At 42.0% G+C, this 72,089-nt stretch overlaps 1 pseudogene; it reads right to left on the minus strand.

Moving 5' to 3' along the window:
* Positions 1 to 364: 364 nt before the first annotated feature.
* LOC129117895 (calpain-8-like) lies at positions 365 to 26,527 on the minus strand (annotated as a pseudogene).
* Between the last annotated feature and the right edge of the window lie 45,562 nt (positions 26,528 to 72,089).

Below are 72,089 nucleotides of genomic sequence, written 5' to 3' on the forward strand. Positions count from 1 at the left end.
GCTGTGTCTGTGCCCAAATCCTCTGTGCTCCCAGCAGCTCAGCATCTGCCTCCAAGCTCCTTACCCCCAACTTCTGCAGACACTTGTCCCAGCCAAAGCCGACAATTTTCTGCGAAAGGAGGTTGCCAAGACAACATACCATAAATTTTGCCCACACTCTTGAGCATGGAGCAAAACATATGCTGGATGTTGCAGCAATGGAGATCCCTTCCAGGATTTTGAACACTGCTGAACTTTGCTGCACAGTCAGAAGTCAAACCACAGCTACCTGGGTCCATCCGTGCTAAGTCAGAACTGATGAGATTTCAGCATGACACAGAGCAATACTCTTTGGGCAGGAAAAGTAAAGGAAGACAGTCCTGGGTTTGTTTCTTTGTTTGTTTAAGATTGCATTTATTTTATAACTGACAGGTGATCATTTTTATTGGCTTAAAGTAACTTGCCAGGAATAAAAAGAAGTTTCTCTTTCTGTTTTTCACAACAAGGAGATGCCAAACAAGTGGTTTCATGCTCAGAAGAGCCTCAGAGGTCTCTGCTGAATTGATTGACCATGGTTCAAACCAGTGTGCAGCACAGCCACTGAGGGAGAAACAGCACAAGGAGTCAGGGCATCAGGAAGGTCTACAGGATGCCACTGGGGCACTCTTCCGTGCCTCTTGGAGAACAAGCTGGAAAAGGCTGGAGTTGCATTTTAATCTTTTATATGTGTAGGATCCATCTGCTCTTGAACTTCAGGGAAATCTACTGCCAGATCAGCCTCAAACATTGCAAGTGAGGTCTCTTCAAAAGGAAGATGAGTTCTGCGGGGCAAGCTGGAGAAAGCTTCAGCTTTCAACCTTGAAAAACTCTAGGGTGGGAGTACGCAATGTACAATTTCAGCTGGATTTAACTAACTGTGACTGAGGGTCGCAGGGCTTCCTAGCCATCCTCCTCCCTTCAAGCCATTCTTCAGCTGAGAGGACTAATTGGATGGACCTCTTGGGGCTCCTTACAGCTGTTTCCTGAGATATACTTGTATTCTGCAAAGGGAAGGCTCAAGCTGATTGCTTTTACAACATCTTCAACAGGAAAAATTTGCATTAAAAACGATGTGGGAAGTAAAAAGACCTGGCATCTTAAAAGGTTTCTTCTAATTCTGGCAGGTTGATCAGCACATTCTCTGCCAGAAAGAAGAGTTCCCTGCTGTGTGTTTTCTAATGAATTGACCACTGCCCTCTAAAAAGAGATAGTGAAATGCACTGTGTAAGCACCTTCTCCATCAGCCTTGGGAGTTTTGAAAGTATCTTTATATTTTTGCTCATATAAAGGTAAAAGTTCATTCTACTAATTCAGACAGGCCTTGTGGACTGAAGAACATTTTCACATAAGCAAACTTGCCCTTTATATCACTACCATGTTCTCTTATAACAACGATTAAATCTCTTACAATAGTGATTTAAAATAAGTGTATTTTAGTGTGGTCTACTGCTGCAGTTGGATCAGGTGGTATTTCAATCTGACCAGACTTACTTCAGGCAGAGAGATCTGGATGACTCCATTCTTGTCTTTGTCCAGGAGACAGAACACTTCTGAAAGGTAGAAGAGTGGGGGGGAAAAAGCTGGATATAAAATACAGAGTTTGACATGTAGAGAATCACTGCTCGACAAAATGTAAAAGTCTGGCTTTTTGCCATGATCTACTGGAAATTTAGACTGGTTCTGTAAGATAATATTACAGTGGTTCTTCTTTCTTCTTACAAATAATTTCTAAGCTGCTTCATGAGGTGGAATAGATCTATAGCAGCAAAATGGGAGTTGGCAGCAGGACAACTATAAAATCTGATGTGGTGGCATCTGGCATGATCCAAGGACAAACCTGTACATCAGGTCTGAGTAAGGACTGCAAGTGATAAATGGTCCCATTTGTCAGAGCTGGGACAATCTGGGGGCCAGAGCACTAACCATAAGTTGCTGATAACTGTAAAGCACAAGAGAATGGTGTGTTGTGGAAATGTGTCCTCTACTCCCCATGGGCATTCAGACATAAAGGCTTTTGCCATTTCTCCACTGCTTCCTCTGACTCAATTCTGCTGGCACCTGAACCTTTCCATGCAATTTGCTACATTCACAGCTGTGGTGGTTTGACAGGAAATGTGTTTTTTGGGATGCTGTGTTTTTGGCCAATGGATATTCAGACTTTAATATTGGCATTTAACCTGGCCATTGGGACATGGACACGCCTCTGAGAACACGGGGTTAAAAGCAGAGCTCTCCCCTGGGAGGGTCTCTTGGGTTTCCGGTGGGAAAGAGTTCGGGTCTCTCCCCCGGCCCAGCCACTGGCTGGGCAGGGGGAGAGGAAAGCCATGTGGCCGAGAGAAGTAGGCCTGAGCCCCGGGGTGGAACGGTGGAAGAGAGAGAGAGAGAGAGAGAGAGAGAGACACCGGGAGCCATCGGGCAGCCCCCCCTGAGAGACACAGAGAGAGAGAGAAAGAGAGCCGCTGCCTGAGACTGTAACCTTGAAGCTTGATAAACATGGGCCTGTGCCGGCAGCACGGCTGGGACGGAGAAGAAGGGGGGGGTTCAGCCGGCCACTTGTAGGAGCTTTTAACCCCTTTTTGGAAAATGAGAACTTTACAGAACATTGACCTTTCCTAGAAGATAGAGTGGAAGATGAGGAAGGAAATGGGCCAGTGTGAGAGAGGTCTGGGCGAGTGAGAGATAGTAGAAGAATAGAGAAGAATCCTAGTGGGAAGAGATGATGGAGTAGCTTTTGCTGGACTCTTTTTGTATAGCCATGGACAGAACCAAGAGGGTTCAGTGTTGATGCCCCTCGGCCCCAGGGGGTGAAAAAATATGGGGGGGACAGGTGTCCCAAAGGAGAGATTGTGGGGACAGGTGTCCCAAAAGAGAGATGGACAGACCCAAGTTCCTTGTGATACAGAGACTGCATTCTAGGGGGAGGCAATGGCCTCAGAGCCAAGAGGGTTCAGTGTTGATGCCCCTCGGCCCCAGGGGGTGAAAAAATATGGGGGGGACAGGTGTCCCAAAGGAGAGATTGTGGGGACAGGTGTCCCAAAGAAGAGACTGTGCCTTTTTTGGATCGGGACAGAGCATCCTTAAAAGACAACCCTAGAAGCAGTTCTGGTCCGTGTTCAGTGGTGAGAGCACTGGACATGAAAAGGAAGAAGTCACGACGGCAGATGTACTCCGGGCGGTGCCACGAGTGACACGGAAACACATGAGGCTTCAGCTGTGTTTCCAGGGGAAGCCCATGGCACAAGAAGGACTCCTCTCCTCTTGATGAACTGAGGATTGATTGTCTAAAAGGTGCTGCTGGACCGAGAGTTGGTGATTTGAGGAACAAATGTATTGTGTTGGAAATTTGGTGGGGGGAGGAGGAAATGCATTTGTGAGGTTTTCATTTTCCCTGTGTGTGTGTTCCTTTTTGTCTGTAGTTGTAGAGTAGTTAATAAAGTTCTGGTTCTTTTTTCCCTAAGTAGGAGCCTGCTTTGCTTATTCCTGGTCACATCTCATAGCAGAAACCAGGGAGAAGGTATCTTCATGGGGGCACTGGCATTGTGCCAGTGTTAAACCATGACACCAGCTAAAAGACACCAAATACCTAAGGCAATCCCAAAGCTTTCAGGAATTTCCCTTGGGTACTCACTGAACAGGGTCTCCAGGCAGATCATGCAGGCCACAAAGCTATTGAAGTCAATGGTCAGCTTGGTGCTACAGGCATAGCAGGTGATGATGCTGTGCTGCACCTCATCTTTGAGCCTGAAACCTGAGGGCCAGGAGAGCACAGGAGTCACTGACACAGCAGGTTAATTTGCTGTCTTGGATGTGACTTATCCATATCCTGCTGCAGCTGCAGGTTGAAGGGCAGGACTATTCCTCCGAGGTCTGTTGAACTCCCTCACCCATCTCTGTGGGTCCTTTTCAAAACCAATTGTGCCAGCTGAAGAGAGACATAGAGTTCTCCCACAGCATTTGGTCAGACTGCATTGTTTCACAGCATAACCAGTCCTATGTTCCCCAGATAAACCCCTAATTAGTGAGTGGGCACTGCAGCTGAATAGCAGTGATTGCAGCAGAGCCAGTTGCTCACATAACACATTGGGCTCTATTCAGGCCCATATTCATGCTATTTCTGTTACTGGATCATTCACATAAAATCCACTGAGCACAAGACAAATCAAAAGAAAAAACAGTGCTCCTCTAGATGTCCCTTAGCTGGCAAGCTCGGCTCCAAAAGTGAACACATCAGAGAGGACGTCATTGGACTGTGCCTTCATCAGGCTTGCACCTTCTCCAGAGGAGAGAAAGGTGGTAGGAGGAAATGAAGGAAAAAGAGGGTTTGGGCATAGCTCTGAAAGAGGACTATTAGATTAGGAAATAATGAGGCAAAAAATAGATCAAGTAATAATCAGATGAATAAGCAATGGTCACAGCATGGACAAAAGTACCAGTGGTCCATAACGCAGAACAGAGAATGGGGTTTGATGTATGAAACAGCAAAATGATTGCAGTGTGTGACTGTCAGGAAGGGAGAATGTCACTGGCAATGCTGTGATCTAGGTGACAGGAGAGAATAAAAGCCATTAGACAGCTCTGCTGTTCTCCCAATGTCTGGTGATCCAATCTCCAAGCAACACACTCACCTGCCTTTCTGAGGGCATTTTGTATCTCGTGGGAGTTGATGGTACCAGAGTAGTCACTGTCCACTTTCTTATAGATTGTCTGTGGCAAAGGGTGTGATGTTGTTCACAGAGGTCCCAGGAAGAGGAAAGAGACGAGGATCTGACTCCATGTTTCAGAAGGCTTGATTTGTTATTTTATGATATATACGTTATATTAAAACTATACTAAAAGAATAGAAGAAAGGATTTCATCAGAAGGCCATACACACACACATATTCAGTGGCATGATGCATGCATAAAACTTGGCCTTCACTGACTCAGGCTTTAAACTAAAAAAATTATTTTGCTAGCCCACCATGCCACCCATGCCCTGCCATCCTCCCTGCTCATGTAGCTAACCAGTGCCAGGACAATGATTCCTACCTCTGCCTGTTCACATTGTCACTGTGTGCCCACTGGTGGCTGGGACAGAGATTGTCCTTACCACCACAAGTTCTACTCTTTGAAACATTAATGAGCGAGAGAAACATTTCAAGCAGTAAGTGGCAAGCTAGGCAGAGTGGGAAACATATTCCCATGGGCTGGCAGCATGCCTGCCTTCACATTACATGGTGGCAGACAGACCATTGAGGAGAATATCCTATCATTTGGCTAACACTGCAACAGACCAAGTCCATCTTGCTTAATGTTTCAGACAAGATGACAGATGCCTCCTACTGCCAGCAGATTTATTATCCAGAATTAGAAGCCACCCAGACCTAGAGTTAATAGTGGATTTGGGTCTCAAGGTTTGCTTTTCTGACAAGCCTTAGGACAGAGCTGTGTCCTCATGAACTCAACATTTCTTCATGGTACTCAGGGCAGATGCTCTGTGATGAACAATATCAAGTATGGTGGCAGCAGGCTTGCCTGAAAGGGAGGTGGTCACACCAGGAAAGTCCAACTCTGACCTTCCTTTAGACCACTTCGTTCTGGGTCAACTTCTTGGGATATTAAATCCTGTATCAGAAAAAAAAAATAAATCAACAGTTCTACAAGATTTCAAAAATACAAAGGCAGTTTTTTGTAGGTCCTAAAATTATATTTCTTGTATTTCCTTATGGTCATCCAGCCATGCAATATATAGCAAGAGCTGAAATGTTCATATGAGCTTTAAGAGACCAGGCAGCAGAAAGAGCTGTCTTTGCCAATAATCAGAGTTAATCTGTCTTTCTATGGGGTATTGCAAATTATGGAGAATGATGGGGCCAAGGTGAAAGAGGATTTGCTTGTGCCCTGTCAAGTGAGAGGTGTTTCAGAGCCCTGGAACAAATTCGAGCCCTGAGAAGGAAGGCTTCCAATTATATCTGCCTGTGAGGGTTTAACTCTATCTCAGTTCTGGATCTGTACTTCAGAGCTAATAGGGCAGGCAAGGGGATAGAGTCAGAAATGTTGTTACCAGATACTTTTGAATCTTCATCCAAAGTGTCTTGAATTCTACAAGTCTCAAGGTGCTGGGTCCATCGGTCTGGGTCATGTTAAGGCATGGTTCAAAAATCAGGATTCCTTTATTCTTAACAAAACTGGAGTGTAAAAACAAGAGTTGGATGGTGCAACACTGGAGAGCAATCTGGAGAGCAGTTCTGTTAAAAATAAATCACCCATCACAGTGTCATCCTAATGCCAGTTTAGTTCTCATTTGTAATGCATGTCCATCTCCCACAGACATGCCCACAGCTCCATATTTGCTTGGCTAAAAGCATGCCAAGAATTTCTAGGCTATCTTCACTCTCAAGGAATGATATATGGGATTACTAAATATATAAGCAAGATTAAAAGCACTCACATTTTGGACACTTAATAGTAGGTTAGATTTCACCTTAGGGGAAAAAGGGCCTGGTGTTGCAGCAGAAAAATGTTAGAAACCAGAGGCAGGAGCTGCAAGTGAAGAGAGTCAGTAGCTGTCTACAGTGTCCTCTCCCATGTCCTTCAGGTCTTTGAACATCCCTTCCAATGTAAAATTATGCAGAAACAGGGATTTGGACACTATGACATTGTACTTACTGAGTTACCCCATTAAGCTTGGGAGCCTATGGAGTGTAGGGCAATGGCACCACTTCTCCTAACAGCCAATTATCCACAAGATCCACAGTGAATTTTTGCTGGCCTCAATATGGCCATGCTATGGCACCAACACTAGCAAGCTCCTAGAAGCATGGGTCATCACCCTCCCAATGCAAAGGAGCACTGAGTAGAGGTGTTGACCTCCCTTTTTCCTTTGGCTACACAAACCTCGGCAGAGGTGTTGACCTCTCCTTTTCCTTTATCTACATAAAACTTAAAAGCTCCCAAGTGTCCCCCCAGTTATGCAGAAGGGAGGCAGGCACTGCCTGTACTTGCAGCCTTCCCCCTGGGAACAGGCTCAGCCTGTCCCTGCTGCTGTGAGCTCAGGCCTCTGTAAGCAGGACCTGACTCAGAAACAGCAGCTGTGGATGTACTCAAAACCTGCATCTTGCCAAGCATGCTGTGTATGCACCTGGAACTGCACAGGTGCAGCCGGGCAGAAAAGCCCTACTTCCCCCCACTATATTTAGGAAAATGTTTAAGTAATGAGAAATGGTGGTGAGAGAAGCAGCTGATGATTAAATGTGCTGGTCCAGTGGTCCAGGTTTCTGCCACCATAAACTGATAGAGATGCTTTGTTGAATTTTTTGCCCCCAGCCATGTGCTGGGACAAGTGAAGTGTAAACTTAGCCCAGCTTGTCAGGAAGTTTTACAAAAGAGATCCAGAAACTTTAAAGGTGATGACATTACATTCAAAGGATACATCTAAAAGGCTGATCATCTCCCTGCAAGTGTTAATGTTGAATCTATCACTTTTCACATCCTTTCCTGTACAAAAAGGAAATATAAAAGACTAAGTGAGAAATAGTTTAGGACAAATATTTTTCTGCAGACAATGCTGAAAATACCAACCACCTTAAAATCTCGGTAGCAAAGCAAATGCTCTGCCATTTTTTCCACTATGTCCTTTCAGTTGATTAATATGACTTTTTTTTTTTCCCACAGTGGGAGGGGATGTTATTGGTTTTGGTGGTGATAAGTCTCTATTTGTCCACAGAAGTCATGCAGCAGCAGCATAACACTGCCCATGGTGGTCCTTCCAGAAAAGTACAGGGAATGTTGTGTCTCTGCAGAATATCTGCTGGCCATGTTTGGAAGGGAAGCACCAGCCACTATTTCCACCCCACCGCATATTTAGAGGTTCAACAAGTCAGGAGGAATTCAGCTGAGATCAGACAAAAACTCCAGTTTTCATCACCCCTAGCTGACAGAGCTGGGTTTTGTTAGCACAGACCCTGTTCTCAGCTCCATCCAATGGGAAGTACATAACGTCACTCACTCTTCACCAAAACCCAGTTTAGAGTCCTTTAAATTTCAGTTGCAGTCACTTCACAGTCCTGGACAGAAAATAAAACATACTGTAGGTGTTAACAAAAAAATTATTTGAAGAAAGCTCTATTGATTTGCTATCAGACATCCAGAGACTATTTTCTTTCCAAATCTAAGACATGTAAACCCTTAATTTTTTTCAAACCCTTCACATTTACCCGCAGATATCAGAGGGAGAAGATCTTCAAAACCAGTCATACTTCCTAGACATTTAACCATGAAATAAGTGGTTTGTTAGGTGCTATGGTGACGTGACCAAGTAAATGGCAACTTTTTACAATGTTTGACTGAATAAAAAGTTTCAGGAAAACATTTGAGATTTTCAGTGCTTATGGAAACCACAACCAAACAATTCTAAAATTGCCATCTCAAAACTCAGAATGGTCTTCCTAACTAAAAAGATGTTTTCCCTCTCCAGTAACAGTGGCCACCTGTTCATTGAGAGGAAACCTGACATGACAGCCACAGGCTAACGCAGCAGGACTTTATAGATACTGTTTTTCAAATATATTAAGTAGAGAAAAAGCCCAGCCGATAGTTTTTTGATTCCTGGGGCTAAACAAAAAGGAAGGAATTGCCCAGCCAAGCAATTGTCAGAATTATACGATAACTCCACAGGTAATTTATTTCACCCTGGGATAATATTTTCACAGTCCTCACTCCTATTGCCCCTATTTTCAAAGTTATTCCCTGCCTTGCATTACCAAGGGAAAAAAAAATCACATTTTGCACCAATAAGACGAACAATTAGAAAATCTTCTCTATTGTAAAATAAACTGAGCTGAAGCTATGAGTTAATAAAAGGGGAGAAATATTTGGTTTTTTGAACAGACAGTAAAAGGAATTGGCAAGTCAAATATTTGTATAATCATAACAGAGAGGTCTCAGGTTTTTTTGTTCACTTTAATCCACTTACCTCTCCAGAGAGCTTTTGGAATGGAGTCTTGAACTCATCATCTATATCTTTGTTATCAACATGAGGCTAGAGGAAGGGGATGGCTAAGAGAGTGGTTAACAAGGTTCTAGAAAGTGAGCTGTGGATATTGTAAAGATGCTGTACAGGGGCTTATTTACAGCAACAGAAAATGAGCATGTGCTCTGCAGCAATGGCAAAACAGAGGCACTACTTTAGTCATTACCAGCCAGGGGTTGGCTTAGAGCAAATACTTCCTAAGGCTGATGAGAAAGTTTTCCTCTGTTACCAAGACAGCATTAGAAAAGAGCCACAGTGAAAAAATGTTGCTGCACTTGGCCAGAGCAATTCAGCACCTCCTTGGAAGCCTTTTGCAGTTTCTCACAGACTTCAGGAAGACTATTTGTTTCTATGGAAACGTGTCCTTTCCACCTTCTCCTACCCATGCAAGAGGTAAGGACAACAAAATATGTTGCAGTTCAGTCTACAAGGGTGAAGTCTCCTGAGGAATCCGGAAGGAAGAGAAAGAGACAGTGGTAAAGTGCTGCTTTATACCTGCACCAGTAGGAAAAAAAATCAGATAAAGCCTCCTTTAGACACTTTTTGAAAAAAAATTTCACTTACAACCACATATAATAGTATTAGATACAGATGAAATTCTGTCTTGTCCTAGAGTTGTTCCAAAGGAAAAACTGTATCTTCATCCAGAGAAATCTATGGCGTATCAAATTACTTTTCCCCTGATGTGGTGCTGTGAATGATACTGTTGGTTGGAAACATTTGAGTAAGTCTTTAAATGCTCAGTCAGGAACAGTCAGCAACAGTCAGCGAAGTGTTACTTTGCTAACTAAAACCAGAGAATTTATTACAGCAGACCCAAACTCCACTAGTCTACTGCTACTGAATATGGATAAAAATATAAGGCTACTGTCACTAGCAGCCTGGGGATGATGAGATTGTTGTGAGGCAACTATAACAAGTAGCAAGTTTCAATATTTGGCTCTTCCTAAATTAACTGAATTGCTATGTTAATTTGTACCTCCAAATATAAGGCAATTTTTCCAAAAGCAATGAGTTGTCTTGAGAGCATAGATTCCAGTGAAAGCCAAAGAGACTGTCCTCCCAATTCCCAAAAGAGCTTTTACAAACATCACCCATACAACATTTCTGAAGCCTGAGTGGCCCCTTGAGACTTCAGGGTCTTTTGTTGCCTATAACCAGCACACTGGGGGCAGCAAGGGCAGGAGCTGGGTGATGGACACACAGTTGTTGTCAGCAGGCAGCTATATGACTTACAAAAGCTCTGCAGAGCAGGTAGACAGACTTGAACATGCATCTTTTCACCTTCTCCTGCAGAGAGATCTGCTTTAGGTCATCATCTCTGTTGTCCTAACTGGAGCTCCCCAGTCACAACATCAAATGCGATGAAGTAAACCTAGTGTGTGATTCAAGGGAGCTGGGATCATAGCTGGGTCATAGCGTACCTGAGGTGACTAAGCAGCCAGGTTTTTCCAAAAAATTAACACCTTAAAGTCACTTAAGTGACTTAAGAGTCACCAAGAGACTTAGTCACCAAGTCTACCCTACTGTGGGTAAGGCCACAGAGGACACAGATGGGATGGAATATCTGTAAAGCACAAGGAATTCTCCACTGTTGCATTTAGTGATGGGAGCAGACAGATGTCCATAATGCACAAATTTAGGATGCTGATAGGTGAGGGTACCTGGTACCACAGAGAAGGCAGCTCAGAAATGTGCTCAGTGTGTGCATGCAGGCACTTGGGCACTAGGGAAAACCTTCTGTAATTTTGAGCCAAACCACACAAGATCTATTAGCAAAAGTCAGCTGTGCCCATCTGCTCCACCTGTGCTGGCTAATGATGTTCATCCAGTGGAGTCTGTACAGTGTTTAATTGCTTTTCTTCACATATGATATTGGTCATGATGATGCTGGTTGGAAATTTTTACATTTGTTTCTCTCCCCTCACACCACAGAAATTAGAGATTACACTGTAGGTTTTTTCCTTACATTATATTTTTAGAAACACTGGGAAAATCAGGGAAAACAAACTCCCAAATTTACTGAATCAGAACAGTAGCATATGGCAGACAATGGATTAAAAAAAAAAGTTTGAAATACAAGGGAGAAATAATAACAAAAAAGAAAGTGAAAACTGAGGGCTAATGAGAGGCTGTAATCAGAAACACTTATCTGGTATTGCCAGGCACCATGAGCCTTCCCCCATTCAGATTTTGTAAAAGAAGATTCTCAATGAGACTGTTAATAAATTACTGGCTCAATAATTTACACTGCCATCCTGTTGAAATGGGAAAAACTGAGCCTCAATTTATCTGAGTCTTCCCATATTAGGTCAGGAAGAAACGAGAGAAATAATTGAATCATTTTGCAAAATCCAGATCTTATTGAAGTGTAGTGCTGAATGCCAAGATGTAGCACACTGCTAATTTTTTCCAGCTTAACAGGACAAGGAATACAGTCTTTAAAATGATGAAAAATTTTACCTGATAGAGTGAATAACCAATACTAAGCAGACCTTCTTCCATTCTCTTCTGTCTCCTGTGGTTCTTCTGCATCAAGTCCACCAGAATGGTACAGCATGGCTCATTCAAACTCCCTTCATGGTCATCATCTGGATCATCCAACCAGATTTTAAACTGGGGATTGGTCCAATATGTTGCTAAGAATTCCCAACAGGAGACAAAAAGGAGGAGGCTTTGCTGTCATTGCAATTGTCATTGCAATCAAGATGGTTGTCACTATATCTACAGAAAATATCTCCCTGGAAGAACTTTTGCCTGGAGTTTTTCCAATTCTTTCCATTGAGTTGTATGGGTTTATGTTTTCACAGCTATGCTGAGTATCAACTGGAGCCATGAGAAATCAAAGCACCAGGGTATTTCCTGGGACTAAATACCAACAAGGAGGAGCTGATACTGTTAATTCCAGCCAGTCTTGTATCTCCAGGAAATGTCCTTGGCTGAGACTGTTATTGGAAGAGGACCAAATGCCAGACAGCCTTTCCAGAGGTCTAACCTGAAGACGAGTTAGAAATAACAATACCACTTTCCTGGCCTACCCAACTCTTCAGAGGATTACTCCAGCCAGTAGCAAAAGCCATATAAGCAGGAAAAGCAGACAGAGAGAAAAAATTAATATTGCCACATATTAACTGCTTGGTGGGCTGGTAATCCCCCACAAGGAAATAAGTGTGAATTAGATCTTCATTTAAACTCCCAGGCTTTTTATTACTGTCCAAACCTCACAGATATTGTTGCACTTCCAAGCTCTTTTTCCCCACCAAAGCCCCCTCCAGTCCACAAGCAGTTTTTGAATGTTTTGTTTCGTATTTCACTAAAGGCCCATTTGGGTGGGTCGTTACCTTGGTAGTTCTGGCAGCCCCCAGCAGGTGAACCTCATCTCCACTGTCCATTAAACAGAGTCAGGTCCCATTTGTTGACCTTGTGGCTTGTCAGTATGTCAGGAGTCAAATTGCAGATCTCAAGGTGGCTAAACTGCCTTTGGAAATCTGAAAATGCCATCACACAAGTGGCACACAAATGGACAGGGTAGTCCATCAGCCTGCAACAGATGAGGTGGCTGAGGCTGGACACTTCTCCCAACAGTGTTACAGAGCTGTCCAATGCTGCATTTAATTGATTTCTGAAACTTGGAACTGGCTTTTGGGAAACAAAATTGCCCACTGCCTGAATGATCTGTATCTTCTGAAGACAGCCTCTCTCAATGGCTATTACGCATTTTGGGCTCAGACAAACCATCTTCTGTCATTCCCCAGCTGTGGGCACTCCCCCATGGATTATGCTTCATAAACAAATTCACTGGAACTGGTGAAACAATTTGTGTGAGGAGATCCCGTTTAAAGGGAGTAAGATCTGGCCCTTGTGAAAGCAGTACTCTGTAGGAAAACAGTCACAGTTTGGTGTTTTTCTTCATTCCTATCACTGATGTTTGTTTTTACCATTCCTGGTATGTTTGCATGAGTGACAGACCTTGATTGCTCCATGCTGCTAGCGCGGTCTGCTCTCATTTCCTAGTGCCTGATGGCCCATGCAGCTGATTGCACTCGAGGACAGTGGCCATTTATCTTTCCAGGCTAGGACAGAGTGACATCAGTTCAGCACTGATTCATATATAATCAGATCAGGGTTAGGACAGGCTTTCTATTAGGTCTGAGTAAACAGACTCTTCCCAAGCTGGTAATCTGAACTTTTTCATTAGTGTGTAGCATTTAGGAAAAAAAACAAATGTCAAAATGTAGAGCAGCTGAGGTTCATTCTTGCCACCTCATTGATTTTATTACCATCTGGTCTCTATATTTTGGATTAGTGCCGAGTTATGCAAGCTCTAATAAAAGGTAATATTTGAATAGAAAAGGAGATAAAGAAGAGGTGAACAATGCATGCATGCCGTTATTAACCCCCTCGGTGCTGGCAGTTTTTCTCCATCCAATTGAAAAGATTGCTTAAGGCACATAAAACGTCCAAAAGAGTAAGCTAAATGAACAATTCTCACCAAAACTCTCCATCATCTTGTTCATCCAGAGCCTGTTTTTGTTTGGGATCAACATAATTCCACTCAGGACCACTGCAGACAAAGCACAAAAGCACACTCTTCAGCTCTTGCATTTTATTCTACAGTGAGATCTGAGTTAGATGCTATCTTGGGCTGATAAAGGAGTATATTTTTCTTCAACAAATAGATCTTGTGCCCCTCCAAATGACAGCACACCCTGCAACCTGACTGTGCCAGGCTGGAATTAGACTGCAACAGTATTTGCAACTAAGTCTTGAATTGAATCTCCCCTGCAAGGTGCCAGAAGGTACAAACAGACTGTCTGGATTAGGAAATTCACAGTCTGAAAGTTAGTCAGAGCTTCTGCATTTTAAGATTTATTGGGGCGCCTGATATCCTCCCTAGGAAAAATGATACAATCTCCATTGTTGAGAGTCATGACGGAACAGGAAAGCAAAAAGGTGAAATCAGAAAATTCACTGCAGAAAACAGCATTGCTCCCTTGCCATTCTGATATTAATGTGCTCAGGATGGATTCTGCTCTGATCTACTCCCATGTGACAATGCAGTGCTGCAGCTGCCTCAGCAAGGTTGCCCCATGGTAAAACAGGTGTGACAAAACCAGGATATGGCATATGTGTGTGCCCGAGGCACCTTACCTTGGGGCTCAGCAAAGAAGCTCTGATAAAAGTAAAATTAATTGTAATGTTATCTCTATCCCTAATTATAATACATCAGCACCCATGCTACAGTCAGTCAGAATAGGAAACTGAAATCTCAAATGAAAAAATATATTGTGGTTCAAAGGACAGTAAAATTTATGCCATTCTAAGTATAAAAAGAAAAGAGGTGTTGTCACTACCACACTCCCAAGATAGTTGAAGCCCAGACAGTTTCTGAGAGATTTTGAAATTTGTGTCCTTATCTTAGTCAGCATCTCAACTTTTTCAAGATTCTCAGATAGGTACCAAATTCTGGTGTGATTTAGAGCTGAGCAACCTCAGAGTCAAAGCAGATGTATAATGGTTTATCCCTGCATTAACTCCCAGGAATAGGACTAGTTTGTATATTTTACTTAGGTCCTGGAACTCATTGGTAGGATCAATTTGAGAAAAACTGTCTTGCACAATGATGAGGATGTGGCTTGCATTGGGCTGCTCAGAGTCAAACCAAGGGCTGTTGTCTCTGATGTGAAAGCTCCTCCTGAGGCAGGTATTAATGCCCACTGGAAAGAATGGATCAATATTCAACCTTGCTAATAAATGAATAGTGTTTTGTTCCAACTGATTTTGTATCTCTCCTAAATACACTTTGTGATTGGATTAACTGCATTGTCCCAATATAATTTTTAATAGATTCCAAAATACACCAAAGAGGGAGAAGCAGGAGCTTATAAAAACCTACTTAATCACTCCAAGATCCAGTCCATTCTACTTCACCCCAAGGATTCCTAAGCCTCACTAGTTTCTCTGACTGTCCTCAGTAATATACCTAAAAGATCCACAACAAACAGAGCCTGAGCACTTCCATTATTCCAATCATCAGAGACCAATTGCTTTTCAGATAGGATAATATATGATTTGTACTTGAGTGATGCAGTCCATTACAATTTGCAATAGTTAAAAGACACCTAGATGCCTTCCACCCTTATTTTACATTATGCTGTGGCACCAAGTGAGCCATTAGCTGCAGCACTCACCATTTCATATAATGACAGCAACCTGCAAGGAAAATCATCAGCTACAAACCAGCAGAATATCTACATCCTTAAAAGCAGGAAACATTGCATAACACAGCAAGGTTGGAAGGAGGTTATCTGGCATGGACATCTGTGTAATGATTCCAGCTTCAGAGGAGTGGGAATACCTGGGGCTCACTCTGAAGATGAGACTCACAGCAGAGTTCATTAAAGAGGCTTTTACTTTTTTCCCATCAGATCTGACTGGGAAAGTGCTCGTTCCCACCTCACACAATACAAACATGTAGGGAATGGCTGCCTCCTCTCCTGCTCCTCCTTTCTGTACCCTGAATTTTGGTAACAGCTTGGCCCACCTTTACACTTTTTACCCCAGCCTCTTGGTATCATACAAGTGGCAGACTGCACAGTGTGCTCCACACCACTACCTGTACAGAGCATCTGACCTGACTGAGTGTTACAGGTACTACCTTTTTCTGTATCAGTGTATGTAAGTTCAGAACATTTTTATGGTCAGTCACTGAAAGACATCAGAAAGTTGAAGGGACTGCAGTGTTGCAGCCCCAAGCTGGTTTGCATGATGGTCCCAGAGAGGCTGGCTTACCTCCTCTGCTTCAGTGATAGAGTAAGCATGTCCATTTACCAGCTTCAGACTTGTGATTGCTTCTATTTCAGCTGCAGCAGTTATCTGGAGCAATAAAAATATGCACATTTATGATTATATATTGCGTATGAACTGAGCTTTCATAAGCAAATTAATATGGGGGAAGATATCCAAAGTGGTGTGCATGATGAATACCAATATTCTTGATGCAAAGTATATTAAATTGCGGTGAGATCCACAGCAAAAGCTGCAGTCTTAATATGCAGTCCAAGCACAGAAGAAATTCAAGAATATACAGTGAAATCTAAATCTAAATCCAATTCCCAGCTCAGGTGACAGACCCAGTCACCTGCTAACATGCTCACATGAATTTAGCTCTAGCCTGTCTCAGATGAGATCCAGTATAGCAAAATTGGAACACTGGTAATTCTGTATGCCACAATGCAAATGAGATAATGAAACAGGAGTGAAGTTTTCAAAACATGTACAAATACATGTAACTTGAGAGTGTTTGTATTACAGGTGTCAGTAATCTTTAGGACTGAAAACCAAAGCCAGAATCAGACTATAGGCTACAACCAAATGTCTCAGCAAATTTGTCTCTAGCAGTCAAGTGTCTGGAGCTGAAATTACACAAAATTTGAATAAGAAATGATATTCACAGAATGGAGTTCCTGAAGACCAACAAGTTGTTTACAGCTCTAAGTATCATCACATGCTGTCATGTAAACAGGGAAACATGATGAGGATTGATCATTTAGAACCTTGTCCAAATTTTTTTATACTGAAATCAATAAAGATCTCAAATTAATTCAGTTTGTTCTTGTATCAGACCTTCCTACCTATATCTTACATTGGTCTGGGCTTTTGTCACAGTGTGGGGACAGAGCCCTGAGAAGAAGAGCAGGGAGAGTAAGGCCTTGTCAGCCTCTTACATCAATGGAGTAGCCAAGCAGTGACCCAGCTCTCAGGGCCTTCTGGATGATTTGGTAGAGGTTTGAAGGAGCCCTTCGCAGCTCACAGAACTCAAAGATGCCTCCAGTAAATTCTCAAAGCCCTCCACAGTGGAGCCTCCTGTTAGAGCTCTGAAAGAGCTATTCAACCTGGGGGGGAAAGGATAAGAGGGACAAGGACAAGAGGGACAAGAGTTCATCTCCACCTGCAAGCACAAGGTACCACAGAAAGAAGGGGTTATCATTTAGTATCTCTTAATTTGCTTGGTCATCAATGTAACCTGGGGCAAGAAAATTCAAGCCCCTTGAAATACAGTTGGCAACACCCTTTATGGACCCAGAGGGAACTGTAGATGCTGAGTGGGAGGGAGGCTGCCTTAGAATGAAGTGTGTTGTGACTGACACCCCTGGTCTGGGCCACCACCAGGGGCACAGCCAGGGGTACAGCTCCTGCCCAGCCCCATACTTGGCGTAGGCCTTCTCCAGCAGCATGCTCCAGAACTTGTTGCCCTCCTCTGAGTGCACAAAGAGCAGCTTCCTGTTCTTGGTGGGCAGTCTGTCATCCACCACTACATCCACCCACTCCCCACACTGCCAGAACAGAGGGAAAGAAGAAAGGAAAAGATGATGGAGGCTGGTGTGCCCAAAATAGCTCCATGCTACTATCCTCCTAGCCCTTCACCTGTTATCACTTCCCCCTGCATAAGCCGCTGTAGGATTACTCCCGTGCTGGATTGCTCTCCTTTGTAATAAAGACCAACTCCTCCTAGTTCTGTGGATCATTCAGCAGGTTTCTTCATGCTATATTAAATTTTGCTGATAGGAAATATTAACAGCATCTTGTTGTACATAGCATCAAAAACTGTCTGAACATGTAAACTGAGTTTACATGGTGGACAGCCCAGAAAGCCAGCATGGAGATAGGATACTCTGAACTATCTCTAGGCTCAAATCTTAAGAAAAACCCCAAAACAATATGCCAGTAAAAATGCGTGTAAGTAGAATTCATCTAAAGGGGAAACACTCAATAGTGCTAATCCCTTCTGCAAATACTAGGAAATGTGTGAAATGTGCTTGTGCTAAATTTTGGTTTCAAAGCTAGAAATGTTTACTTCAGGATTTGCTGCATTCCTGAGAGGAGAGATTCACACCAAAACACTCAAAGGTGAAAAGGCTGGTGGAAAGGCTAGGTATGTGTTCTAAAACTTCTGTCCTCACCAGAACAGCTCCTTTAGCTGGGTGAATCCACACTGCTCCCACCTGAGCCTAACCCCCAGTCAAAGCAGGTTGACTAAATCCCAACACTCTGGCTCCACAGGCAAGGAAATAAAGGCAAAGCAGGGAGGGAAAGGGAGGAAGCAGAAGGAATCACACCAGCCTGAATTCACTCTCAATACCTAGCAGCAGCAGAGCTTGGTTTCGGCTCATGTTGCCTGATGGTTCAGCTCAGTTTATAAAATCTGTATAACTCCCCAGAGCCCCATCAGCAGAATCTCACCAGTGAGCAGGTCTCATTCAACATTATTTAACTCTGTTCCTATTTTCTTTCTAGCTCCCCCATCAATTTCACATACACACTGTAACTGTTGATTATTTCACGTGTTCCAAACAAAACAAAGCAACAAACAACAAACAAAACAAAAACCCACACCCTAACCCCAACCGTAACCCTAACCCTAACCCAGCCAGCTCAGGTGGTTACACCAGGGGACACTCCTTTACAGATGTCTGGGAAGAACTGTGTTGGAAGAATTGCAGTGGTGGACTTGGCCTTAAAAGCAGCCATGCCTCTCTTGAGAACTGCAGAGTCCCATCTCCAAATCTTACTATTTGGGGCCTTATATCTTTGACTTAGCTTGTGCCAACCAAAAGGAACCAGCTGGGAATTGGTTAGTAACTTGATAAAAATGGAAATATTTCTGAATGTTAATGGTTTGGGGGAATCTTTGGATAGCAGAGATGCACAACATTCAGGCTCCTGTGGTATTTACTTTCAGAGGATGTAGGAATCTGTCCATATCAAGGATGTTTCATGACAGGGCCTAAAGTGTGCAGTTGGCCTCTTACCTTCTTGTACACCATAATGGGATCGTGGCCTATTAATAAGCCTTCTCAGCCCTACTGGATAATATATGACTAGCTGTAAAAGAGTATAAATTGGTACTTCCAGTTCCCTTTTTCAAAGTTTAACATCATTTTGCCAGTAGCGAGTTTCACAATTTAGTTTGTGGTTGTGCCTACAGGACAGCACAAGAGCACAAGATCCCCAGAAAAGCATCTTATGTAGGCCCTCAGACTTGTTCTGATTCAGCTGCAGGTTATAAGTCATCTTTCACACTGTGAGGAAACTATTTTATTCCATTCCTAAAAAGGGAATTTTTTTGGGGAGAAAGGAAAAGAGGCCAATTGACCAAGTAATTAGAATGTATATCTGCTTCTGTTCAGTCTCATATTTCATTAACAAAAGTTTCAGACAAATGCCAATTACAGCGTTTACTGCTGCTACAGAATGTCTTATAAAGAAGCCAGCTTGATTTCTGGATCTGAAGTCTTTTCAAATGGTAGTAAAGTGAAATATAAATTGGTGGGGGTTTTGCTTTTATTTTTTTGGGTTTTTTTAAAAATTTAAGCAATCCTGACCTTGAGTTTGTGATGGAAAAATGAAGCCTAGCCATGCCTAACTGCTGTGCACATGTATGTGTGTGTGTGCATATATATATATATATATATATATATATATGTGTATATATATATATATATATATATATATGTATATATATATATGTAGACACATGTGATCTTGGAGAATTACTTTGACTGTTAGTGCACTTGAAATAGAATCCCTTGCTGCTCACACATGTCCTGAGTTGGCTCGGGTTCTCCATGCTACCGAGGCAGCCCCTGGTTTACAGAGATAATCAAATTGCTGCAGCGAATAACAAATCCTTGGTGACCTAGCAGCTCAGTCACTCCTCCGTATTGATGATGTTTACCCAAGCATGCTCCACTTGCAGAGGCTGTAAAATAAATGAGAAATTTGATTCATTTCAGTTGTTCCAGAGCTGTGCTCACTTTCTGTTTAGCTACCATCAAAGTGTCTAGTCACAAAGCATCTAAACCCTCCTTTGACCTTGAGATGGTGAGTTTCAGCCAAATGTCCAAGTGTCTGGTTCCAGGATGCAACTGGACAGCACAGAGGCATTTCTGTCCTGAGCCTGTTCTGGCTTGTTGCTGTTTCAGCAATGCCTGGTGTTCAGAAAGGATCCAAAAACAATGCTGTGGTTTCCTGGATTGCCAAGCAGCTCTGACTCTCAGCTTTAGTCTCTTCTGGAAGCTCTTGTTCAGAGCTTGTAGTACCTGCAGCATCACACCAGACAACAAGGAAGCACTGACCCACTAGCTAATAATTTATGGCAATGCAGGTTGCATCTGCTTTGAGAGTTTAAAGACTTTCTTAGGTTTTCTATGGAAGTTAATTTTATGCTGCAGCTTTGTACAGAAAAGCAAAGAAGAATCCAGCAAAGGAACAGGCTTTCTTCTCCTTGGGGTCTCCAAGTTGTTAGAAAATGTATTTTTAATATCAATGAGATATATTTGCTAGAACCAGGATCTCCAATATCCCTGCGCCCATGGGACTGAATGTCAGAAGGGCCATGTATTAATGTCTACAGCAAAATAAGTGAACAAGCCCAGTACTATCAAGTTCTCTCATGCCTACAACCACTTCAAAGTCTCCCTCAACAGGCATCAGATCTATCTCAGAGCTGTCTGGCTTTTGTTTGTTCTCCAGGATACCTCTAGTGTCCCCAAATCTGCCTGTAGGACAAAGACATGCACAAAGCCCATGTGGGGCAGGCTCCTGGGCTGGTGTAGACTGGTGCATTTGCCTTGGCTTCAGGGAGCTCCTCCAGCTGCCAGCCCAGGCCCAGGAAGCTGCTGTGCCTGGAGTGGCCTCTGGGCGTTCAGAACAAAAGGCAATTCATGAATATAAATAGTGTGGCTCTGGAAAGCTAATATTAAACTAAGGAGGTTTCAGTAGATTTTATATTATTTAGATTCAATTTATGCCACTTACTTCTTAAGAACTTCTGTAAACAGTCCTCGGGTTAAGTTATTCAGATAGCAGCAAGAAAACTTCATAAGTCACCTTTAATAACTAAGACTCTGTGACTACATTTCAAGTTGTTAGTAGGCTATCAAAAAGATATGGTTCAAAAAACATTTAAAACATTTCAAGACTTTCAAGTCCCCATCAAACTTCCCAAGCTGATATTCATCTAGCTTATGCTGTTGTCAAAGAAATAAGTTTAATGGAGTGAGATAAACTCTGGGGTTTTTTGCTCCTTTTGTTCACATAAACCCAGACCTGCAGTGTTATTTTTAAAAGAAAAGAGACATGTTAGAGAATATTATTAAAAATAGGCTCTATTTCCCAAAAGGATGTGTTACCCAGTCACATACATGGCTTATGCAAATATGTAATCAGGGTCTGTTTCAATAGAAGTGTTTTACATGAGAGTTTTAGTAATGAGGACTTTGATATTCAAGGTATTGGATCAAATACCAAAAAAGCTTACTATGGCTCAGAGATGTAAAGCAAATATCTGAAGGGTAGAAAGAAAGTCCCATGCCTGCATCTTAACAAACTGGATAATCTTTTTTTTTTTTTTCCTTTTTTCTTTTTTTTTTTTTTTTTTTTTTTGTGTGTGTGTGTGTAAGAGAGAGAGAGAGAGACGGGGAGAGAGAGAGAAGATCCTACTAACAGCAGAATCTGATTTTGGGGCTTTTCTTCTAGGTTTGGGATAGTTTTCAGGACCAGCCTTGGGTTACTGCCCACCAAAATATGTATTGGAAAACCCAGAGCAAGGCACCAGCCCCAGACAGTGGGGTCCAGGTTTTGAGGTCCAGTTCTGTTGACACCACTATGTGATGAATTTTGGCACTGATCTCTAATGAAAGACATTTAGCACAAGGGAGTGGGACTCCACAAAAACATTCAGCAGACAACAGAAACAGAAAAGGACTCAGGGTATTTGCATTCAGTTTCTAGGCTAAACACAATGCACTGGCCTCTTCTAGTTTAAGAATAGATAAAATTTTTCAGTCCTATAGCTTGTAAACTGTCTGGGAAAATGAAGCTTTACTTCAGGTCTATCTTCTTAAATTTTTTTATGCCATTATAGAAACTTTTCAAATAGGAGATGAGAAGGAATGTTGCTTTTACTACTTATTTGAGCCATTCTCCTGAAATACAGTGAGTGATTTCCTCATACTCTGCTCTAGCATCCACCAAATAAATATCCTGGAGTGAGTATATGATTGGGCATCTTATTTTTTGCATTTGAAGCACAAGCCCACACACCAGGGAATTTTTTAGCAATTGCTTTAATAGTGCTGTGTTTACAAGAACAGCACTGGTGTTATTTATCACCAACGACTTGCAGAAATTGTTTCAATCTCATTTGCACAATGGATGTGCTGAAAGACTGGTGAGGTCAGGAGTACTGCAGTTAGCAGCACAGGAGAGAAAAAGGCTGATTTCTCTGTGTCTAATCTATCAAATTCTCATTAAAAGAGTTTCAGCCTTCTCGCCTCTCTATGCAGTCAAGGGTTTCTTGCTGCTGTCCTCTGCAGCTGGATCTTATCAGTGAGGCAGGCAGGGAAGGCAGCTGCTGCAGCAGCTACTCTGAGGGGGAATAAAGTCCCCTTACAGCTCCCTTCTGGCCACTTGCACAGCAGCTCTGTTTAGCCAAAGGCAAGCACTGCAGAAAAATGGGTAAGGAAGGTTTTTTTATGATGGATGTCTGGGAGAGGATGAGTGCTGCCTGAGAGATACTTCCTCTCTATCAGGCCCTGATTCACGGAGCTGACCAGCACTGCCTTTTTTGTCTGTGTGGCTGGTTCCTGGTTGCTCCTGTCCCTGCTCACAGCTCTACATGAATGCAGTTCAAGCAGAAAGGAGGGTTCAGCATGAAGGACTCGGAACAATTTGCTGTGGATGGTATTACAAAGTTTACATTCTCTGTTCATTTCTTTCCAATGTGGTCCTTTTTTCTAACTTATACTTGGACCATCCTGCTTGACACAAAATGGCACATCACAGACCCAGCCCCTCTACTGAACCAGTTCCTGCTCTGTTCCTTGGTTGTTGTGTATTTGTTTTGTGTGAATTTGAGGCAGGAACCTGCTCTGCCTCCCAAATAAAAGCATCTAAGGACTAGGCTACAGCAGAAAACTTCCCTGGTGTTCCTTGTCCCCTGAGTGTTTGGAGCTGCTCTTGCTGGCATGGGCATAAATCCCACTCTCTTGTTTCAGGGCAAGTGCTCCCATGATTAGGCTGGCATCCACCTCTTAAGCGGTCTTAAGCGGTCAAAAGCAAAACAGTTTTCTGTTCCACATAGTTACTTCCTCCAGGAGACAGTTTGGTGTCTTCCAATTTTGACATAGCTCTTATAAGCCCACATATACCCTGTCTCAGGCAGCAGTGCTGGTTGTGAGTCCTCTTCTTGGGTATCTTGTTGCAGTGTGATGCCATTTCCTGTTTCAGCTAACCCAGTAGTTTCCCAGGTGTGGCAATACCTTCTCCCTTCCCCTCCCCCTTGCCTCCTTGCTAAGTGCTGTCAGTCAATCTTATCATTTCAGCACAGGCGTGGTGTGATTGGCAAAAGTTCAAAAGATGCCCCTCAGCCCTGGGGTCATTGGCTCATCCAAGCGTCATTGTCCCCTGAGCCTTCCCCCCCTCCCACCTGGTTGGTGGCTCACCTACCCCTTCCCCTGCCCCTTTCCCCAGGCTTAAAAAGAGACGGGATGATGCGGTCGGGATTCTGTGGAGCTGTTACCAAGATTCAGACATATGTGACCCTGGAATAAACTGTGGATTAAACCCTCTGCAGAATCCATCTCCTTTTCCTCTTCACCTAGCCTGGAGCCTTTCCATCAGAGGTAAACTGAGTTTCTACCATTCCTGGACTTGTTCCAAGTGCCTAACTGCAACTTCCAGCCAGCCAAAGGTGTCTCTGAGGTGAAATACCACAGCTGCCACCTTTGGCCCAGCAGCAAGGGTCAGACTAGCCCAGGCACATCCCACCCAGAAATACTGGGATTTTATTCCGATAGTATCTGTCTCTCCATACTATGTCTGGGAGATAGCCAATAATATGGTTCATGTATCAGGAGTTTTTAAATGAAGCTTCATTTCTTTTTCTTCTTCCAAACCAAAATTCAGAAGCACTATCCATACACAGCTCTCCTTAGCAGACATCTGTTCGGGTAGCTCCTCCAATTATAAACTGCGGGTTGGCACATAACTCCTGAAAAGACACAATTTCAAAGTTTGCACCACCCTTTCTGGCCAGAAAAGTTTCTTTTTCATGTTATTTGTTTCAATATTCAAAAACTATTAAGCACTTTGAACATTTATTTAAAAATATACCCTTTCTCTTCTGTCTGATTAACGTGGTCCCAGGAAAAAATGTCTTTTTTAAATTGAGGGCTGCATGTATTTTTTGAGGCAAATCCTGACACCCTTTGATATTAGGCACTGTCACTGATACTACTGAGATTTTTTTGCTACAGTGGAGACAGAGATGAAAATTCACCTCAATGTTTACATCTTATTTCATCTTGCTGAGACTTTGGTTCAAGCAGCACAAATGAGTTTGTGAATCCAGCTGCTGCCTGTGCCACTGGAACTATGCTGAGTTTCCAGTGCCAACAGTGTGGAGGATGTTCCCCCACCCTGACCCTGCTTCCTGGGAGGCCAACCACACAAATGCTTTTATTAGCAACAACCCCCCTTTCTTCCTGGCCCTTTGGGGCCAGCCAAATGGGTTATGGCAATGACTGTCATTCCTATCCCAACTCTGAGCTCTCCAATAACTTATGGCCTATATTAGGAAGTCATTATTGTCTCTCTAGAGACAAAAGCCTTTTCTGTTTTTCTGAGAATTTTCCATGAGCTTCTGGATGGCAGCAAGAAACAGTTTATAGGAAGCCTAACTTGGCAAGCAGAGTTGAAGACAGCTTAGGCAGGAACTGGCTGTCCTTGAGAGCAGAATTTTTCAGCTCTGAGCATCCCGGGGAGAGACAGAGACAACCCAGGACTTCTTGTGTATGATGGAGAGCCAGTTTGTGAATCTTCGCTCCAACAGGAATCATCTCAGTTACATGCTTTTGCTACTGTCCAGTGGAGAGGGGCCCAGCAGTATGTTACCCACCACACAGAAGAAGGTTTAGTGTAATTTTGTGTAATTTTTTCTCTTCTCCTTCCAAAGTGCTGCACCCAGTGTCAGTCAGATGCATATGACTTATTACTCACCCAGACACCTGTCCTTCCTGAGCCACTCCCAAGTGCCACATGTACCTTTCACACAGCTGAGTTTCCCCTCAGGGGTCCCACAGGCTGGTCTCTGGCAGGCAGGCTGGGACATTTAACCCTGTTGGATCTCAGCTCTCATTTATTCCTTATCCTGCTATGCTTGTGGCTGTGTGTCTGCCTGCAGCAGGCTCAGCACTGTTCTTTTATGAGAAACCAAAGTCTAATTTAATGAGTTTTCTAAGGTTGATCTTCCCCAAGGATAGGCAAAGCCAAGAAACACATCTATGGTATTTGTTGAGGTAACATCCAGGTGCCAGAGTGAGGCGCTGATGGATAAATGGGGTTGCCAAGGTTATTAAACCTGGAGTTACTAAAACTGCAAGTTTCTGTTTCTCACTTAGCGGGTGAAAAAAATAACAGAGTCCAAAGCCTTGAAATTTTCTGTTCTTCTCATTCTCCTTTCCTCCACCAGATGAAGGTAATTAATTTGGGGGGGAGGAATCCCCATTTTTAAAAAATATTTCTTGATGTTGCAAAATGGCAAAGGAGAAGTAAATGGGGACAGAAATAAATGACTGAAAAATGAGAGTGCAGAAAGATCTCTGAAGCCAAGATTTTGTAATTTTAAAAAGAAATCATCGTCTAATCTTTGCTGATGAAAATTACTTTCTTAGAATCACAGGCCATTTCTAGGACATATGTATTTAGGTAATAACATTTCCAGTCATTTGCTATTTAACTGTTACAGGCAGCTTGAAGTGAGGCAGAGGATTTTATTTAGGTATTAGCCTGATTTCCTGGGGGGCACAGTGCGAAGACCTCAGTGTGGGTGCTGTTACAAATGATAGTGGCTCCTGGGGTGGCCCATGATCTGGTGGAGCTTTTGCATCCACCTCTGGATTGCATCCTGGACTTGTAGCTCTCTGGAGTTGGGATGTTCAGGAAGAAAGCAGGTTGCCAAGAAGCAGGTGCCCACGGGGCAGTTATAGGATTCCCTGCTTTATAATGGGCTTAGAAGACGGTGATTCCTTTTCCCACCCCCTGTCCAGCTTTGCTTCTGCCATGGAAGTAAAGCAAAATAGAATTAAGAGAAAAACACCTAAAGGAACAGTGAATATTCAGCTCACCAGTGATTTAACCTGGATGTTCAGCTGGGCTTTGGTTAGGTTTGAACCGAGTGAAATAAGAGAGCACTCTTACCATGGGGCACTTCCAGATTATCCCCCAAGTTTTGAAGGAATATGGTCCCAGGTCCTGGTAGCCTAGAGCAGAAGGACAGGCTGGGAACTCTTCATCCTTGAACAGTGTGCCAGTCTTCAGGGACTGCTGCTTCAGGGCTTCATAGTCCTGCTTCAAATACTTGACGGCATTCCTGTTGCATCCAAGATCATCCAGTGCTGCTTATTCTTGTCAGAGTCTCGCTGTGACCCTGGTCATGCTGTCCACCCTCCCAGCATGGGCTGCAGCTTTGCCTTTGCCTCCGGGGCAAAGAGGGGCAGTAAATATGGGCAGGCAGCAGGCTCGGGTGGAGCCAAGGACTGACCCAAGTGCTCCTGCAGCCCTGGCAGGAGGAGGCATCAGGAGGCATCAGAGCCAATACGTACCGGGGAGATGGGAGGGAGCCACAGCCATCCCACACTGGCTGGGATCATGGGTACTGCTGCTGCTACTCCCATGGTATTTGCTCTTTTTGCTGTCCCTTTTTAAAATGCTCTTTTAGTAAGAAGCCAGGGAGAACTTTTTGCAGGCACACCTGTTAAGAGATGGAAAGAGACTGTGTGCATTCCAAGTGCTGAAAGTGAGGTTTAAGGATCAGTCCTTTAAAAATTCAGGTGAAGATGGTTCAAAACTCCTTCCCTCCTTCTGAAATTGGACTCTATGCTGTTGGAAGGTCGTACAGCTGCAAAACCTGGAGCTGGATATCTATTGCTACAGTTTACATGGCTATGGAGATGCCATGGAGTTTTAAAGCTAGGGAAAATGAAACCTACTTCTGGCTTTAATGAAAAGTTTTCTTAAAAAGACCCTCTCTTTGGTACTCTCAAAGCAGTTTGAATTTATGTTTTAATTTATTAGCAACAAGAGACTTGAAGTTGAGAGAGCTAGAGCTGGCCACTTGGAGAGGGCAAGGATACAACCCAGGAGCATGACCTAGGCCAAAATTGGGAAATTGTTTCACCAGATAAGAGTGAAGCTGCTAAGCCCTGCTACCCCTCTTCAGTGTCACCTTGGGCAGAAGTCACTAAAACGTCCCCATCTATAAAAACAGGACGTGGTCTCAGCTAGTGAGAGATTATCTATCATATTTACAGTCTTCTGGTGGTGTTTCCTGCATATAAAAAGTTTACAGGCAGAAAGCAAAGAAAGCCTTGGGTGCAAAAGGCTTTATAGACCTTAGGAAATAGTGGTTCCTGTTCTTGTAGGAGAAAAGCTCAATTTCTACCCTAGCAACCCCATTTTGTACTGACACAGGGATCCATACCTCCCTGGCAAGGTGGCTGCCTTTGAAGGTTTAGGAACTGAAGGAAGAAATATTTTCCATGGAGCACAGCTGCTCTCTGCTGTCATCCTGTGTAATGGCTGGGATTCCCCAGCAGAGCCACCACGTGTCCAGCTGAGAGCTAGGTAAACAGTAACTTTGTTTGCAAAGGAGCAGGTTTGATGACTACCTCTAGGTAAATTTAGACAGAAGGTGTGGGGAAGGGAAGAGGGAATTTTTAAGGAATGAAACCGGTGGCATAAGGAATCCAAACAGAGGCTAGCCAGGTTGCTTGTCTGCAAATATTTGAAGAGAGTGAATGCAGAGGAGGAAACAAAATTACTTGATCAGTTCCAGGCAGTGAGGGCTGGGCTGAGGGAATTAATATATCAGTTACCCCAAAATTAAACTAATTCTGTTGAAATTGAGTAAAGAAAAAGAGTGGCTAGCATTTTATCCTTGGTGCATTTCAGTACTTCCAGGCATGTCTGTGTACTGAAACAGAGTGAGGAGTGGAATAACAAAAGGTTGAGGGGAGGGTTTTTTCTTTCCACAGTGGAAAGAAAAAAGACCCACTTTAAGGGTACCCGCTTTCTTAGTTCATGAGGCAGAATACTGCTTTCTTCCCCCACCCTGCATCAGCCTTGTGCTGAAATGTCCTCTCTTCCTGTGGTCCGGAGGAATGCTTTCACTTTTCTGTGATTGTTGTAAGCTGCAAGTTTGGCAATGTTGTTCATGGAAAAGAATGGTGCCCCAGCAACTGGAAAACGTCATTTTGAACAAATGGAATATTCTGTGTTCCATGTACTTTTTGAGATATACACTTGATATGCTGCGTGATCTGTAACTCCAGATGCCACTTTCAGGAAAGGAAATGAAATCTTGCGATTTCAATGAGGATCAATTTAGCAAGCTTTGGTCCATATACCTGCACTTCATGCCTTTTGATGGTTTTCATTTTGGTGAAATTTAAAAATTTTTTTTCAATATCCATGCCATTTCATTCATATCTTCCCCTCAATGTTCTGTCTTCCTCCTTGATTTTTTCCCCTGATTTTGCAACATCTGGCTACAGAGAGCAGCATGCAACTTTCCCAGGCATTGTTCTAAAAAAGGCTGTGAGTAGATCAGAGAAAAGAATGATAAACCATTCCTATCTTCACTTGCTGCACCTGTTGTTGTGAACATGTGAAATGTGTTATGCAGATTTGTTTACCAAAGGGTGATTTCTTAATTGGTCAATGATGATTATGTTTAAATTAAAGGACCAATCATGTCTGTATCAGACTATCTGTAAGGGCGATGGGTCTCTTAAGAAGCATAGTATAATAAAGTGATTGATCAGCCATCTGGAATCATGAAGTCAATGCTAATTATTACATGGCCAGGAATACTGTGCTACAACATCTGTGAGGTTAGTTTTAGCATGTTTTCATCCTTTTCACTGCACCTCATTTCCTCCCAGACCAGTACCTTGTAGTCACTAAATTGCCAAAGTTTCTTTTTTTTCAATTGCATTTCCTTTGATCATATCTCCATTCCAGAGTGTTTGTAAGGTTTTCTTTTCTGTTTTCAAGATTTTATTTCCTTTCCTGAATGGAAGAATTTCCTATCAGGAAAGGAAATGAAATCTTGCGATTTCAATGAGGATCAATTTAGCAAGCTTTGGTCCATATCCCTGCAATTAATGGTATCCCATGCCTTTTGATGATTTTCAGGTCAGCAAAGATTTTTTTTTTTCCCCCTGTATTTATGATATTTGATTCATATGATTCCCTCAATGTTCTGTCTTCCTCCTTGACTTTTTTCTCCTGATTTTGCAAAGTCTGTGAGGCTAGTTTTGGCATATTTCAGTCCTTTCCACTGCAACTGATTTAATCCCCTTCCATTTTCTTGTAGTCACAAAATTTACCAATTATCTTTTTTCTTTTTCAATTGCATTTCCTTTGATCATATCTCCATTCCAGAGTGTTTGTAAGTCTTTGTGTTTTCAAGATTTCAATGAGGATCAATTTGGCAAGCTTTGGTCCATATCCCTGCACTTCATGGCATCCCATGCCTTTTGATGGAAGAAAACCCAAAGCTTTGCCAAAGTGAAAGGTCTCAAAAGGAATGGGATGCCATGAAGTGCAGGGATATGGACTAAGAATTGCCAAATTGATCTTCATTGAAATCGAAAGATTTTGTTTCCTTTCCTGAAAGGAAATTCTTCTATCAGGAGAGAAAAAGAAATCTTGAAAACAGAAAAAAAAAAAAAACAACTTTACAAACATGCTGGAAAGGAAATATGATCAAAGGAAATGCAATTCTAAAAAACAGAAAGAAAATTGGGAAATTTTATGACCACAAGAAAATAGGCCAGGATGACATGAGTTGAAGTGGAAAGGACCAAAACATGCCAAAACTAACCTCACAGATCAATATCTGTCCAAAATCAGGGGAAAAAATCAAGGAGGAAGACAGAACATTGAGGGGAAGATAGGAGTGAGATGGCATGGGTACTGGAAAAAAACCCTTCACTGAAATGAAAACCATCAAAAGGCATGAGATGCCATGGAGTGCAGGGATATGGACTGTAGGAGAGACATTCTGTGCTGTTCTTGTGAGCCAGCAAAGGCCTCTGGAAGATAAAGGAAAGCCTCATATCTCTCCTGAGGAAGACACCAAGGTTGTCACCATGGAGATGTGATGAAGGAAAGAAAGTTAAGAGATACAGACTCTAGCTGGCTCACAGAATGACTTGGTCACCCACTGAGAACTTTGTTTCTTTCCTATAACCAATGGGCAGTGAATGTGTATGTTAAGTTGTTGTATTGTGTTGGTTTGTTCTATTCCCCCTCTATGTTAAAATGGTTCTGCCCTGGTTCTCCCTCCCCTCCCAGTTGCTGCCTGTCACCCCAGTTGTTATAGCGACCATTGTATCTCTTTACACTCCACCCCAGTTTCCCTAGTAACTGAATGTATCCTTTCCTCAACCCCACCCTGGTGCCCTGCCAGTCACTCCCTGCCACCACCTTTTTTCCAGAAACTTCTGTCTAGGGCTCAGAGTGATTGGATCAGAGGCCGGGGACCCTCCCTCAAGTTATTTTCATTGGTCTTTTCTGTATGTCAATTCCGTGTACCCCACTCCCCCCTGGATTCCTATTTGCTCCTGACCTGGTTCCACCCCTGCCTCCCACACCCTTTATAACCTCATGTAATTCCCCCCCCCCCCCCCACCCTCTTCAGTTGCTGGCCTTCCTAGGACTTTCAGTAAACCTTGACTTTACCCCCACCAGAGAGTGCTCTCTTCTTTCCCTGCTGACCGCAGCCAGTTACCGGCCTCGTCCTGCATCTGGCAACGTCTTCAGCTATAACGCTGGGCGTTTGCCTGAGGTGCTGACCCGAAGCACGGCTATCAGGTTAAGTGCCCCCCTGTGCTGCTAGCTGTGCTGGCGAGCTAGCTGGGACGCTTTTCTCTGGCCGGACAGCTGCATTAAGTGAATGTAAATATCTTGAAAAAGTATAAAAGCAGCATATTGCTGTAATAAATCTCTCTTGCACCTTTCTGATGGAGTCGTGGTACTTTGTACTGTGTCGTGCTCTGTAATGACATCTGGTGGCTGTCCGCCGTGATTGCAACTGGACTGTAAAAAGAGAAAAAAGTCGAAGGGTACTCTAAAAATAAGTGAAGTCAGCAAGGACGCTGTGGAGGTCCCGACCTAATTCAGATGTCTGATTTGAGGTGAGCGATTGGGAAAAATAATAGGAAATAATTCATCAAATGAGGAAAAGACTGTTTTGTTCACATGGAAATCTTTACTGAAAAGAAAAAATGTTCAAACTTCTGATTATGCTCTTCGTAGTTTACTGATATGGTGTAAATCACAGGACTTTGAAGCTGATGCCTTCCGTGTCGGGCATGGAAAAAAGTTGGGAAGAGACTATGGGAAGTGATATCTAAGGGGGATAAGACAGTTGTTGATTTGGCTACTACCTGGAGACTGTTGTATGAGGCATTGAAGGAATGGAAAGCAGAACAAGATACAGGGGAGGAATTGGAGGAGCAGGAATTAGAGCAAGAAACTGAAGTAGAGGAACCAGGAGGAAGATGAGGCTGAGCTTGTCGATGAATCTCCCACTGAGGAGGCTGCTGCAGCTGCTGTGAAGCTTCCCCCAGGATTTGCTATCATGAGAATCAAACAGCAGGCTAAGAGTGTTTCCTCGGTGTTTATCTTCAAAAGACCATGTTAAACCTGTGTATACTTCGCCTGCTCAGCAGTTAGTTGAACTGAGTACTAAACCAAAGTATTTTACACCTGCACAGCAATTAGCAAAAATGAAGTTACAGAAGAAGCAAAGTGAAAAACAGGCTGGGTCATCGGCCCTTCTGTCTCTCCCTGTGCCGTTTGCTCCTCCCTCACCCTCCGCTGGGTCGGCTGCTCCTCCCCCACCCTCCCGTGGTTTGGCTGCCTCCCCCCGCCCCCCCCTCTGCCCTCCTTTGAGTCGTCTGCCTCTGCTCCACCCCCAGTTGAGCCGTCTGCCCCCCCCCCCCCCCCCCAAACTGGTTGAACAAGTGCAATCTTTAACATTGTGTCCTTCCTTGCCTAGTGATAGTTCTGACGATGAACCACCAGTTAAAAGTACATTTAAAAAGGCGCAGGAATCTGTTTCCGTTTGACCTCATAGCAGATCCAGGCCTGCTGTTTCTTGGACTCTGCCTCCCTGCCAGGTGGCTGTGACTCCTTAACACCCTTTGCAATTTTGGGAGCATGTGAGAATGAAAGCAGCTGGAGTGAGAGATTGGAATTTGTTAGAGAAAATAGGTCCACCTAAAAGGATGGAGATGGCTGCTGCTGCTGCTGCTTCTTCTGGTGGGCCTGTGGCTTTTCCTGTTTTCAAAGCTGCTCCTAATTCAGGACAACAATATAGCCATCAGGTTTTTGCGTGGAGGACAAGTTAAGACACGTGTACAGGACCTTCAGTCAAAAGTAGATCAGTATGATGTTAACTCTTCTCAGGTGATGCAAGTGATTCATGTTCTAAATGCTGATGTGTTTGCACCTTATGATATTGTTCACCTTGCTACGATTCTGTTTCAGCCAGTGCAGTATGGTGTGTTTCAAGCTACCTGGAAACAAATGGTTGAAAGAGTAGCATTGGACAATATGCAGTTACTTCAGCATGATCCACATCACGCTGTGGGAGTTAATGCCTTGCTGGGCAATGGACCATTCTCTAACTCGGATTTACAGGCAAGATGGGACCCCCTGGTTCTTGTACAGGCCCAGCAGCTGGGTATGAGTGCCTTACTTAAAACAATGGAGGCAGCAGCTCCTAAACCAAGGTATATTACCATCCAGCAAGGGGTGAAGGAACCTTTTCTGCAGTTTGTGGAGAGGGTTGCTGCAGCCCTTGAGAAGCAAGTAGAAGATGATAAGTTGAGGCAAATTTTATGCAGACAGCTAGCACAAGAAAATGCGAATAATGATTGTAGGAGAATTATTGATTCTTTACCGGGAGATCCCTCGCTGTCTGATCTTGTAGTTGCTTGCTCAAAGGTTGGTCCAGTTGAACATAAAATGGCTGCTTTGACAACAGTCATGAAGTCCTCACCCAGATGTTCTGCTTGTGAAGAATCAGGGCATGTGAAGACCCAATGCCCTCAAACTGCTAGACAATGTGCACATTCTAGGGTAATTTGGACCAGTAAAGTGCATTGTTATCATTGTGGTAACTTTGGCCATATTGCTAAATTTTTTACGTTAATTTTTTTTTCAGGTGGTCGACAAGTGCAGGGAAACTGGAAGAGGAACGTGAAGGGGCACGTGGAGACAAAAATACCCTGACAGCAATCATGAGCCCTGCCAGCATTGCAAAGCTCTCCATTTGTGACTGATACAAATGGAGATCACCCGATACAAATGGAGACACAGGGGCCACAAGAGGCTCAGCAGGGATTGATATACCAGTAGCTGAAACGCTGACCATTTTGACAAGAGGTATATGTAAAGTCTCAGGTCAGCTGTCTGTGTCTGCCCTGAGACGCGTGGGATGGTTCTGAGGCAGCCCGCGCTCCGAAGAATGAGTCTGGACTCTTTTCGGTCTTCACATTGTTTATTATTTCTTATCTACAAAATTTACTTTCTGCCCAGCCGAGGTCTGTACAGCAAGGCAGCCACAAGCACTCTGAACGCCCCTGAGGTGGTGTCATCTTTATATACTACAAACTACGTATATCATATTTACTTTTAATTCTCAATACCTATCACATATGTTAGACAGTGCAGTTCTACTCTAAACCAATCCCCAAGTACCACCATCACAGCAGAAAATGGAGAACAAGAAGAAGAAAGAAGGACGAGACACACCCTGATTCCTCCATCTTGTCTCCATAACCCCTAAACCAAAAAACCCCAAAATCTATATTTCCACCCTGTAAATACATCATTCTTGCACCATTCAAACCCGTCTGGCTCTCATATCCTCATATACAGGTGGCAATTTGCTGGAAGGATCAAAGTCAAGCCACCAGGTGTTCCAGGCAACATGCCAGGGTTTCCGAGCCCCCCAAGAGGGTTTTTGGCAACTCTGGACATCCAGAGGGATGTGCTGAGTTCCCACAGTAAAGTGCCTCTAGATGCTTATGGTCCTATAGGCCAAGGTTTGAGTGCTTTTCTGGTGGGAAGATCTAGTGGCACTATTCAAGGTATTAATGTCCATTTGGGTCTTATTGATTCTGATTATGTGGGACAAATTCAGGCTATGGTGTCTGTTAGTGAACCTCCTGTTGTTATTCAAAAAGGTATTTGTATTGCTCAGCTTGTTCCTTTTATGAGTTCTGTTTCAACTGTAGTGGACCGGAGTCGTGGCACTGGAGGTTTTAGATCTCCAGGACTACCTCAGGTTCTCTGGACTCAAAAGGTGACAGCTGAGCATCTGGTAATACGTTTGCTCACTGCTAAGGGATGTCACCTAGAAACTACAACAATATCAGGTTTACTTGACATAGGAGCAGATGTAACTATAATTTCAGAGCTTGTTTGGCCTCCAACATGGCCCCTCACTCAATCAAACTCTGGAGTTGTTGGGTTAGGTGGGTCAACTTGTGGTGCTTTATCTGCGATCATGATCACTGTAACACATATGGAAGGCCAACAAGCTAACATGAGACCATATGTTACTAATGCTCAGCCTAATTTATGGGGACGTAATTGCTTAACCCAATGGGGTGTTAAAATCACAATGGATTTTTAGTGGGGGCCACTGGGATGCAGGGCTTTAAACATCTGGTTGCATCCTTGACATGGCTGACAGATAAGCCTGTCTGGATTGATCAGTGGCCCCTGCCTATTGAAAAGCTTCTTGCCCTGCGAGGCTTATTGAAAGAACAATAACTAGCTGGACATACTGAAAAATCATTTAGTCCATGGAATACACCAGTGTTTGTAATAAAAAAAAAAATCTGGTAAATGGAGACTATCGCACAATTTGCAGTGGATAGACTCTGTGATGGCCGCAATGGGTGCTTTACAATCAGGACTCCCACCAGCTACAATGATTCCACAAGGATGGGAAATAATTATCATTGATTTGAAAGATTTCTTTTTTACAATTCCATTGGCTGATCAGGATAAGGAAAAATTTGCCTTTACTGTGCCTTATTTAAATCATGAGGAACCAGCCCAAAGATATCAGTGGACGGTTTTGCATCAAGAAATGAGAAATTCTCCAAGTATTTGTCAATGGTTTGTGGCACAGGCTTTATCTAAGGTCCGAGAGCAATTTAGCAATTGTTATTGCTATCATTATATGGATGATATCTTGTTGGCGTTCAAAAATAAACAAAAATTGTTGGCTCTCGAACAATGTCCTGTGAAAAATTTAGAAGCCTTTGGTTTGGTTATCGACCCGGAGAAAGTTCAAAGACAGATGCCTTGGAGATATTTGGGATTGATAATCACTAATACACAAATTGTGCCTCAACCTGTGAAACTGGACATTGATATTAAAACTGCTGTTGACGTGCAGAAATTGGTTGGTGCAATAGGTTGGCTTAGGCCATACTTGGGGATAACCAATCATCAACTGCAACATTTGTATGACTAACTATCCGGGATAACTTCCTCTACTGATGAGAGACATTTGACTGCTGCATGAAAAAAGGCTGTAGAAGAAATTGAATTGGTCTTGACATCTAAATTTGTTACTAGGATAGATGTTTCTGTTGGTGTGCAATTATTTATTTTGAGAGATGATGAAATACCATGTGGATTGTTGTGTCAATGGAATGATAAGTGGGAAGATAAATTGCATATTTTGTAATGGATATTTTTGTCTTTCAGGTCCCGCAAAACAGCTCCAGGTCTGTACGAGCTTTTTGTAGACATCATTATCAAAGATCGCAGACGCTGCTGTGAGATCTTAGGCCGTAATCCTGTAACTATTGTCATACCAGTACAACAATAGTATTTTGAGTGTTGTTTTCAAAACAATAATGAGCTGAAATCTGCTTTGTCTTCTTTTACAGGTCAAATACCATATCATTTACCTTCTCATCCTATTTTGAATTTCACTAAGAGGATTCCTTTTCAGGGGAAACAACTTTGCTCTTCTGTGCGAGTGGAAGGTGCAACAGTTTTTACAGATGGATCAGGTAGAACTGGAAAAGCTGCTGTAGCCTGGAAGAAAGCAGGTAGAACTGGAAAAGCTGCTGTAGCCTGGAAGAAAGATGACCGCTGGCATTACAAAGTAATGGTTCAACAAGGGTCTCCTCAGTTAATTGATCTTTGTGCCGTACTCTTGGCCTTTACCTTATTTCCTAGTTCCGTAAGTATAGTTAATGACTCTGTTTATGTTGCTAATTTAGTGAAGCAGTTGGATCAACCTGTGTTGTATAATGTAAAGGAGAAACCATTATTTGTTATGTTGTTGAAATTGTGGACCATTATTCGTAATCTAAAGCATTCTTATTTTATTACGCATATTCGTAGCCATACATCGCTACCTGGATTCTTTGTTGAAGGTAACGCCTATGTGGATTCCCTTGTGGCTGCCTCAGCAGTAAAATGGTACCTAATGTGTTACAGCAAGCTGTTCTATCTCACCAATGTTTTCATCAAGGTGCTCAGGCACTACGCCAGCAATTTAAATTATCACATAGTGAAGCAAAGTCAATTATTTCTTCTTGCCCTGATTGTCATATGTCTCATGTTTCACAATATGGTACTAATCCTAGAGGCTTACTCCTTTTGCAAGAATGGCAAACAGATGTTACAAAAATGCCTGAATTTGGCCATTTAAAGTATGTTCACGTTACAATTGACACCTTTTCTCATTCCATGGTTGCTTCAGCATTGGCAGGTGAAACAGCTGGGGATGTTCTTTGTCATTTTTGCCACGCCTTTTCCATCTTAAGGTATTCCATCACATGTAAAGACAGATAATGGCCCAGCATATGTTTCAAAGAAATTGCAAGTGTCTTTTTGTGCCTGGGGTGTTGGTCATTCTACTGGTATCCCTCATGCTTCGACAGGCCAAGCAATTATTGAATGTGCTCATGGTGTGTTGAAGTGCCAGGTACAAGAGCACAAAGGGGAATGCAGAGGGAGTCACTTCAAGTGAGATTAGACAAAGCCGTTTGTCTTAAACTTTTTGTGTCCTTTACCTGACTTACAAGTGTCTCCTATATTTTACCATTTTTTGTCTTTGAATTCAAAACAGCCAAACTTTAGGACAGGTGTTAAGGTATGGTAAATGATTTAATCACGGGAAAGTGAACTGGCCCAGTGGAATTAGTAACATGGGGAAGAGGATACGCATGTGTCTTAACAAAAAATGGCCCTCGTTGGGTCTCTGCCCATTGCGTTAAACCTTATTTGGAGCACACAGAAAAGGACAGGATGGGTGGTTCTACAGTGAGAGCAAAATGAGTAGGTAATTGCATTGGTTATTAGGTGGATGGAAGCATGGACCCTCAAGGAATGTGTGGTAAAGATGGTAATTCAAGACAGAGTAAAGGTAGTTATAGGCTTACACTGAAGTTCCAAAAGTTAAGTTAGTGGATGTTACTTTTGCTTCTTTTCCTTGAATTCTCTTATAGAGAGGGTGGTAGTACTGAGAAGTGTGTCTTGTACCATTTCCTTTTGCAGGGCACTGATGATCCCAAAATAGGGGAATTTGATGTACTAAGGGAGAAGTGTTGCCTTTGCATAGGGGTTGAATTAGTAGCTGAAGTCCACACTTTGAGCAACTAGGTTGGTTGCCCATTATGATAGAAGCCCATTATGATTACCAGTTGTAAAGTTTAGTGGATGCTACTTGATTCTAAGTGGTGACTAGGCAGATGACTTGGTCTCTGATTCTGTGTAGGAGAAAGTTATTTGATTAGAAGTGAAGGCGTCATTCTGCTACGAATGTGTCATCGGGAAATTGCAAGGTCTGTAATGGTATTTGAAGATCTGTCTTTATGTGCTTTGTTTGTATATGAATATTAAGATTGCGAGGGTATGTGTTGTGGAGTAGGTAGAAGTTGGTTATCTGTAAGGAAATGAAGAATGGATCGATCCTCCATCTGCTTGGATTTTTGCAAGGGCCCTGCAGAAGTCTTTAGCAGTTGTATTTGCAGATCAAATACAAAAAGGGGGAATTGTAGGAGAGACATTCTGTGCTGTTCTTGTGAGCCAGCAAAGGCCTCCGGAAGATAAAGGAAAGTCCCATATCTCTCCTGAAGAAGACACCAAGGTTGTCACCATGGAGATGTGATGAAGGAAAGAAAGTTAAGAGATACAGACTCTAGCTGGCTCACAGAATGACATGGCTCCTTGGTCACCCACTGTTTCTTTCCTATAACCAATGGGCAGTGAATGTGTATGTTAAGTGAATGTAAATATCTTGAAAAAGTATAAAAGGAACATGTTGCTGTAATAAATCTCTCGCACCTTTCTGATGGAGTCCTGGTACTTTGTACTGTGTCGTGCTCTATAACGACAATGGACCAAAGCTTGCCAAACTGGTCCTCATTGAAATCGAAAGATTTTGTTTCCTTTCCTGAAAGGAAACGTACAGTCTGTGCAAGGGTTTAGATCTTTTTTTACTTTTAAATGTAACCATTATTTGAAATAGTTAAGAGTTGGAGGTTTCCCCCCCCCACAGAATACTTCTCTCTGAAATGTTACTCAGAGTTTACACATAAAAGTCCACCCTGTAAAATATGTAGCAGATACTCTGCAGTAAGTGCAGCTTAGGAGCTAGAGATGATAACGTGGGTTAAATGATGTTCCTTCTGCATTGATGGAAACTCTGTCTACACAGACATACTCAACAAAGGTTACAATGGCTTAGCTCCTGTCCTAAAGTTAATGTGCATTATAAAACTTCCCAAGAAGGTGAATTCAATCTCCTTCATTGCTCTGCGCAGGAGTCCCAAGAGAATTTCCTTGTGCTTTTTGTCATTTACAGCTGTCATTGCTTAGCTCTTGAACATGAGACTCCCTCATGACTGATGAAAGTTGTCTAGTTAAGAGTGGGTCAAATACATGGTCCTGCTTGAGGAGATGTGAAGATTTTTGCAGTCTTTGTCATCTCTACTGCTTGTGATTTCTATACAAAACCAGTGGGAAGTTTTCTAAGGCAGTCCAGAACCTGGCAATATGGACAGCTTACAACCGAACGCTTGCTGCAGTGCTACCATGGTGATAACAGAAAGGACTTAAAAAATTTAGAAGGGCAAACCAAGCAGTTGGAAGGAAAAGAACATTAACCATTATTCCATTCTTCTGATATATGCGTCTTTAAATCATCATTTTAATGCAGTTTCATGGCTTGCGTTGGTATCCCTGAAAAGGAATCTGAGACAGAATAAGCTTTTTAATGGAGTAGATGTGACAAACACAGGCCAAGTTACCTTCTTTTACATCAAATACAAGTCATGCTTGAGCTACTCCTTTCTTTCACACTAAGAACTTCCCTCATGATTGAGTAAATTTTTCTGTCATGATTGAGTAAATTTTAGTGTCACTCAGAATTTTACTGTCATGATTGGCATTGAAACTTTTCAAGGAAAGCTCTGAATAGCAACGTTTGTGTAAAAATAGTATTTTATCTCCTGTATTTGTGTGAAGCAGGTAAGCCTTTTGCCATCAACAGTATTGCTTAACCTTTCATGTCATATCCCCCTTCATATCCATATTATGCTTAAGGGTTATTAATCTACTTCAGAATTGGCACGTGGAATAAGACTACTGTGACAGTATTCACAGGGGTTCTTGGATGAGGGAAGAGACGAGAATGTTGACTCCATGTTTAGAAGGCTTGATTTATCATATTATTATATATATATATTACATTATAACTATACTAAAAAGAAATAGAAGGAAAGGTTTCCTCAGAAGGCTAGCTAAGAATAGAATAGAAAAGAATGATCACAAAAGGCAGCTCTCTCGGACTCTGTCCAAGATAGCTCAGCCTTGATTGGCCATTAATTATAATCATCCAAGATGGGCCAATCACAGATGGACCTGTTGCATTCCACAGCAGCAGATAACCATTGTTTACATTTTGTTTCTGAGGCCTCAGCTTCTCGGAAGGGAAAAAATCCTAAAGAAAAGGATTTTCACAAAAGATGTCTGTGACAGACTACTTTTTCTTTTTGAAAGCTAATGTCATATGACCTACTTACAGCAAATAATTCATTAATTGTAAGTCCTCAGCTAGCATTTTTTACACATATTCTAACCTTCTAAACAAGTAAGAAAAGCATTCTCCAATACTTCACTTTCTTAAGCACACAAAATGCTTCCCCCCTTTGCAGTTGGCAAAATTCTAAAATGAACCACATGTCTGCAGTATTTTAATGTGCACCATGTTTAGCCAAGTAATTAAAAACAAATAAAAAGCAGTCCCTTCAGTTTGGAAATATTTTTAAATTGTTTTTGAATATACAAAACATACCCTTACCTTACACATTGCATGCAGATTTAGTCGTGAAAGCAAATCATATGTTTCTGTTCAGATAGCGCAGTTTTCCACAATTTAACACAATTGTTCTTGGCACAGTTTTCTACTTATGTGACTGTTAGGACACTCGAAGGTGCTTCTAAGGTACTGTAGTAAGCAGAAAAGGAGGAGAGGTTGTGCCTTATTTCTGGCTTCCTTTGGTTTTCTTTTTGGTTTTCTTCCTCTTGCTCTTTTTCATGTCACCTTTCTAGATACTGTGATGTAGATTTGCAGTTTACTAAACTATGGTTTTTGTCTGGAATTCTTGTAAATTTTGAAAGGAACCCAACCTGTAAATATGCATCTTTTTATGATTTGCTAGCTACATAGAAAATCTTCCTGCTGCTCTAAAATGCTTTTATTTGATATGCATTTTTATCACCATTCCAATGAAAAGAGAACAGTTCCTCTATTCACTGCTTTTGTACTGGATTCAGTTCAGTGTGCACTAATGGTGCAAAAAAGTCCTGCTGGAAGAAAGGATCTGCATAAAAATTGACCAAGACACATGCTGTAAGGGTCTTGTAAAGGTTCAAAGTTTCTCTACCTTTATGGCAGTCTGTCTTCACAGCAATACTAGGTATTTCACTAGTATTTATTCAACAGAAAGTGATAGCAAAGCAAGCAAAATGGAACAGCAAAAGAAGATAGCAGCAAAATGTACATTATCCCCTCTGTTATTTATCATTGTCTAAACATTTTTTTTCTTGCCATGTTACATAAATTACCTTAGTAGAGACTAAAGACTAGAAAAATGCAACTCTATTCTGGATTCATTAAAAGCAAAGCCATCTGTGGACAGAAGTGCCCAGCGTGATGCTGGGAACTCCTAGCTGGTTTCAGTAAGCTGTCTGGAGAACTGCATTTTCGGTGAGCTTTACTTGCGTGTCTGTAAGATGGGGAGTTTATGTGTGGCCTTGAGCCCTGAGAGTGCCATGGGCACAGAGACCTATCGTGTAGCTCTCTGACCAGCCACAGCACACTGAGGCATGATGGATTTTTCCCAGAGTTCACATGGAAGGAAGGTTTTCTGCCCCGTGAGGGATGACACTTCCATTTTCTTGCACAGAGCCATTCTGTATGTTACAATGGTACCTTGAATTCATCAAGTGCTATTTGCACAATGGCCAGTGAACTTGGATTCTTAAGCTTCTTGTGTTTGATCTGTTTCCTGCTTCAGTAAATAGCAAAACTTCCAAGGACTGCAATGATGATAAGATGAAGCTGCTACCGTATTTCAAATGTTTGCCTAATAAAATGGTGATTCTTGCACATATTTGCAATGGTAATTTCAGGTACTGAAACTCCACCTCTGCTCAGGGCAATTCTGAAGTTGACTTTAGCTGTTTTCCATATTTCTTAGCAGGTGAAGTGAGACACTTCTAGCTTTCAAGGCAAGGCACTTGACAGTATCCTCAAAAAGGCTCAGGCTGTTGGATGAAAAGGTGAAAAAACTGGGGTGAATGGGGGAAAATCTCACTTCTGGTTTATGTCATAGATTCAGCCAGATGATCAAGAATCATTAGTTTAATGAGGTACCAGCGTAGTCTTTCACTCTCGCAGATCTCCAAAAGCTTAAACCATCCAGCAGCTTCTTCCTTGCAACAAGTGCCACAGCCAAAAGCTAGGCCTGGCCGTTACTTTCTCCTTGCAGCCTACAAACTCTGCCAGACGTACCGGTGATTCACACTTTCCTTCTCAGCTACATGGAAAAGCACATCCTCTCAATGTTGCCAAGTCCTTAGTGAAACCAAACAGCAGTTCACCTTCAAACAGCTCCAGGACAGAAAGCTTTCACTGACCTGTCACTTTGCCTTTTCCTTACAGCCTTTTATTTTCAGAGCATGCACTTAGGCATTGCACTTTGCTTCTCAGCTGAGTGTATTGTCCCATGCATCCATCTCCTTATCACACAGACTGCTTCTGTTGAAACATGCTGATGTTATGTGCTTTCCTGCTCAGCTATTAGCACTGTCACATTCTGTGTCCTGCTTGCAGTCTGAATCTAAACAGAGAAGTTTCTGGCTATGCCTCACACACACAGATGTGCCAGGATGAAAAAGTTGCTTGGACCTTGCCGCTTACCTTTGAAAATATCCATTTGTTATAAATGATCAATCGAAAAGCCAATTTATCAAAAATGCAAAAAGATTTTATTTTCTTTTTCCGAGACCAAAATACAGTCCTCAAAACCACCACAACCAAAGAGACAGCATTGAGCCTGGGATCGGCGCTGGGTGAACCTGGATCCGACCTCTATCGCATCAGATCTTCCCCCGTTCGCGAGTGCCACCTTTTGCAGGGCTGTTTTATACATTTTTTTATGCCTGAGGCAGAGGAGTCCCAGTTTCTTTTCTAACTCTGCATATTCAAGACTGTTTCTTTCATTGTGCAGAGCTGGACAATCGCTGTTTCCTGGTGTTAATCGTGTCGGGAAAGTTGCGTACTCAGATGTATCTTTCTGGCGACTCCTGCTATCTTGATTGATGGTATCAACAGGGTGATGATTGTCCTTGGGCGTCTTCCAATCACTTGGGATAGCAGCAATCATCACGCTGGGCACGTCTATTCATAAGTTCATTGAGTATTGTTCTCCTGCCACCTTCAGGAATCATGGAATTCAAGTAGACGTCTGTCTTTGGGCTGCTTGTGGTCAGAGATTCGTTTAGATTTCACAATCTTAAAAAATACATTTTCTCTATAAGCATGAATTATTTCATAACATACATTACACGTTCACTCTACCATCAAGGGACAGCTTTCTCTGCTTTACATCCTGCAAATTTCATACACACACACACATACACAAGAGAGCTATGCACTTTCTTTCTTTCTCAGCTTCACTCACTTATCCCACACCTTGGCTTCTCTACCACTTTTCTCTTGGCCTTGCCATGCATGGACATTTCCTCTTAAGACACCCATTGTGTTGCCTACCCCTCCCTTATATTGCCTTGCCTTTCCTACCCAACCTTGCATTTCCTTGTCATTCCTGACCATTCCTTTCCTTTCCTTTGCCTTCCTGACCCGTGCATGTCCTTCCCTTGTCCTTCGTACCAATCCACTGCCTTGCATTGACTTTCTCACCTCTCCTGCTTTTCCTTCCCATTTGTCCAGCTACAATCTTTCATTTCCTTCTCCTTCTAGGACTCTTATTGCCTTGCCTCCCTCTCCTTTGTGTTGCCTTGCAAAGTCACCACTTGTCTTGCCTTGCATTACTTTGCTCACCAGTCCCCCACCTGGAATTCACCACCTCTCTTTTTGTGGAATTTCTACAACTTGCATTGCCATGCCTGCTTCTCCTAGGATTCTCCAGGCTTCCACTGGCTTTCTTTTCTCAAGGCCCCAGTGTTTCAGGAGGATGTGAGAGGAAGCCTGGAGGAGGTCACGTGCAAGCACATCTATCTGTCCTGACAGCTTTCTTCTGACATCTATCCTTCCATGTCTTGAATTTTGGACACAAAATTCATCTTTCACCCTTGGACTTCAGGAGCAGAAAGACAGTTCTTTTGCATACAAAAGAAAGCAGGAAACCCAGGTGTCTCAGGTGCAGATAGAGATGGCCCCTGCAAGATCAAGGCTGGACAGAGGGATCTGTCCTGGCCACTTTTGTGTAGCAGCAATTTTTGAATGGACCTGCCACTTGCCCTGGTTTGGCAACCTAACAGTTTCCTTGCTTTGCCTTGCTGACCCTCCATTGCTTTGCATCCCCATGCATGCCCATGCCCCACATTTGACCTGCCTACAGTTTTTCTAGGCAAGGCCAAGCCCTTCCTGTTACCATTACTTCCTATGCCCAGCCTTGCCTCTAACTTCTGGGACTTACCTACCACTCTATTTGCTTTCTCCTCTCAGCTTCAGCCTTCTCAACCTCTCCCTTGACTTGCCTACAATTGCCTACACTTGCTTTGCATTGCCTTACCTGCATGGAAGGCAAGGCAAAGAGCAGTTGACAAGGCCAGGAAGTCATTTGTAGGTCTAGGCAAGGCAGACATAAGCAAGCAAAGCAAGGGGAGGGGAGGGGAGGGGAGGGGAGGGGAGGGGAGGGGAGGGGAGGGGAGGGGAGGGGAGGGGAGGGGAGGGGAGGGGAGGGGAGGGGAGGGGAGGGGAGGGGAGGGGAGGGGAGGGGAGGAAAACTAGGCATGGTACTGGAGGCAAGGCAAAGCTAAGTGAGTGCCTTTCCTTGGGAAGTAAAAGATAGGGTGGCAATGTTGGTAGGGCAGCTGATAAGGTACCATGAGGAGGTATAGTCCAGCAAGACATTTCTGTCCTGGCCCCTTCTGTGTAGGAGCCATTGTTGGACAGTCAGTACCGGACGTGGTATGCAACTTTTGCTCAGTAAGTTCCTGAAGGAGAAGCAATGCTTTCTCATGGGAAGGAAAGAACTTAGCCTCAGTGTTGGAGGTGCAGATAAGAAGCTGTGTTGTGCAGCTTAAGGACGGCAGCAACTTTCTATCCTGGCCTATTTGGTGTGGAAGCACTGACTCAATTTGTACAATCATGGAGTCAGTGTCCATCTTTGGAAGGCAGTATCCCTCCTGAAAGAATCCATTTGGCATGTGTTTTCCACTTCTTCGAGGCAGCCTTCTTGAAATTCTGCCAGCACACTTCTTTTGGACAAGGTAAGCAGCTGTGCTGGGTCTTAGTGTGCCGTGGATCTAGTGCCCTGCACAGGTAATCCCCAATAGCAGTGTTCTGATACCTTCATATAGGATCAGGCCCTGGATGTTTTGGGTTTTGGAGGAAGCCATGGCTTCTTTTGAGATGGGCTTCTAGTTCCTGTCTTTGGCAAAGAAAGCAAGTTTGGATGGGCTCTTTGGATGGTCTCAGTGAATTGAAAGACTTTTCCCAATAGGCAGTTCTCTGGGTTAAAGTTGTTGAACTGTCAGTGGGAATGAAGAGGCCAGGCCTCTCCAGGACAGGTTTTTGCTCCTTGTAGCTTTAGTGTGAGCAGTCCCTGGTGCCATCCCATTTGGATCCTGACTCTGAGAGATTGAAGGCTGATGGTGGTACCTAGATCTGAGAAGGAAAGTGGTGATAGCAGGGTGTGTGTTTCTAGTTTGATGGGTGCAATTGAAATTGTAGGCAGCAAAGAGCTTTCTCCACCAACAATTTTGCGAGCTCTGTTTTTGGCCGATGTTTTCAAGTTTGTTACCAGACTCCACACGACTGAAAAGGTTTGTTAGGGCAGAGGAGTTAATGTTGGCCTTTGAGTGTGGGGCAAAGAAGAGTATCCACTTGGAAGGAGAAGACTGGCAAAATCTTTTTGTCCCAACACAGTTGATTTGAGAGCAGGGATGTTTCTGACTTGGCTGTGTCCTGGGGGTGGTTTCGATCTGGGCTTGGTGCGTGTCCTTGTTTTGTGAGTTGACAATGCCATGGTGTGGTTATTTAGATGAGCACTGACAGTGCCCAGGAAAAAGACAAGCACTTTTCTAACCCAGCCCTGTTCGTGTGGGAGCAGTGTGGAGGCAAGAGCTCTGCTGTGGATCCTGACTCTTGGGCACTGACAGAATGGGATCCTGCATGTAGCAGAGAAGGAAGAGGAATTATTTAATTGTTGGCTGCACAGTTTATAAGCTTCAAAATAAAAGGCAATTGCAGCATGGCCTCTTCCTTTTAGAATGTTTTCTGGGCCATCAGCTGCTCAACATGAAACTTGCACCCACTGAACTGCATCCAGCTCCCTGGAGATATGCACTTTCCCTCAAGATCTATGTACCATCTTGCACTCTAACTCTTGAAGATCCCAAACCGCTTCAAAATGTCCAGCAGCTGCTCTCAAAGAAAAAGCCCTACAACAAAAAGGCAGTGCAAGCCATAACAGTCCCTTTGTAGTCTGTCAACAAATCCAAACATACTAGCGAATTGCATGTTCCCTCTCAACTATATATATAGCATCAGCATATTCTCTCAGAGTGGCAGAGACTATTATTACAGCCAAGCGTTTTCAGCTGCACTTCTGACTGACAGATATGCCAGGACAGAAGGCTTTTGCCAACCTACCCTCTTTCCTCTGTAAACTGACATTCACAGCGCAAATATTTTCACATTCTTTCATTGTGGCCATGTCCAAGCAGCTAGAGGTCATGCAGATGGAAGTGTCAAGACAGGAGATGTTCTCAAAGTACCTCCTTTTCTTAACAGCTTTTAAACTGTGCACAATGTCCTGTATCTTCTTTCCCACATAGACCTGCCCTCACTTTTTCACTCTCACATCTTTGTTGCAAATGTCCAGCAGCTGTTTGCATAGAAAAAGGCTCTAGAAATAAAAGCAAGCCTTGGGCTGCACCTTCCACCTGCCCCATGTAAGCCACATCAAACTCACCAGTGCACTCTGTCCTTCCCTTCTCCACTGCATCTACCATTGTGTTCTCTGGATCTTGGAACCTAAAGGTAGGTGCAGTTGTTTCCACAGAAGGGTTGGAAGAGGCATAGGTAGCAGCACAAGTAGGCTCTCGCTGAACTTTAATCTTTAGCACTGCCACTGTGAATTCAGTTGGTAGGCCAGTAACAGCTACGCTCCTTTTACAGCCAATATGTCGCAGGCACCATCCTGGTGCTCTGTAGTTTCATTCTTTGACTCTTGTAACTAGTCCTGCTTTTACTCTCCTGGAGGGGAATAGGCATCTATTTCTTGCACAGATCATTGTGGCAGCAGCAAAGGGCTCTAGTGCACTGCTTCTGCCAAAAGACACTCGAGCCAGGCACTTACATTCTCAGCATGACGTAGCCCTGTATTCTGCATCTCTTGTCGTCTGAATCATACCAGAAAGCATTTCACAGAGAGAAAATGTGCCAGGACAATAAGCTTGGCTGGAGCGTACCCCTGAAACTGGTGGAAATTTGTATTTGCACCACATTCAAGGGGCAGTCATCTTTCCTATACAACCTGCAAATTGCTGTCAGTTCGCAGTGCTCTCTGCCTACTCCATCTTACCTTGAAGTACTGATGCGCATGTTACAGCCTCACAAGGACAAAAGATCCGGAGGGACGTCACAATGCATTCATGCAGCACAGACGCCAAAAAGTAGCAAAGCTGAATGCTTTTGCTGAGCTTCAGTTCTGTGCAGATCACAGAATGAAGCGGCAGAATACCGGGATGTTGTGCGCAGTGTACCTCATTGCAGAAATCGAGAAAGAGCTCATTCACAGGTGAGAATCTAATCCAATGGACAGTCAGAGAGTATGTTTTGCTTTTCTAACCTGTCACCTTCACTTCTTTCTACTTCAATGTGGATACTTTTGCCCAAAAAGGTCTGATTACGTGTACACATATATGTCTCTATTACAATATCTAAATTCTCAGCTTATTCTGTTACAATCACATGACTACATTACTATACTATAAAACCCTTTATCTTATCTAATACAGTTTCTTACTTAAGAGCTCTTCTTACTTATAACTATAGAAACATAAGTTGATGATTTCTCTGTTCAATGTCTGTGTACCTTGCTTTCACATCAAACTAGGCTTCTTCTTAGGCTGTAAATCAAACCCTCTTGAGTCTGTGAAGATTTCTATCTTTCCAATTTCCACACCTTTTCCAGTTCTCTCAGGAAATTCCAAGTGGAGTGCTTTTCAGTGTCTTCATAAGTGGGCTTTTTCTGGCTAGATCATGCAAACACTGCCTGACTAAGAAAAAAACGAGTGTCCCAGCTATGGAACATGTAGACAGAAGTTTGTGTGTCATCAACGAGACGTGTGTGCTCACACAAACATATGCAGTGAGAGCAGAGTGGTGTTATGGTGAGGGGTGTGGCTTGGAGATGGAGATGATACACATTCCAAAGGTCCTTGTGACAAACAGCCTGTTTTATTGTTCAGAGCTTACTTTTATAGGGAGTTCAAAATTCCCGGGTCTAGACAGCTCCTTTGATCTGATCCTCACACAGCCCAACTCCTGACTAATGAGATACCTACAGCCCAGGCTGGAAGGTTATAGGTCCCTGCTATCAAGCCAGGGACTCCAATGGCACAGAGTGGAGTCTGGAAGCACTGATGCAAAGCAATGTAACAGCAACCCTCAACCAAAACTAAGAAGCAAAAGTATTCCTCAGTCAAATGTTTGGACAGTAAGGCAGAGACACATAAAGAAAGGAAAATCTCCTGCAGAATAGTTGTGATTATGCAAAGAGTGGCCTCTTATTAGAATATTAATCTTCACAGTGGCAATTAATTTCCTTTTTGCAATAACTTTGCCTTTCCCACCTATTTATAGCTCCTTGGAGAGAAGGAAATGGCATTGACAGGGCACATTTCAATAGCACAGCGATTTCTTGCTTCATGTATTAATCTTTCCATGAATGAAACAAGTGTAGATTGGTTGAAGAAGGAAGACTTTGCATGGGTGGGGTGGTGTCTAGAAGCTGATACTGCAATGGGTTTGTTACTGGCAAACAAACCAGTATCTGTGTCATCAGAGACCTAATAGGAAGCTTGTTGTCAATGATGGGTAACTATCAGCTGGATTAAAACCACAGGGGTGTAGATGTCTGAGTGAGGAAAGCAAGCATTATTTTTATAGTTAAGGTTATTATTAGACAAAGAGCAAACATGTAAATCAAAAGTAGACATTTGGTACACTTCACTGTGTACCTTCATACAAGTCAGCCCTATAGAAGAGAGAAATTCACTTCTGGGAACATTGCAGGATGTGAATGCAGAGTCATACTCATCTTTTGTTTCTTTGTCGTGTGCTTGGCATGGAACACGCTGCTCTAAAGAGGAAAGTGCCTGACCGAAATTCCACTTTACAAACACATATGCTTCCCTATTCTTCTGAGACCTCAGCATAGAGCACTTAGTGGCATGGTAGTTTCCTTCCATTAGAAGGGAAACTCATCTAGCCAGGCTTCATCACCTCCTGCATCTTTTGGGGTAGTTCTTGGAAGAAAATAGATAGCAACTTTTCCACTCCGCATGATTAATGTTTCATTCTCTTCCTAATGTACTTCAGGGAACAAACTATCAATTCCCTATTGTTTCTATGAAAAGGCATGAAGCTATTAACTAAATTCCCATCAATTTAATAAGGGATGAAAGTGTTTTATGCCTACAAGCATGCCCTTATGTTATGAAAAGTATGGACTGTCAAGGATGGAAGAAGATCTGTACGAAAAGATCTGTATGAAAAAGGAGAAAACCCAGAAGCATGCAGGGATTTTCAGGTATGAAAGGGAAAATGACATTAAATTGTCGACAGAAAGAAATTGAAAGAGGGAGGAGGAGGCACAAGCTGCCTTTGAGGCAGCTGACACAAGGACCGTCAGCCTCATGAGCAAATAAGAAAACCAAATGAAACTTCACAACAATCTCATAAAAAACTTTTTGTTCATTTATTATGTGTTTTATAAATATATATATATGTATATGTTGTTCATTCTGACAGAATTTTCAGGGAGCAAGCTAGTGTATGGCACCTGGAACCAATGGTGTATTGAACATGGCCAACATGCAGAACACGCTTTGTCCTGAACACCACCATAGCAGAATCACAGAATCATACAGGCCATCTAGTTCCAACCCTCTGACATGGGCAGGGACACCTTTTACTTGCCCAGGCTTCTCAGAGCCCCATCCAGCCTGGCCTTGGGGCCATCCAGCTTGGCCCAGGCTGGGGTGTCCATAACTTCTCTGGGCAAGCTGTGCCAGTGCCTCACCACCCTCACAGGGAAGAATTTCATCCCAATTTAAACCTAATTTCTTCTAATTTAGACCTGCCCCCTTTCAGTTTGAAATCATTGCCCACTGTCCTGTCTCCATAGCTCCTAATGAAGAGTCCGTCTCCTGTTTCCCTTCAGATACCAGAAGGTGTTCTGAGGTCTCCATGCAACCTTCTCTTCACCAGGCTAAACAGCCCTAATTCTCTCAGCCTGTGGGAGGTGATCTAGACCTGAATACTGAACCATAGTATTGAATGATGATTTTTTGAATCCTTTGAAGGCATGTTCTTTTTCAGCCTTAAATTAGGCTAAATAGCTTTGATTTGAGGGTATTGCAAGTGAGCAACAGAAATCACTGCCCTGGCTTGCCTTTTCTATGGCTCCTTTCTATGGGAGACTTGGTGCAAACATCACAGCTGGTGAGACAGTGGGGCACACCATCATTCTGAAAGAGCTTTGCACAGTAAACATAGAGGAGGATTAAATATTGAAATGCAGATGACAGAAGCTGGCCAATGAACTGTGCTGGTGGAAATCAAATACTAGTCTAGCATTTTGAATCCAAATAATTCCTCCCAATGAGGCCAGACAGGATTGTTTGCCTTTGAATCTGAGCACATGGACAGTAGTGTATGGTCCACAGGTTGAAAACAGTGTAGATATTTCTCCTTTTTATCATTAGTGGCTCAGAGACTGAAAAGGCAGCTACAAAATGGAAAATACATACCTACAGACTCAAAAATGGTTATTCGTAATTTGCATCCCCACCATAACAACAGATCGTTAGAACTAAAATACAGATGGGAATTTTATAGCTTCTCAGAAATGAAGCAGGAGTTGGCCAATGGGCCTTAGCAGTAGCTACAAGTTTTTCAGCATGAGGCATCTCAAAAGTATTTTAACCGTACAGTACTTTTCTGTGTTATGCTTTTATCTCAAGGAAGCATGCAAAAAAAAAAAACAAAGAAAAAACAAAGAAAAAAAAGCACAAAGTATATATATATTACATGACTAAGATAATAAGCAAAAGCTGTAACATATATAGAAACAGAACCCATGGTTTTTAACTTTCAACCTTGTCTTCTCAACACACTCTCGAAAATGGAATTGTTTCCTGATCTCCCTTGAAACATTTTGGAGCAAAAACCACTCTAAGGTCCTGATAGGAGTTTTGTTAAAAAATCCCTTCTTCTGGTTTTTCTGTCCATAAGCGGAGTAAGTGTCTGTGCTGGTAGCTGGCCAAAGGAGGTAGGAAGAGTAATCATCATCCACAACACTGGGGCTAAAGAAATTTTCACAGCAAATTACCTGCCTTATTACTTGTTCACGTGTTGGGTTGAAAGTTCAGAATCTGTTTCCATTTTTCCCATCCCTCATATGTTATATTTCACAGAATTCGAGCCCCTCAAACATCAGTCCTGCCAGAACAGCCCACCATGTGCTGTCACAGGGGATCAGCTGATGCCCACTGACTCTTACCAGTCTAGTGCTTGTCACTGTTGCAGATCAGGAACTTCTGAATAGTTTTGATTAATGCTCTTTGAGTGGTTGCAAACAAGAAAAGAAGGACTAGACATTTGTATGATCAAATCCCCTGATGGAATAAAAATAGGAGCATAATAAATGTATTCATTGTCATAAGAAGGGAGATGAAGGGTCCAGAAGATTACTTGCATACTTACTGTTCTAAATCCTTTGTTATCTGGCAAATTGCAAAAGATGCCAGACTTTCACCAAAATTCCCCTGTAATTCTTCTAAGACAAACCTGTAAAAATCCACATTTTCTTACGCCACCACTGCTAAAATTCAATTGAGAAGCAAAAAAAACCAAAACCATCAAATAACTAAATCTCTGTTCCAATTTGCTTTCTTAACATATTCTTTATCTTGTATTAATATGGCAACCTTTTCTTGCTTTTATAGATTAGAACCAAATTAGAACCAAGCCATAAGGAAACACAGGCTTACTATAGCTGATTCTGAGACACAGAAGTCCAGCAAGGAGTTCAGATGTCAAAAGAAGTGTCTGTACAACAAGATTCAGCACAACATTGAGACATATTAGCTATTGTTGAAGAAAAGCAGCCAAACTGAAACCTTTTAGACTTCTATACTATCAGGGGTGCCTGCTTCCAGAACATGACCTAAGTTGCTGGAAACTAGCTGCAATATTATTGTAAACAATGCTGTGAATGTAGGACATTGTAATTCTTGCTGTGAATGTAGTAATTCTTCTCTTCCATTGAAAACCACAAGTGGAGTCACATCACCTGTCTTCAAAATTGTGTATTTCCTTGCAAACTGGTAAAATAATGATAAAACAAAGTGTTCTGTTTAAATGTAATAATGTTCAAAATGAAAAAAAAATCCATTCAGATATGATCTGCAATAATACAGCAGAGTGAAGATGAACCAGTCTGGCCTACAAAATTAAGTGAAGCAGAATTTAGGAATTTGGAACACCTTACGATGTAATATTTAAAGAAAAAAAGAAATAAAATATAACCTACCCAAACTCAATCAGTGATGCACAGACAAATTAATTATTACTATGATTACTACTAGAATTTCTTTCATTCTCAGACAAGAACTTCAATTATCCTCTTGAATGCATAGAAGATTGTTGGAAAAGACAGCAGCCTTCTTTTTTACAACATATTCCTCAGAGCTCCAGGAGATAAATCATTAGAGCTATGAGGATCTTTCTCCCTGTAAAACTCCCAGAGCGTAGCTAATATTATATTCCTTTAGAGATTCTCACCGCCCTGGGTGACTGGTGGATAGTCTACAGCCCCAGTACATCAGCCACATGCTTTGCCTTATTTTTATGGCTACTGCAGCAAGAACACCATCTATACTGGCTTTCTATCCAAAATATATGAAAGGCACAACAAAGAATATACCCAAAACACTGAGCACAGCTTATGGCCTTCAGAACAAAAATCTCATGGCAATACTGGATCTTCTGATCCAAACCATCAGGAAACATTACTTTAGAGGTGAAAAAAGCTCCTGTTGATTGTACAAAAAATAGGTATGTAAACCAGAGTTGCATAACCCAATATTTCTATTGAACTGGAACTATTTTGATCAATATTATTGATCCATTTCTTTTCAGTACATTTGGTAAAAAATGTAAAGTATAGTTTAAAAGAAATTATTGGGTGCCTACCAAGTACTATGGATTAGTTAAGGTGTTGGTTTTGCATGGCTTGGTTTTTGGTGGGGAGGGAAGAAGCCAGCCACAGAAGTGATTTTTTGTGAAAAGCTTCTCAAAGCTTCCTCCAATGCCTGGCAAAGTGAATCCCTGCTTGGCACTAAGAACAGACATGCTGCTAAGCCAATTAGAGAAGCTGGTTGCACCTCTGTGATATATTTAAGAAGGAAATCAAAACTGCGGCCAGTTAACTTTTAAGTTTGCAAATTTTTAGGTTGGCACCTCTTCTGGTTTGAAAGCAAAACCAGTGTGAGACTCCAAGTCAGAAATACAATTTATTAGGAAAAGGGAAAACAACCCAAATACATGCAATAATACAAAAGAAAACACCACTGACAGAGTCAGAATACAACCTGACACCCTGCTAGTTAGGGTGGTGGCAGCAGTCCGGATGAAATGGTCTTGTTGAATTGGTGATCCTGTAGAAACCATCAGGTAGCTCTCATCCTCTGGAAAACCAGCGGGTAAGGGTGACCATTCCTCTGAGAATCCAGTGGAAAGGCTGATCGTTCTGTCCCACAACCCAGATTATATCCAGCTGGGGATCCTTAGCTCCTCCCCCGTGGGCAGAACATCTCACAATGGGCTGATATTGTTCTGAGTCATGGGGTAGGTCCTTGATTACCCATTAAACAGAAATGGCTCTTGGAGGGAGTTATCTCCAAGTCACATGGCAAGACATTGATGGGCCTATTAACAGGAGATAAGGAAAAAAACAATGCCCCTCCTGGTTTCAGCAGCTCTCGAGGATGGGAATATAATACATTTTTATATTGTAACCTAGAACAATATGGGATGCACATTTTTGCATTTGCAGGAAGTTTGTATGGATTTGAAAAGTATCCTTATAGCAGAGGCACAAAAGTATTCTCATACCCTTTTTAATCATCTTCAAACCAAGCAATTCTCACAATAACCTAACGCATGAATGACTTGCAAGTGAGTTGAAGAAACACAGCAAAGATAAGTAGTGTTCAACTGCAGAGAATCTTTTAGGGACACCATACTGTTATATACCTTTATATTTTAAATCAGGAAGCATGGATGGACTGTTTTTTCCCCCTTAGTTGATTACAGAACCAGCGGGCCCTTGCAGGAGGGTGTTTGGATTCAAGATGACACTGGCAACTAAGAGCATGGCTACATAGAAGGTGCTACTTTTAGACCAGAACATTCAACTACTTAAAGGCAGATAGGAGAATAGCTGACTAGTGACAGCTCTGACCAGAAGAGTCTGTGGTTTACCCAGTGAGAACAATAGTAACACATTTCAATTTAAAAAACCCATTCATTTCTGAGGACCAAGCATCAGTAAAAATAAAAGGTCAAGTAAAGACATCCTAGTGCTCTTCTTATCAGAAGCATGTTCCTCCATATGAGAGTATTTAGGAAAGGACAGTCCATTCATAAAGAAAGGTGTGCCAGTTAAAAAACCTGTAGAACAACACAAGACAAATTTACACAATATACATCCTCAAATGCAACATGAAGAAATAATAATTTCAATCTTCCGTGGAATTAATTGCATTTTATTTGTTCTTTTCATTTCAGCTGCTAAAAAGTTATTTTTAAGACTGAATTTTATGAATTCAGCAAAGCTCTCTTTTTGAATGTCTGCAAACCCCTATTAAACACTGAGGTGACAAAGAGAACGGCAGTGGAAGGAAACCTGGTCCATCTCCCCCTCCTTGAAGTTTAGGCCAGTGAGGGATTAGAATTTAGTCACTTCATTTGAGGCAAATAGCTTTACCAAGATACAATATTATCCAGCCTTTATCTTTCCTTTTGGAGCTGATCCACTTTGTAGTCATAAATTCTTGACTCAGTTGGTGAGAAACAATGCATTACAGCCATGGATGTTAAAGTGCACTGATGGGAAACGAAGTTTTCATCTTCAGGTCCTTGCTTCAGTAAATATTCCAAATTCATCAGAAAGTTCAAAGACCAGTAATCCCCACTCAAATGACCTAATTCGAATAATCTACGCATAAGAGACATCAAGCAGGTGCTGTCATCTGTTAGGGGAATACTCAGCCAGTACATGATTGTCTAGTTAGGCGGCAACAATTTTGGAAATAATTTAATTTTTTCTATTGCAAGTGAATGGTCAATACATTTTATTAGTGGATACGGGTACAAGAATGTCTTCTGCATCCTTTCAGAGGGGAAGCTTCCCTAGATCTAAAGCTGCTCAGCTCCATGATAGGATACTTTGTCTTAAAAGGGAACTCTAGTCTTTGTCCTTTTGGATTGTTTCCATAGCTTTTCACTCACTCTTCAGGTAGCTGTTAATATGTCCTGTTATCCCATGCAAACTTTTATGGGCATAGTCACTGAACAGGTATTTATTCCATGAAGTCCACAGGCCCTGTTGAGATGGAGCCACAGGTCTCAAGGGTGTTAGCAGATATTATTCTGAGGCCACTCCTAATGATGTTTGATGGATCATGGTGGCTGAGGAAAGTGCCCAAAGACTGGATGAAAGAAAATGTCACCCATCTTCAAAAAAGACAACTAGGAGGACTTGGAAAAGTACAAGTGCGCCAGCGTCATTTTTATCCCCAGGAAGTTGATGGAGCAGCTATTCCTGGAAAGCATTGCCAGGCACATGAAGGAGGACAAAATAATGTAGTCAGAATGTATTTACCAGGGGAACTTCATGCTGAACAACTTTTTAAACTCCCCTGATGAATCAACTTGCCTGGTAGATGAAGGGAATATTGTCTGCCTGGGCTTCAGGGAGGTTTTTGACATTTATCTACATGGCAGCACACATACATACCGGAAGGAATAGTGCAAAGAGGAGGGAACCAGTGTCTTTTCAATGATGCTCAGTGAAAAGACAAGAGGCAGTGGGCACACACTGAAATACAGGAGATTGCCTCTGCAAATCACAAAATGATTTTTTACTGTGAGGGTGACTGAACTGTCATGAACGGCGGGAGAAATACGACACACCATATGCGTGAATAGCAAATCCCGAAGTTTATTGAAAACTCACACATATTTATATTGGTGTTAATGAAGCTTGTACATATTGCAAAAGCTGAGTTCATTATTGGTTAAAGCACACTTGGATCAACCACACCTACTTCTATCTTCTAATAATTATTTTGCTTCTATGTTTGCATTCTTCTAGCTTCTCTACCTAAGATATCTACATTTTCTGGCAAGCAATTTTCTCCCCCGTCTTCCCGTTTCAGCGAAGGTCACTATGACCTTTGTCAGTGATTGGACATTGGTTTCACAATCCCCAGCTTGTTTCCCCTATCCTTATCCATCGGTATCACATCGAAATGTCCTTTCTCAGCTAACCAATTATCCAAAAAGCTCTCTACATTTCCCCCATTTTTCTGTTGAACAAGCATGGTTTGATTAAATGCGGTAGTTATCATCTTTCGCACCATATTCTGCAAGCATATACAAAAACAAGGCAAGACTAATACTAACAACAAAGCTACAATAGCTACTACAATGCTAACCTTAACAATAGAACGTAACCATGATCCTAAGTTTAAAGACTTGAGCCATCCATCAATACCAAGGCCTGATTCTACCTGTAAGTTCTCAGTTAACCTCCGTAACTCAGAGAGCTGTGAGTGCACAGACTGTGCATGATCAGAAAGATTCATGCAACACATGCCCTCAAATTCATCACAGCCATGGCCTTGTGCAAGTAAAAGAAAATCAATTGCAGCTCTATTTTGAAGTGTCGCATGGCGAATAGAATCTACATCAAGCAAAAGACTAGAATTGCTAAAGAAGTTGCATTTGTTTGTTTAGCAAGCCAACACCCTAACCTATTTAAAATAGCATGAGCATCTGCTGCTGATACCCCTGGAGCTAAGAAAGATGCTGCAATTATGGCCGCTGGGGACCAAAACTTTACATCGTCCCGGCAGTCAGCTGCAAAAGCATGAGCCATTCGTCTGCCTCTACGATGGCGACAGCTCGTGTTCAGTATCATGGACATGTTAGGTGTAAGTAGAGACAGTCGTCCAAGTGTACATGGTCCTCCGTGCAGCATTGATGGGATACCGGCCCAAGCACGGTCTCCACATATCAGGAAATATCCTGCTGGCAATTGAATAGGGTCATTTGATGAGACTGACACTCTCTTTGTTGTATAATTGCACCAGGCCGATGCATTCCGGTAGACAGCCATGCTGGAAGTTACAACATTAGAATGGTTCTTGACTGACAGCAGGCTTCTATGGTTAAAATGAATGCATGCATCTGCCATCACTGACCCTAACAACTCTAACTCTTGGGGCTCCTGTGGTGCTATAGGAAAGTGGGAAATCCACTGATCCCAATTGTCCACACTCATCCTAGCATTACTGACCTTACAAGTTGGTACATGTAAAGGGCACGGCCAGGGATCTGCTGGTAATCCAACCAAACAAGTTGTGAAAGGATTGCCAGGAGAAGACAATGACAGGCAAATAGTCTCTTGTTTGGTTAAGTTTGCCAGGGTGACCCATATGTTAGTCTTGGGCTGCGGTGGGGCCCATGCCTGATGGTCTACACTGTCCCCAAAAGAAGCAAAAATTAATAAAGCAACAACATAAAGTTTCCATCCCATCTTGATTTTCCCAGGCACCCTTTTGGGCCACTCGGCCATCATGTCTGTCACAAACTCTTAAGAATGTCTCTTTCTCCTCAGCTTCAGCTTCCTTAAGTTCTTCAGACAATCCTCCCACACTTGGTTGGGATCCTGACCTCCCAAAATAGGACCTATCACATTCGACTGTGACAGAGGAATATTTCTACCACACTTAGTCTGCAAAATACAGGACCGAGATATCCCCAAAACACGTTTGACTAAATGTTGTATTTCCCACCTAAACCATGCAAGGATTTTCTGTTCTGGGGACTCATACAATTGTAACCCTTGGCAGCCAGGTAGTCCTGTGAACAATTTAAGATCTCTCTGCCAAGAGTTGAACCGCCAATAGAACTTACAGCTTTCACACCACAATTCAGCTAATCGAGTTTGGTGTACCCACTTAGTTTCCTGACAACCTCCACAAAAAAATAATACCCATGCAGTACAACGTCTATCTTGACACTTAATACAAGCTAAACCCCTAGGCCTTTCAGATTCAAAATCAGAAAGCATCAAATACAAGCTTAATATGTTATCAAGAGATTTGCACCGATCAACTGCTTGATCGATGGCAGCATCACACTGTCCTTTCAGTTTGAGAAGTATCGGTCGAAGGATGATCAGCAGCTTCGTCTCCACCCGCTGACGATCCTCTTCACTCAGTTGATCGAGGTGTTCCATCAAACACAGCTGCTCTGGTCCATTTAGCAGGTACCCACAGAGATTCTTGTAGGGGTAGAAACACAAAGATATCCGTGGCCCCAATATAACACCTTAGCAGGACCTTGCCATTGTCCTGTTTTGGGATCCCTGTATCTCACCCATACATCTTTCTTTACATCATCTGTTTCATGTACATAGTGACAAATCACAGCAGGAACCTTATTTTCCCCAAAAACACACAAGTGGTTCAAAACAAACAAACACTTTAACAATCTCTCTTGTGGCTCTCTGGTATCCATATATTTACTCAGATATCTTTTCAAGGTACCATTTGCTCTCTGCAGCTGCATAAACAGCTCATGTAACCTCCTGTTTTGAACCTTTTTTATAGAGGCATCGTCTATTCGCTCACACATGCCTGCAACATACAAGGAATCTGTTACAATGTTAAGAAGTCCAGAGAAATGCATCATGGCCCATACAACTGCCAATAGCTCCATCGTTTGCAAAGTGTCCAACTCAGTAGCTTGGAGTATATGATGATGCCATTGTCCCTCTTGTTGCCAGGTCACTGCTGCAGTTTTGGATTTTCTTCCTGCATCTGTGTAAGCAGTTATAGCATCCGATAAGGGCTTTAATGATCTTTTTGGGCATTGAATCTAACCCCACTGTCCTATCACGACCCTTTTTGAGCAAATCAGCTAAAATTTCAATTTTCTGAAGAAGGGTTTTATGTTGTTGAAGTGGAGGAGATATCCATTCCAAGGCCCATATCTCCCCCGTTTTTCTGTTATGCTGAGTAAGTGCACTCAGTAAAAATTTTGGTCCACACCAAACTGTCAGCTGTATAGGGAGATCAAGATCACGTCTTCGAACACTGCCTTGTGTAACACAGTCCAATATCTGCTGCAGTGTCTCAACCTGTTCAGGGGTTATACGAACAGGCTGTGCCGGATCAGTTCCCTTTAACAAAGGTCGAAGTTCATCCAACAGTTCATTGTTCGATTCGCATAGGTGGAAAAAGAGTATGCACCATAATGGAAATCTCCCCTGTATAATCAGCGTCTATTATTCCAGATAAAACAAATAATCCCTTCATTGTAGCCGAGGAACGTCCTAAAAGCAAAGCTCCCATAGGTAATCCATCAATAATGAGTGGTCCCTTTACCCCAGTTGGAACCTTTTCTGGGTGGATAGTTATCAGGGTCACTGTGGCTGCTGCTGCCAGGTCCACTCCAAGGCTCCCGGCGGTGGCGGGCTGGAGGCAGGTTGAGCCGAAGCGGTGACAGCTTCTACTGGTGTCTGGGCGCAGGGAGCTGGTGGCCGGGAAGCAGAACTGCACTGGGCAGCCACGGGGCGGGCGGACCTCCCGGAGCCCGCTGCCCCACGGGGAGTGGGAGGCCCATCCTGCCGCCCCCTCGGCTCGGGGGTCGGTGCGGCTGCGGAGCGGAGCGGGCGGCGGAGGAGGTGTAGGGTTTAACACCGGGGCAGGCAGCGCAGACGGCACAGCTGGAGTACGCGCGGGGGGGGGGGGGGGGGGGGGGGGGGGGGGGGGGGCTGCTGCTCGAAGCAGGAGCTGATAGCTGCAGGGAGCTGCTGTCTGGAGCGGGAACTCGTGTCGGCAGGGAGCTGCCGCTTAATGTAGATGCCAGTGCCAGCAGGGGACCACCGTATGGGGCAGGAGCCGAAGTCGGCGAGGGGGTGCCACTTAAAACAGGCGCTGATGTCGGCGGGGCCGTGTTGCTTAGAGCAGGCGCCGATGGGGGTGGGGAACTGCTGTTTAGAGCAGGAGCTAGTGTCGGCGGGGACCCAAACCAGTCTCTGTAACTCCTGTTCCTTTCACGGGCTACGCTAGCCTGCTGGGCAGCTCTTTCCTCTGCCTGGTATTTCAAGAATTCAGCATGCACGACTCGCCATAAATCTCCCAACTTTCTCGCAATCTTATCATCATCAATGACTGCCTGCCACAACTAATCCCTAAATATACGGCACTCTGATAACCTATGCACTGTGCGAGGAGTCCGAAAAAGTCTTTGAGCATACCCATGAGCTAACGACCCATGAAGCTCTTTCTGCAAATCTATACCCTTAACCTTACGCTTTTATAAAAAGCTAGGAAATAAATTATATGCTGCTTGCCTTTCTTTATCCGTGTTGAAGATAACAGCGGGCTTCTTGCAGCTCTTTCAGGCTCCAGCAGCACGTATCGGCCGGGCTCTCCTCTGAGGTCACCCGGGGCCGGCACCTTCCCTTTTTCAGCGGTGCTTTTGCCGTCCTCAGCTGCGATAGGACCCAAACCCCGCTCACGCTGCCGACCATGGCTAGTGCCGAAGAAGAACGTCCGGGGTCACCATTTGTTGTGAACGGCAGGAGAAATGCGACACACCATATGCGTGAATAGCAAATCCCGAAGTTTATTGAAAACTCACACATATTTATATTGGTGTTAATGAAGCTTGTACATATTGCAAAAGCTGAGTTCATTATTGGTTAAAGCACACTTGGATCAACCACACCTACTTCTATCTTCTAATAATTATTTTGCTTCTATGTTTGCATTCTTCTAGCTTCTCTACCTAAGATATCTACATTTTCTGGCAAGCAATTTTCTCCCCCGTCTTCCCGTTTCAGCGAAGGTCACTATGACCTTTGTCAGTGATTGGACATTGGTTTCACAATCCCCAGCTTGTTTCCCCTATCCTTATCCATCGGTATCACATCGAAATGTCCTTTCTCAGCTAACCAATTATCCAAAAAGCTCTCTACACTGAACCATGGCACAGACTGCCCAGAAAGATGGTGGAGCCTAGATCTTTGAAGGCATTAAAAGTACACCCAGATATAATCCTGGGCAAGAGGCTCTAGGTATCCTGGTTTAAGCAGGGGTGTTGGACCTGGTGAGCCCCACTGACGCCTTCCACTCTCATTTATTCTGTGGTAGTGAATTCTCTTAGAGATGCATTTCAAGCACTGGCATGACAAAGTTCTGTGCAGGCAGAGATCCAAATAGACATGGGTTCTAAGTTTCTTAAGTAGTGTTCAAGAAGAATGTAAAACTCTGGGATAAGTGTCTCTTCCATAACTGAATCCCTTCCATGGGAAAATTCCCCAGCTCTAGAAAGATCTTCTGATACGCATGCTTAAGACTGACACTGGCTGAGCAAATTTCTCCCTATGTGTGTTTAAGACCAGTTAGGATCTTCAAAAATGTTGCCAACATAGTCACAGAATGTATATTGTTAAGTGACAACTTACATCAGAATGGCAAATATTGGTCCACAAAATGTGTTAATGTATGGGAATTATCTACTTGGGTTCAAAATAAAAATAAAGAGTTAGTCTTTATTTAACTATTTCATTGGAATATTGATATGGGAAGAAAAAGACCTAAGTCCTTAACTTTCTTAACTCTAACAAAGATTTTAAAAATTCCTTGTAAAAATATATCATAATTATCAGACTATGAAACAATTTTAGTTGGGATAAAAGTTCTAAATTTGTCTAGATAGTGGCAAAGAAGCCAAGAAAATAGGAAAGAAACAAAAAGAGAGAGAAAGAGTCAGCTTCAGTCTGCAAGCTCGTTCTAGAAGTAGTCTGCTAGATAAAGGAGCGCCCAGTTGAATTTCCAATGTATTCATGCACTTGATTCAGTAACTGGTCAATGTAAAAACCAATCCTTTTGTACAACTTCTCCCAGCAACAAAAACTCCAACAGGCTGACACCATCATCATGCCTGTCCCAGATGTATTTAAAAGAGAAATGATGCTTTCTTGAAAATCTACTTGCATAAAAAATGCAAGACATAGGAGGGATTCTCCACATTCTCATTTCTCCATGTGGCTTGAAAGTCTATTTGATAAAATATGCAACAAAGCACATGATTTATAAGGTAGAGTAAAATGGATGATTTGGGAATTGATATCTTGTTGATATTAAACTTCATATCCACTCTCTGTGGTTTCTAAAACAAATGATGGAGCTGAGGCATGAATCTGCCACAACAAGTGTTAAGCAAACATACACACTCCCCTTCACATGCCCCCCTTCCACACACACCTAGGCACACACAGAGGTCAGCATAGCAGATCATGAACACCTTGGAAAAGAATGAAATGCTAAATCCTCTCTTTGTGGGCAAAATAGCTGGTGCAATAATTCAAATATCTGGTACAAAAATTCTTTTTAATATCTACCTCCTATTTAAAACACAGTTTTTCATTTAATTATATTTACATATTTTCATTTCATTTGTTTCTTTAAAATTATTTCGTTCTCATGTATTGTATGTCTAGGAATATTTTCTTCTAAAAATAGGAAAAAAAAGATAATATCTTTTCAGAAGAAAACATTGATTTTTACAATTTTAAACCATCATGATATGGAAGAATTTTTTTGTCCCTCACTAAGGTAGAAGAAGTATTTGGATCACAGATAATTTACAATGAAATACTTTACATTTTTAAGATGCTTTCAATCAATTTTGATCCTCATTGCTTATTCATTGTAAACAGTAATTTTTCAGTGAAGGGAAAGTGTTTCTGGTATATCTACATTATGTTCAAACCCAATTTCTACTAATGGCCAGGCTGAACTCCAGTAAATAATGTCCTGAATGATATTTTCCCGCCTTCTTTGGCACTTCATGAAATCCTAACATGATGAAGTGTTGAAATACAGAGATTTTCTCTCTCTAGAGAGTTTCCCATGTTGAAACCCATCCCATGTGTTTTATGCTGTAATTTTTATCTCTTTTAAAATTTGATATCTTCTGCATAGTTTTCATGAACCTGTTACAGTTGCGAAAATCACAGATAAATGCAATTTTGTACAACTTTGAATTTACCCCAAGAGCTGAGAGAAAACTTGCTCCTATACTTCAATCTGAGTTTCTTCTCTATTCAAACTTTGTTTTCTACCATCAAGAGTCTCCTTTGTTGCTGCTCAAAGCCCCATCCAACCTGACCTTGAATACTTTCAGGGATGGGATATCAACAAATTCTCTGGGCAACCTGTTCCAGTGTTCCAGCACCCCACAGAAAAAAAATGTCTTCCTTTCATCTAATATGTGTCGGAAATAATAAATCTAGGCATGTAAACTTTGAGGTAAGGTTTGAAATTCTTTTGATTTGAAGCACATTTTATATGAATACTGACTTACAGATGACTGAAATATGTTGATGGGCATTTGAGCTTGACACTTTTTGAAAAAGTGCATGGAATTTAAAATTAAAACCAGTAACATTAAAAACTTCTTGCCATTTTCTTTTTCCTCTGATATTCAAAATTGCATATGTCAAATATCTGTGCTTCATATAAACCTCTCAGACACTCTCAGAGAAAAGCTTTTTTTTCAGATTAAGCTGCTGTTTATTTAGAACACAAGTATAGTGGAGATTTTTCCGGGCATAGGGGGAACACCTTCTCATTGGATTTGTGTGCAGAATGCATTTTATCCAAACTGGAAAATTGATCCCAGCTGTGTTCTATTCATCATTCTTACTGCATCAGGCCTGAAGATTCTGTGAAAAGTAGCCTGTGAGCCTTGAAAATAGCTCATGTGAAACAGATGAGAGGTGATGGAGAAGTTGAGGGAGAGAATAAAGAGCCCAGTACAGACACCAGAAAGTACTTCTTCATGTGATCCACAGCCTGAACAATTGTTTAGCACCCTTTAAAGGCTGTGTTTGACAAGCAGGGCTGAAGCAGGTCTTCAAAATATCTGGGACATCAAAATCCATTGAAGCCTGGCCAGTCACCTTGCTGTTGTTAATTCACCCTTCATACCAGCTGATCAGGCCTAACAATGCTGCTGCAAAAGTATTGTGAAAAAGGTAGGCATATTTTCACAGATGCAGGGGAAAATCCCCTTGGATGATGATTCCAAGGGATAACTTGATGGAGCAAGTTATGTAACCTTGCCTACTGTGCAATATCTAAGTTGGTTGAGTTCACTATCTATCAGAATCACTTTAGAAAATAAATGTTTGATCTCCAAAAAAATATTTCATATGTCCTGTGTACCTGCTTCATTTCAACCAATGAATAGGCTACATTCCATCAGCAAAGGGTTTATGATCCTATGTTTCTTTAAACTGTGATAATTCTTTATTTTTTTCTAAATCAGACACTGTGTGTTCATAAGATTCAGATGTCCATGGTTGGGGTGTAATTAATTTCACATGTTAAAAAATATCCTTCTTGTTATCTTTTTATTAAATTACTGACATGTAGCATCAGTCTGAGAGCTGAAGAAAACCCCTGTATTTGCTGCTTGCTAAGTATCATTTATGTGATACAAAATCTACTTGAGAAATCCCACCCATACTTACCATGTAACACTACTAGTAATGCCTTCACAACCTTTTCTTCATCATTAGGTATTTTGGTGAAGTGAATGATTAGAACATAAGCAAGGGCATTTGTTCAAGATGCTCCAGAAAGAGCTGTTTTCTTTGCTGCCTATGTTAGCACTGAGCTGCAAAAAATGAAAGATTACTAGGAAGAGTGTTACTTTTAGTCTAAATTTGTAAATGATGTTTGATTTAACCCTGTTAAATGACAAGGTGCTCTTCTAAAATATGGCATCTTAAGGGAAAAATGTCAGCTTTAAAAAGGTTTTGAGACAGTTGCTTCTGGAAAAAAAAAAATCGGAGGCATCTAAGGTCTTTAGGCATACTATTTTGAAGATTGATTCAAAACACGGTTTCTTCATATAGGAAGAACAGAGGACCATAGATGCAACCCATTTGAAAATGGAGTTCTATATGTTTCTGGTTGGGATTACCAGACATCATTTCTTTTGAAGTCGAGGAACTGCAGTTAGCTCTCCAATAATTTCCTTCCCTGAAATTCATCTGCATTTGCTCCTTTGTCCAGAGTTCCCATTTATAGTGATGGTATACTACATCTATGCATTAGAATATTCAACTGGAGTGTGTAACTCATACTTGCTAGTTAAAATTACCTGGAACGGAATAGATAGATACATTTGCTTGTACATAATAGTCTTATTTTGACAAGTTTTCTTTAGACAATGTTGAAGCAGCACTAGCAAATAGGAAGTACAGCTTGCAGCAGGGAAAGACACTCTTCTGCTTTCTCAAGTTTCCTGTAGTTAAATAGACGCCGAAAGGCTTTTAGTAGTACTACTACTGTCTTGTAGGAATACTTGATCTAATCCTACCTTTGATAAAATTACTAATGGGTTACTTTTCTACAAGTCAGAACATTTTTCTTTTAATAATATGTTTTTTGTAAGTTGGAAACATTAACTTGTGTACCAGTCACGTGGAATGTACTCCTACTTCTTAATAAGTTTCACAACCTTCTTTAGAAAATATTGACTGTGTGTAACTACAAAATAAGAATTGTGGGTATCTTCATTCCATTGATGTAATTTTTTTTCTGCCATGCTCTTATTGTTTTCTATCATTTTTACCAATAGAAATATTTTTCCCTGACACCTATGGAAAAGACCTATGTTTACTCAATAGTGCAGCATCAGTACATTGTTTAGAATTATTTCAGCATGGTCCCAAACATATCTGACAGCTAGACGGCAGAGGTTAGCAACAGGGAATGGGAATAACTTCTGAACCGTTTCAGTAGATTTCCCAGGAAGGGCTTGCTTTCTGCCACTGCAAATTCTCCCAGAGATATTGTCTAGTTAACAGTTGCATCAAAAGAGTATTTTTGCACAAACCTTGGGGCAAGCTCAGTCTCAGATTTACTAGTGAATGCAAATAGGGTGAAAGTGCTGCTTCAAAGCCCTCTGTGCGCTTTCTGTACCCAAGAGGGGGGTGACCCCAGAAATAAGTTCTGATCTCTCTTCAGAACACAAGGCATGTCATACCTCATTTATCTTCTGGGACTCATAGCATCTAAGGACTAAGAAGCTCTCTTGCTTGCTAAAGTGTGTTCAGCAAAAAAACCTTGTCTCATCAGCAAATTTGAACACAACTATGATCGAGTCAATTCCAATGCTGGCAGGGCAATACTCTACCCCAGTAGTAGCACGCCACTATTGGAAGACTGTGTAAAAATATTTGTGTACAAAGTAATCGGAGGGAAAAATAGAATTGGGAAGAACTGCACATTGTTCTGGAAAAAGCCTCCTGCCACAGTCTTACAGACATCGCTTGCTGGTATCATTTTTAATAGTTGGGGTTTTTTAAATTTTGTATAAGATAAAATATTACTGCACCTTTATGTTTCCTCAATAGAAGTACAGCCATTTCTTAATAGAATAGAAGTAACCCATTTGAATATGTACAAATGGTCTTTTCAAATACATATTCTATAGCACACTGTGAAAGTAATTAGCTATAAATAGAAATCTAAAGGTTTAAAAAGATTTTGGATAAAGTAAGTCTAAGGTGATAGAAGAAGAAGAAAACAGCAGTTTTCTTCTGGTGAAAAAAAACAAAGGGAGGACATTGTACAGTGGAGATGTATTATTTCACTTCCTGAAAAACTGAGTAGGTTTGCTATTGCCAATGGTTTTCATTAGGAAGGGATTCCTTTGGCAAAAAAACCTTCAAATTGACCTGACATAAATGCTATGACACTTAACTTCACCAATCCTGAAGAAAAATTCTCATCACTTGATCTGGAAATCATGGTGGTAATCGAGACAAGGATGTCTAAGCCATGCCATCAGGAATATAAAAAAGCATTAGAATGCAGGTAAGACTGAGCTCCTGAACTAGTGAGAAGAGAATGCAAGAAAGACATTTTCCTTTAAGAGTCTTCAGGATGAAGAGCAGATCAAATTTTTTCATGTGAAGTATTTATGAATAGAATGAACCTTTAAAATAACATTGTTTTCAAAAACCTGTTTACAGTATCTCTTAGAATGATACCCAGTTCTTATTAATAGAAAAAGAAAAGCACTTTTTTTCCAAACTGTTGTGCACTCTTAAGCAATATACAATAAAAATTCTATTTTTTCATGCTGGGAATGATGTTAATTACAAAAAAACCTTGTAGCACACTTGGCACTGTAGTCTCTTGATTAGCATGGCTTTTTATTCATCAAACAAGTTTCACATTGACTATTTTTCCCCTTTAAAAATGGTGTCTTTGTACTTATGCAGCATCCATGAAGAATTTCTTGGGTGTTATTTTGTACCTGATCCTAAATGGCAGGTTCTGCATTCTGCCATCTGTCTAGCTTTCCCATTTGACGCAGCTTCTGAGAGGTACTTTCAGAATTGAGGACTATCTGCAAGAATGATGCTAAATGCATGCATTTTACTCTTTGTTTAATGCAAAACTATTTTTCTTTTACAGCACTATAAGAACAGGAAAATAATGATGGTGGATTCAATCCTTATAGTAATACAAAGAGGACTATTATCATCATTAGAAATCAAGCAAGTTTTATTTATTGCACATGCAGTACAACCACTAATGCAAATTACCCTGTAAATTCAAAAGGAATCTCTATCATAGGAGTGGATTCAATGTTTCTATTGATATTTTGCTTAAAGCAGAAAATTAATTCTTTTGACAGCCAACTCATAATTGCAAGCTCACTTTCAACTACGGCTTTCAAACAGTTGAAACATGTCTGTTTATAAAACTATATGGTACAGTACAGAATAGCAAGTCAGGTCATAGACATTCAAAAGAAAAAAAAGATCAAAGGACAGATTCATTCACATCTGCAAGCCCTCAAGAGTGTACAGGTCAAATGTCCCCAGAAAACGAGGCTGGTGGCACAAATTCTCTATGTTGGCACCAGCAGAAGTAGCTGCTATCTTTATAGGATGCAATTTTGCTTACATCACCCTTCAGAGCAATCTTCTGTATCCCTGCCCAATACACCTTCTGCTCTATTCCTTGGACTTCACGTTTGCATTTCTACAGAGTCCTGTCCTGCAAACTGACTCAAAGTTCAGGTAATAGATTTCGAAGATTTGGAAACGTTATGTTTATTTCATATTTCATTCCATCTAAGCAAACTGTAACTTTCTGAAGGGAAATATTTCAAGTATGTCACGTGTATTTTGCATGTTAGTTCTGCTTCACATGAAAACTTCTCACAGACCCCTGTGATGCCTTACTGCAAAAATATGTAGCTGCAAAGAATGTTTGTGGGAAGTTAGAAGTGTCAGAAAACCATGTAAACAATGTAACAATAGAGCCTTGAATTTCTGAATATAATTGCACATGTAAAGTCAAAATATAATATTTAAACGATTTTCATGTAATGATGAGTGTGGGGTAGAGAGAATCCAGATAGAATTTTTTTTTTAACAGTTCCAGGAAAAACATGGCCTTGACTTGGAAGTATATCATTAAATATTTTTATACAGCATGAGTTCTCATTACCTAATCATATGATTTGTATAACTGAATTGCAAAACAGGCAATAAACAAAAAAAAATTCAAGCTATAAAAGATGTGAGTTTAAAATTTTCTTTGTATTTCTGATTAAAGCTATTAGGTAGCTAAATGGTCACCCATTATTTTAAAAAGCATCTGGACATTAAAAATAGATAAATTTCTGTGGGACTTGGATGTCAGGTATTCCTGAAAAGCTTTATTTCACTGCTTCCCAACCCTGAATCATTCCATTTAAACACAGTTGTATTTCAGTTGCTCAGTGAAACTGTCCATGTAATGTATACAGTTGACAAATAATCTGCAGAAAAAGCTAGATCGATTTGAAGATCTTTTCCTGTAAATGGCATTCAAATTATTTGTACAAACACACAGATAGGATTTCTGCTGTCTTCTTCAGGCCACTTCCTCCAGAGAGCTCTCCATCAAATCTCTCTCATTCTACTCTTCTGGTGATCCAAAGTCAGCACTGGGATGGTCCAACTGCATGGAATTACTGTCTGCTAGAGGTGCACCCTGAGGGCTTCTGTGTGCAGCATCACATGAGCCCTACTAATGTCACCCTGTTGGTATAAACTGAGCTAGCTGGACCTTAAGGGACAAGATTGTGCACTGATATTGTAATAGAAATTAGGTACTAAGAAGGAGGCTGGAGGATTTAAATATTTCTGCCTCCAGCTTAAGCAACACTAAATCTTGGTCTTTATCTGAAAAACTAGGCGAATTAACCCATTCAGCATTCATATGCCAAAAATGTCAGTAATACAACAAGAACCGTCAAAAGAGTAACAATTCCAATCATTACTTTATAAATATAATAATAATTCATTTGAAGGTGTCAGGAAGAAGGATGAAACATGCCAATATCCTACCCTGAGAATCATTCTGTTGATTTGCACAGATTTCTTATTATATTCCCATCTAATGCATTGGACATGCGTGCTTGTGATGACACAAATACTTGCAAAGCTTACCAGATAAACCATGTTCTCTTCAGACAGCAAAAAATTTCTTGATGGTCGTATTTGCTAATTACATTTAGACTCAATGTTCTTAAAGGTCTTTTCCAACCAAAGTGATTCCATCATTCTCTAAGTCGCACATCCTGCTTGTCCTGGTTTAGGGCAAATTTGGCAGCAAACCTCAAAAAGGGGTGATTTATTAAAAATATTGATCTAGTACTTGTATCCAACTGTGACGGACAAAGGCTCTCTAACAGTTTAAAGTTAGAAAGTGTATGTTTATTGCAACGCCGGGCAGCGTGTGAAATAGCTCCCAAATACACACTGTGATTTACAGGTGATTACAGTGTCCTTTTATCTATACAAGTATTGAATACCCAAAATACAAATACATATTCTTAATTTTGGTACATCCCATTCCCCACTTTTTATGGTAATTAGTTCAAAAACTATTAAGCATGTGTAGTTTGTTCCTCAAAATGAGTTGGTGGTCCCTTTCATGGGGAGGGGTTCCAAAATGAGGAAATAAATGAAGTCTTCCTCGTTCTGAACTTTCTACATTTTCAATGCAAATATGAAAAATGAACCCATTGGTAGAAGTCCCATTCCCCATCTTCAACTGGTTTCAGAACAGAGGAGGCCTACAATTGTCTTATGTTCCTAAAATCTATCCGTTTCTATTTTCTTCATTATAAACCCAGTTAACCAAACATTATGTTGACAAGCAATTAATTATTAGTTAACTACTAACTCTTAACTTCATTAAGGCCTACCTATTTATTTTGATAAACTCTAATAAGGTTTATCTCTAAAACCTCAGCTCCTCTACAATCCCTAAATTCCTTAAAGTTTATGTCTCAGGGCCCCCCCCCAGAAAGCCCACCTACACGGCCCCTCCCCTCAACTAGTTTGGGAAAAATTTCCTCTGAGAGAAGTGGGAAAAACCTGTTTTATTTAACAGGCAAAGCACTCCCCAGCACAAAAAATGAACAATACCGGATGACAAAACTCAATTGCCGCTCTGAAGAGATGACAAATTCCCAAAGTCTCTCCTGTGGATGCTCTCTCTGTTATCATTCCCTCCAGGACTGGCAAAGGCTGCTGCCCAGAGTAGGCCCCCACAGGCCACAAAGTGCAAGCTCTCAGTGCTCCCCAGGTCCCAGTCCAGAGCAGGCTCGAGTGGTTCCAAGAAAAGGGAAAGAAAAAAAGACAGTCAAGGGAAAACTCTGCCCCAGCCAGCTAAAACAACTGAAAAGCAAAGGAACACTCAGTTCTGCTCCGTCAGTGCCCAAACAACACAGTGCAGCACAAAATGTGGAATGTTGCTTTTAGACAAGTGAGTGCAGCCTCTGGTAACAAACTCCATGCTTCTTCTTCTCCCCACTTTTGCTCTCAGAACCAGTCTTGAAGGCAGAGAATAGAATATCCAGCATTAACAGAACAGATGACTGAAGATACAAGCATCATTAAGTCACCCTAGGACACTGCTCTACTGAGATATGTCACCAGACTATGCTAAGACAAAGTTTTGGAACTACTAATTAAAATTCTACTATCACAGTGAAGCTGAGGAGGAAACACAGCTCACTCCAGTTACCTTGTGGTATGCCAATACTTCCTTTCAACCACAATGTTTTTTGTTTTTAAGTCCGTGACATCACGGGCATAATTCAACAGCTTTTGGGCAGGAAGAAAGATATTCTTCTTCTCATTATACTGATGGGTAAGCTGAAATGCAAAGCAGTTAATTCAAAGTGAAACAGCGATAAAGTCAATAGTAAAACTCACCACAGTTTTGTTTACTACCCTAAGTCCTTTCTATCCCAAAATACAAGAACAGCTGTAAAAGCCTTGTGGCTACTTAATTTTTCCTATACCTACATGGGAGGGTAAGGGATAAAAGATCCCAAACAATGGTCATCCACAACAAAGCATTCTTGACATCATATTCAGCTTTTGCATAGTGAGCTCTTCACCTCATCAAGTTATTCCATTGCAATAGTTTGGGGAGTACCTTAGAGGGCTGGGCTTAGAGGGCTGGGTGCTGTTTGGTTTGAAACCATCTTGACCATTCAGGA

Source organism: Agelaius phoeniceus, chromosome 3 (assembly GCF_051311805.1).
Source record: "Agelaius phoeniceus isolate bAgePho1 chromosome 3, bAgePho1.hap1, whole genome shotgun sequence".
Classification (NCBI taxonomy): domain Eukaryota; kingdom Metazoa; phylum Chordata; class Aves; order Passeriformes; family Icteridae; genus Agelaius; species Agelaius phoeniceus.